At 43.2% G+C, this 72,089-nt stretch overlaps 2 protein-coding genes and 1 long non-coding RNA gene across 4 annotated transcripts in view; 2 read left to right on the top strand and 1 right to left on the bottom strand.

Annotated features, from left to right (window-relative positions):
- The window catches only part of LOC139388041 (serine/threonine-protein kinase TAO1-like), a 52,221-nt gene extending 25,359 nt beyond the window's left edge, over positions 1-26,862 (top strand). For both annotated transcript variants that reach the window (XM_071134539.1, XM_071134540.1), the window contains 12 exons: positions 2,579-2,660; positions 8,556-8,723; positions 9,026-9,226; positions 12,124-12,258; positions 12,951-13,187; positions 16,731-16,859; positions 20,810-20,893; positions 24,191-24,310; positions 24,818-25,057; positions 25,142-25,354; positions 26,021-26,203; positions 26,321-26,862. In XM_071134539.1, coding sequence (XP_070990640.1) covers positions 2,579-2,660; positions 8,556-8,723; positions 9,026-9,226; positions 12,124-12,258; positions 12,951-13,187; positions 16,731-16,859; positions 20,810-20,893; positions 24,191-24,310; positions 24,818-25,057; positions 25,142-25,354; positions 26,021-26,203; positions 26,321-26,803 — 2,275 coding nt within the window. In that variant the 3' untranslated portion in view covers positions 26,804-26,862. The remainder of the gene's footprint in view (positions 1-2,578; positions 2,661-8,555; positions 8,724-9,025; positions 9,227-12,123; positions 12,259-12,950; positions 13,188-16,730; positions 16,860-20,809; positions 20,894-24,190; positions 24,311-24,817; positions 25,058-25,141; positions 25,355-26,020; positions 26,204-26,320) is intronic.
- Positions 26,863-37,766: 10,904 nt separating this feature from the next.
- On the top strand, positions 37,767-65,447 carry LOC139388044 (dnaJ homolog subfamily C member 3-like). Its single transcript, XM_071134543.1, has 12 exons — positions 37,767-37,996; positions 43,248-43,355; positions 53,305-53,462; positions 59,308-59,382; positions 59,720-59,863; positions 60,409-60,590; positions 61,643-61,762; positions 62,944-63,049; positions 63,540-63,660; positions 64,101-64,233; positions 65,051-65,199; positions 65,387-65,447. The coding sequence occupies exons 1-12, from the start codon at positions 37,912-37,914 to the stop codon at positions 65,416-65,418; spliced, it is 1,413 nt and encodes a 470-aa protein (XP_070990644.1). The 5' UTR covers positions 37,767-37,911; the 3' UTR covers positions 65,419-65,447.
- A 1,610-nt stretch (positions 65,448-67,057) lies between these two features.
- On the bottom strand, positions 67,058-69,793 carry LOC139388045 (uncharacterized). Its single transcript, XR_011629245.1, has 3 exons — positions 69,124-69,793; positions 68,833-69,028; positions 67,058-67,169 (listed from the first exon to the last, which is right to left on the bottom strand). It is a non-coding gene; the product is annotated as an uncharacterized lncRNA (long non-coding RNA).
- Positions 69,794-72,089: the final 2,296 nt, after the last annotated feature.

Below are 72,089 nucleotides of genomic sequence, written 5' to 3'. Positions count from 1 at the left end.
AGGTATTGTAGCCCAAGGAGTGGCTGATGGGCCTCTTCTGCTAGGACCACCTCCCGGCTAGCTGATCGGCCTAGCAATGGCTAATAGACTACTAGCTAGTAGCCAGTTAGCTTTTGATGGTTGTTCCAGTTTATAAGTATACAAAATAGCAGATCCGTACCACATTGGGTGAGGCGGGTTGCAGGAGAGTATGTTCAGTTCGTAGATGGAAAGTAATATTGAAATATATACAAGGTTTTCAAGGAATAACTATTTACACGGGACAGGACGGGGCATGTTTTATGAGGCATGTTTTACCTTGCTTCAAAGTAGCCTAAAGGCAAAATCAGTGGAGGCAATTATCTGATAGGCTTGTCTGAAGACAGGCCATTGAAACCAGTAAGCTATTTCTCTTGTGTTCTATTGGTTTGTAACTTTCTTTCATTGTCCATTAGCCATATTCACATTCCCGCGTAGCATAACGTCTTGGCGCATTGCTGCCCTAATAATGTGAAGAAATAACAGTTTATCAACATTTTAAGCTAAACGGTCTAATATGTTGCATGAGCCTCATTGCTTTTGAATGTTTTTTTAAAATGTAGCCTAGACCTACTGGTTGTATGAATTTGGGATCTATTGTCCCACAACTGTCCCAGAGTCTGTTTCGGCTATTTCTTTCTCGACAAGCTGACCAATAGAATAGGTACACTGTTCTACTGTGGGGGATAGTAGATTGACATAGGCAGCGCGTCCATAAGGCTTAGGGAAGCTTTCGCTAAGTGAATTGAATTAAATTGCCAAAACGATATAGCCTACTGTCTATACAGAAATAAATGAAATCATTCAGAATAGGCTACTAAAGCATGATTTGGCCAAAGAGGATCATTTAGCTTCCCCTAGCTGTAAAAAAAATGATAAGTTGTGGATCGTTTTAAATCGCATTGCCTACGGTCGGGAAAGAAAAGCAGCGCGTGCTGCAAATACCAAATAGACGAGTTGAGTTGTGACTGTCAGTGAAAAGTAGAGGGGCCCTGCCAGGCATATCGCTACATTTCTAAATGAAATCGTGAGAAAACATAGTTTGGAAAACAAATGACTGTTGTAAAGCAAATAAAAGACTCTAACCTGTCTTTATATTTATCCAAATTCTCAACTTAATTGAGCGAACAACAGTAGTCCTATATGCTAGCTTATTGGCACCAGCAGAGAGCATCGGCCGTATCCCCAGTGAGTGGGCACTGAGCATGTTCACTCTTTTTCATCGTTGCCAATTATGTTTGTTTCTGGACAATACTTTCCTCCTCCAGTTTAGATGGATGTCATTTTCTATGTTTCTCCCCTTCTCTGAGGCCTATTTATATGGACAGCGTTGATGTTATTGATCTGTCATTGTCAGCAGAGTAGGCTACCCTGTCATTTGTCATATTAAGAAAAGATTCAGCTGATGTCTCCAGTCATACAAAGTGTAGTAGAATTGTATGAAATGTGTTTTCCCGTGCAAAGAAAGAAGAAACATGTCTGATATGGCCTATAGCCCAGGCCTCTACTCTATACGCCACTCAGCCACGCATTGAACGGTCTTTTTTGAGAACAGTGATTCAGTTGTATTATAAACCTAAATCATGACTAGCCAATCTACTCATCACATTCTGAATAGTGGACTGTCTTACATCAGTCTCTGCAAAAGTGATGATGCATGTGATGATTCCTTGATGTCCCCAGTCCACCTGGCCGTGCCGCTGCTCCAGTTTCAACTGTTCTGCCTTATTATTATTCAACCATGCTGGTCATTTATTAACATTTGAACATCTTGGCCATGTTCTGTTATAATCTCCACCCGGCACAGCCAGAAGAGGACTGGCCACCCCACATAGCCTGGTTCCTCTCTAGGTTTCTTCCTAGGTTTTGGCCTTTCTAGGGAGTTTATCCTAGCCACCGTGCTTCTACACCTGCATTGCTTGCTGTTTGGGGTTTTAGGCTGGTTTTCTGTACAGCACTTTGAGATATCAGCTGATGTACGAAGGGCTATATAAATAAATTGGATTTGATTTGGAATGCTTTATTTTAAAGGTGCATTCACGGTGAACATTTGCTTCCCCCAGACTTAACTCACACGAGCTCGTATGCCTTGGCTCGTGATTTAGCTGTTCGTTACTCATCTTGTTGTCTAAGGAAAAGTAAAGGTGGACAGTTCTTCTAAGGTCTTCAATGTGAGCGGTAAAGAAGGACACGTCGTTGCATCCTCCACGTTCTGTTCGGATGAATTACCATGATCAAAATGTGATTTCTGTCATTCTGAGCACCGTGGGTGGACTCCCTAATCAGGGACCCAATACGTACGGGGTCCGGTACATTTCTTAAATGTCCGGTGCCACATTTTCATAACGGAAAACCTGAGAGAGACACACACACACACACAACTCCAGGTAATTTCATAAGGATATAGCATTTTATTGTAGAGCTATAGCTATTACGCATTAGGGCTAACATAGGTGACGGATTTTACTGTTACTTCAATGTAATTGTGACAATGTTTTTTTTTCTTCACTTGATCTTTATCCCTCCCTCCTTCCCTCCTTCCCTCCCTCTCTCTATGCAGGACGGATTACTTTAGAAACTTTGTTGATTCCTGCCTTCAGAAAATCCCCCAGGATAGACCCAAGTCTGACCATCTACTAAACGTGAGAACACTTAAAAAAAAAAAAATAATAATAAATTGACATGAAGATTTTAGGTTTTTGGGTTTTTTCACCATATAGTCCTCTTTTAAAATAACCAATCTCAGTCCTCTTTAAAGTGAACTCGGGGGTTAAAAATAAAAAAAGCTATAGAACTGTTCTCTTTATATTCACAAAATAGTTTACTTCACCGATTTTTGTGGACCGAGTACTTGTTGCATTCACATCACTATGTTTAAAAACGAACCAAGATATTCACTCAATGCACTTTGGGGTTTTTACAAAGTGCAGGACGAGCCATTCCATCAGAATCTGTTCTCGGACAGCTAGATATATATATATATATATATATATATATATATTTTGCTCAAAAAAATAAAGGGAACACTTAAACAACACAATGTAACTCCAAGTCAATCACACTTCTGTGAAATCAAACTGTCCACTTAGGAAGCAACACTGACTGACAATAAATTTCACATGCTGTTGTGCAAATGGAATAAACAGGTGGAAATTATAGGCAATTAGCAAGACACCCCCAATAAAGGAGTGGTTCTGCAGGTGGTGACCAGACCACTTCTCAGTTCCTATGCTTCCTGGCTGATGTTTTGGTCACTTTTGAATGCTGGCGGTGCTTTCACTTTAGTGGTAGCATGAGACGGAGTCTACAACCCACACAAGTGGCTCAGGTAGTGCAGCTCACCCAGGATGGCACATCAATGCGAGCTGTGGCAAGAAGGTTTGCTGTGTCTGTCAGCGTAGTGTCCAGAGCATGGAGGCGCGACCAGGAGACAGGCCACTACATCATGAGACGTGGAGGAGGACGTAGGAGGGCAACAACCCAGTAGCAGGACCGCTACCTCCGCCTTTGTGCAAGGAGGAGCACTGCCAGAGCCCTGCAAAATGACCTCCAGCAGGCCACAAATGTGCATGTGTCTGCTCAAACGGTCAGAAACCGACTCCATGAGAGATAAAAAAGAAAAAATATAAAGAAAAAAGTATTTAATATTTTTTTTTCATTCATTCAGATCTAGGATGTGTTATTATAGTGTTCCCTTTTATTTTTTTGAGCAGTGTATACAGTGGGGCAAAAAAGTATTTAGTCAGCCACCAATTGTGCAAGTTCTCCCACTTAACAAGATGAGAGAGGTCTGTAATTTTCATCATAGGTACACTTCAACTATGAAAGAAAGAATGAGGAAAAAAATCCAGAAAATCACATTGTAGGATTTTTAACCTCTCTGATCTCCCCATCCCGGATCCGGGATTGTGAATACAGACTCAAGCTCATTACCATAACTCAACGTTAACTATTCATGAAAATCGCAAATGAAATGAAATGAATCTATTTGCTCTCAAGCTTAACAACACTGTCATCTCAGATTTTCAAAATATGCTTCTCAACCATTGCAAAACAAGCATTTGTGTAACAGTATTGATGGCTAACGTAGCATTTAGCGTAGCATTTAGCGTTAGCATTCAGCAGGTAACATTTACACAAAAAAACAGAAAAGCATTCAAATAAAATAATTTACCTTTGAAGAACTTCAGATGTTTTCAATGAGGAGACTCTCAGATAGCAAATGTTCAGTTTTTCCTGAAAGATTATTTGTTTAGGACAAATTGCTCCGTTTTCTGCGTCACGTTTAGCTACGAAAAAACCCCTGTATCCAGGATTGTGTAAATCTATCAGCAAGCTCATTAGCATAACACAACGTTAACTATTCATGAAAATGGCAAATGAAATGAAATGAATCTATTTGCTCTCAAGATTAGCCTTTTGTTAACAACACTGTCATCTCAGATTTTCAAAATATGCTTTTGAACCATAGCTAAACAAGCATTTGTGTAAGAGTATTGATAGCCTAGCATTGCATTAAGCCTAGCATTTAGCATGCAACATTTTCCACAAAAACCATAAAAGCATTCAAATAAAATCATTTACCTTTGAAGAACTTCAGATGTTTTCAATGAGGAGACTCTGTTAGATAGCAAATGTTCCGTTTTTACAAAAAATATTATTTGTGTAGGAGAAACCGCTCCGTTTTGTTCATCACGTTTGGGTAAGAAGAAAAAAAAAAAGAAGTAATTAAAACGCAAACTTTTTTCCAAATTAACTCCATAATATCGACAGAAACATGGCAAACGATGTTTAGAATCAATCCTCAAGGTGTTTTTCACATATCTATCGACGATAAAATCCATCGTGGCAGTTTACATTCAATTCTGAAGAAATGGAACGCGCATGGACCTACAGATTACGCACACAGGACACCGGGCGGGACACCGGGTAAATGTAGTCTCTTATGGTCAATCTTCCAATGATATGCCTACAAACACGTCACAATGCTGCAGACAACTCGGGGAATAGACAGAAAGCGCAGGCTCATTCCTGGCGCATTCACAGCCATATAAGGAGACATTGGAACACAGCACCTTAAGAATCCGGGGCATTTCCTGTATGAAACTTCATCTTGGTTTCGCCTGTTGCATTAGTTCTGGGGCACGCACAGATAATATCTTTGCAGTTTTGGAGACGTCAGAGTTGTGTCTTTCCAAGGCTGTCAATTCCATGCATAGTCGAGCATCTTTTCGTGACAAAATATTGCGCTTAAAACGGGCACGTCTTTTTATCCAATAATGACACAGCGCCCCTATAGGTTCAACAGGTTAATACATTTATTTGCAAATTATGGTGGAAAATAAGTATTTGGTCACCTACAAACAAGCAAGATTTCTGGCTCTCACAGACCTGTAACTTCTTCTTTAAGAAGCTCCTCTGTCCTCCACTCGTTACCTGTATTAATGGCACCTGTTTGAACTTGTTATCAGTATAAAAGACACCTGTCCACAACCTCAAACAGTCACACTCAACTCCACTATGGCCAAGACCAAAGAGCTGTCAAAGGACACCAGAAACAAAATTGTAGACCTACACCAGGCTGGGAAGACTGAATCTGCAATAGGTAAGCAGCTTGGTTTGAAGAAATCAACTGTGGGAGCAATTATTGGGAAATAGAAGACATACAAGACCACTGATAATCTCCCTCGATCTGGGGCTCCACGCAAGATCTCACCCCGTGGAGTCAAAATGATCACAAGAACGGTGAGCAGAAATCCTAGATCCACACGGGGGGACCTAGTGAATGACCTGCAGAGAGCTGGGACCAAAGTAACAAAGCCTACCATCAGTAACACACTACGCTGCCAGGGACTCAAATCCTGCAGTGCCAGACGTGTCCCCCTACTTAAGCCAGTACATGTCCAGGCCCGTCTGAAGTTTGCTAGAGAGCATTTGGAGAATGTCATATGGTCAGATGAAACCAAAATATAACTTTTTGGTAAAAATTCAACTCGTCGTGTTTGGAGGACAAAGAATGCTGAGTTGCATCCAAAGAACACCATACCTACTGTGAAGCATGGGGGTGGAAACATCATGCTTTGGGGCTGTTTTTCTGCAAAGGGACCAGGACGACTGATCCGTGTAAAGGAAAGAATGAATGGAGCCATGTATCGTGAGATTTTGAATGAAAACCTCCTTCCATCAGCAAGGGCATTAAAGATGACACGTGGCTGCGATTTTCAGCATGACAATGATCCCAAACACACCGCCCGGGCAACGAAGGAGTGGCTTCGTAAGAAGCATTTCAAGGTCCTGGAGTGACCTAGCCAGTCTCCAGATCTCAATCCCATAGAAAATTTTGGAGGGAGTTGAAAGTCCTTGTTGCCCAGCAACAGCCCAAAAACATCACGGCTCTAGTGGAAATCTGCATGGAGGAATGGGCCAAAATACCATCAACAGTGTGTGAAAACCTTGTGAAGACTTACAGAAAACTTTTGACCTCTGTCATTGCCAACAAAGGGTATATAACAAAGTATTGAGAAACTTTTGTTATTGACCAAATACTTATTTTTCACCACAATTTGCAAATAAATTCATAAAAAAATCCTACAATGTGATTTTCTGTATTTTCTTTCTCATTTTGTCTGTCATAGTTGAAGTGTACCTATGATGAACATTACAGGCCTCTCATCCTTTTTAAGTGGGAGAACTTGCACAATTGGTGGCTGACTAAATACTTTTTTGCCCCACTGTGTGTGTATATATACACCTAAAAAATTATATTTAACCTTTATTTAACTAGGCAAGTCAGTTCAGAACAAATTCTTATTTATAATGACGGCCTACACCGGCCAAACCCAGACAACGCTGGGCTAATTGTGCTCCACCCTATGGGACTCCCAATCACGACTGGTTGTGATACAGCCAATTTACATTTTGGAATCTTATAGATTGCAATTGGTTAAAATATGAGACAAAAGTCTTCTGAGTGGCGCAGTGGTGAAAGGCACTGCATCGTAGTACTGGCTGTGCCACTAAAGATTCTGGGTTCAATTCCAGGCTCTGTCGCAGCCGGAAGCGACCGGGAGACCCATTGGTCGGTGCACAATTGGCCCAGCATCGTGTCCTTGTCCCATCGCGCACTAGCGGATCCTGTGGCGGGCCGAGCGCAGTGCACGCGGACACGGTCGCCAGGTGTACCGTGTTTCCTCCGACACATTGGTGCAGCTGGCTTCCTGGTTAAGTGGGCATTGTGTCAAGAAGCAGTGCGGCTTGGTTGTGTTCGTATGGGAGTTACAGCAATGAGACAAGACTGTAACTACCAATTTGGATTCCACGAAATTGGGGGGAAAAAGACGTAAAACAACAAATAATAATAATCGGTTCAAAATATGAGACATAATAAATGTAATCAGAAGATACTATTAACATGTAAATATTATTGGTAACAGAATAAATAGCAGAAGAGTGAACTGCAGATTGAATAATGAATTTATACACCCAATATAGGCGACTGCCCCTTTAAGAGCGAGAATTGTTCCCAGCCTATAGATTACGGTCTCCTCTCTATTCAAACCCCTCTATGGAATATACCACTAACTTAACACCCAGCCTATAGATCACATATTGCAAACACATAATCTGAACAAAAAAAATAGTCCACGCATATTTTGGCATTTCTGTGCATCCTTGACAATTGCCAATCAATATCCAACGACTGCACACATTTTCTTTCTGCAAACATGCACACCATCTTCTCTCTCCTATGGCACCAATGTGAGGGGTTATGGCAGGGGAAACGGTGTAGCAGTAGTCTAGTGTGAGGGGTTATGTCAGTAGTCTAGTGTGAGGGGTTATGTCAGTAGTCTAGTGTGAGGGGTTATGTCAGGGGAAACGGTGTAGCGGTAGTCTAGTGGGAGGGGTTATGTCAGTAGTCTAGTGGGAGGGGTTATGTCAGTAGTCTAGTGGGAGGGGTTATGTCAGTAGTCTAGTGGGAGGGGTTATGTCAGTAGTCTAGTGGGAGGGGTTATGTCAGTAGTCTAGTGGGAGGGGTTATGTCAGTAGTCTAGTGGGAGGGGTTATGTCAGTAGTCTAGTGGGAGGGGTTATGTCAGTAGTCTAGTGGGAGGGGTTATGTCAGTAGTCTAGTGGGAGGGGTTATGTCAGTAGTCTAGTGGGAGGGGTTATAGCAGGGGAAACGGTGTCGCAGTAGTCTAGTGTGTCGCGCAGGAATAATGACAAGCAAACCTGGGAAGCTTTGCGTTCACATTGCCCTAAAAAAAAGAGACCGCACCGCAGAATTCAAGCGAACTGAACTCCGACCACCTCTCGATCTCAGTTCGGTTTGTTTCGGGGTTCTTTTGAGAGGTCTCAGTTCCAATCGCACCGAGTTCACTAAAATTGTCTGAAAGGCACGACGTGTGAAAACGCCCTAAAAATAATGCTATGTAAATGTCAACTGGTGAACTGAATAGGCTTGAATTAATAAATTAACTTTACCCCGTCCTTCCCCTCCTTCACACTTTCCCTCCCTCCCTCACTCTCCTCCCCCTGTAGCATGCGTTTGTCCAACGAGAGCGTCCAGACTCTGTTCTGATGGATCTGATCCTGAGGACCAAAGAGGCGGTCAGGGAGCTGGACAACCTGCAGTACCGTAAGATGAAGAAGATCCTGTTCCAGGAGGCTCACAACGGACCACAGGCTGAGACACAGGATGGAGACGAGGTGTGTTTGGTGGTGAAGGGGAAGAGGATGTGTGTGTGTGTGTGTGTGTGTGTGGGGTAGTTTGCATGTAATCTTCAGTACCAATCAGAGCAGAGGTAGCAGCCAGGGGATGAAACTGAACATACTATCTGACCACTCTCTGTTTTCCTATTTGTGAGGCTGTCTGTCTCCCTCCCCCTCTCTCTCTCTCTCTCTCTGTCTGTCTGTCTGTCTCTCTCTTGCTGTCTGTTTCTCTCTCACTGTCTGGGTGTGTAATCTCTCTCTATGTCTGGATGTCTCTCTCTCTGTCTGGGTGTGTCTAGGAGGTGGAGCACGGTGCAGGTCGTACAGACACAGTGAACAGTGTGGGCAGTAACCAGTCCATCCCCAGTATGTCTATCAGCTCCCAGAGCAGCTCAGTCAACAGTCTGAATGAAGCGGCACAGGACGACCGCAGTGAACTGGACCTGATGGAGGGAGACCACACGGTCATGTCCAACAGCTCTGTCATACACCTCAAACTGGTGGGGCTACACACTGAAGTGATGATGGCCGAGAAGCCGCTGTTTTGGAGGATATATTGGCATGGGTGTTAGGCCCGAGACTAAGCGACCCCGTGCCAATATATACTCCAAACAACGGCTTCGAAGGCATTATCACTTTTATACATTGGGTTACCAACATATTCAAATGATTGACATACTTTAATTTAAAAACTTTATTTTGATATATTTATTCATACTATTTCCTCCTTCCGTGAGATATACAGTACCAGTCAAAAGTTTAGACACACCTATTCATTCAATGGTTCTTATTTATTTGTACTATTTTCTACATTGTAAAATAATAGTGAAGAAATCAGAACTATGAAATAATACATATGGAATCATGTAGTAACCCAAAAAGTGTTAAATAAATAAAAATATATTTTATATTTGAGGTTCTTCAAAGTATCCACCCTTTGCCTTGATGACAGTTTTACACGCTCTTGGCATTCTCTCAACCAGCTTCATGAGGTTGTCGTCTGGAATGCATTTCGATTAACAGGTGTGCCTTGTTAAAAGTTAATTTGTTGAATTTCTTTCCTTCTTAATGTGTTTGAGCCAATCAGTTGGGTTGTGACAAGGTAGGGGTGGTATACAGAAGATGGCCCTATTTGGTAAATGACCAAGAACATATTATGGCAAGAACAGCTCAAATAAGCAAAGAGAAACGCCAGTCCATCATTACTTTAAGACATGAAGGTCAGTCAATCTTGAAAATGTCAAGAACTTTAAAGGTTTCTTTAATTACAGTCACAAAAACCATCAAGCGCTATGAGGAAACTGGCTCTCATGAGGACCGCCACAGGAAAGGAAGACTCAGAGTTACCTCTGCTGCAGAGGACAAGTTCATTAGAGTTACCAGCCTCAGAAATTGCAGCCCAAATGAATGCTTCAGAGAATTAAAGTAACGGACACATCTCAACATAAACATTTTTGGTTCCAACCTCCGTGTCTTTGTGAGACGCAGATTAGGTGAACGGATGATCTCTGCATGTGTGGTTCCCACCGTGAAGCATGGAGGAGGAAGTGTGATGGTGTGAGGGTGCTTTGCTGATCATACCGTCTGATTTATTTAGAATTCAAGGCACACTTAACCAGCATGGCTACCACAGCATTCTACAGCGATACGCCATCCCATCTGGTTTGCGCTTAGTGTGACTATCATTTGTTTTTCAACAGGGCAATGACCCAAAACACACCTCCAGGCCTTGTAATGGCTATTTGACCAAGAAGGAGCGTGATAGAATGCTGCATCAGATGACCTGGCCTCCACAATCACCCGACCTCAATCCAATTGAGATGGTTTGGGATGAGTTGGACCGCAGAGTGACGGAAAAGCAGCCAACAAGTGCTCAGCATATGTGTGAACTCCTTCAGGACTGTTTGAAAAGTGTTCCAGGTGAAGCTGGTTGAGAGGATGGCTAGAGTGTGCAAAGCTGTCATCATGGCAAAGGATGGCTACTTGATTCTAAAATATATTTTCATTTCTTTAACACATGTTTTTGGTTACTACATGATTCCGTATGTGTTATTTCATAGTTTTGATGTCTTCACTATTATTCTACAATGTAGAAAATAGTAGTAAAATAGAAAATAATAGTCTTTTTGTTCTGTATCTATGGACGTGACCCAGTCGTTCAGTCTTTTTGTTCTGTATCTATGGACGTGACCCAGTCGTTCGTTCGTAACGTTCTTATCCCTTGCTAGCTAGCCAACTACGGCTTAGTCACGTCAAACATTGCAGCCAGAATAACAACAGCAGTGCAGCCAGAATAACAACAGCAGTGCAGCCAGAATAACAACAGCAGTGCAGCCAGAATAACAACAGCAGTGCAGCCAGAATAACAACAGCAGCGCAGCCAGAATAACAACAGCAGTGCAGCCAGAATAACAACAGCAGTGCAGCCAGAATAACAACAGCAGCGCAGCCAGAATAACAACAGCAGCGCAGCCAGAATAACAACAGCAGCGCAGCCAGAATAACAACAGCAGCGCAGCCAGAATAACAACAGCAGCGCAGCCAGAATAACAACAGCAGCGCAGCCAGAATAACAACAGCAGTGCAGCCAGAATAACAACAGTAGCTGTATTTGCATTTGTTTAAGCTGTTGTCTAGTGACATTTATTTGGACACATCCATTACAATATGCTAATGATGTGCGATTTCACCTGGCATAGAAAATGTGCTCTCTCTCGTCAGGACAGTGTTGTTCAGAGGAGCTAGCCAACAACACAGCTAACACAATGACTAAAAACTGAAGCTGGGAAGACTGCTAACTATCTGCATTTTGTTTAGTTTTACCTGTTTTCTGTTAACATTTCTTTGTATATGTCCATAAAAACAATGATGAATTCGTCTGGCTGAGAAAAGCTTCCTGTCTATCTCATCCCGACTACCAACACATTCATTACTATGGGACCGCTGAGGATGGAATTTTGGCAGTGAAGCCATGTTGCAAATGTCAGAAAGACAGACGGCAAGGTTTATACAAATCTCCGCTGTTGAAAACTAAATGTTAGTCTAAAAGAAATCTGAGATAATGGCCAGATGCTTCTTATAGTGGAGATCAAGTTTATAAATTGCCTGGCTGGGCTGTTGAGACAGTGGGTTAAGCAGTCCGATGGAACAGAGTAAATAGGCATTTTAATGTCATAGATTTAGCCAGTGGTAACTTGTGGAATAGACACCGTCTGGAATGCGGTTTTAACCAATCGTCCAGGATTAGACCCACACGTTGTATAAACTGCTATACATACCATACATACACACCTTGATACACACCGCTATATTTTATATATATATATATATATATACACACACACACACACACTGCATGTACACATGATGTTGATAATGATGACAATGCCTTGGCCAGGAGGAAGAGGAGGGTTACCATGGTGACCCAGAGGTGCAGGGCCATCCCACCGAGCCCCCGGCCGCTCAACCCCCAAGGAAACACTACAGAGAACGCAACAGAGAACACTTTGCTACCATACGCACTGCCTCACTGGTGAGAACACACACCCCTACATGCACTGCCTCACTGGTGAGAACACACACACTGCCTCACTGGTGAGAACACACACACACACACACTGCCTCACTGGTGAGAACACACACACACTCTGCCTCACTGGTGAGAACACACACACACTCTGCCTCACTGGTGAGAACACACACACTGCCTCACTGGTGAGAACACACACACACACTGCCTCACTGGTGAGAACACACACACACACACACACTGCCTCACTGGTGAGAACACACACACACACTGCCTCACTGGTGAGAACACACACACACACACTGCCTCACTGGTGAGAACACACACACACACACTGCCTCACTGGTGAGAACACACACACACACACACACTGCCTCACTGGTGAGAACACACACACACACTGCCTCACTGGTGAGAACACACACTGCCTCACTGGTGAGACGTCTCTCTTTTATTCTGTTATTTTAATCTCTTTTTGAAACTCTTTCTCTAAATTCCAAAAACCACTCAAGTCCTTCAACAGGTGACACTATAGCAGAGACTATCACAATAGTAAGTTAACAGAACTCTCTACCTTTCTCTCTCTTTCTCGCTCTCTCGCTCTCTCTCTCCCGCTTTCTCTCTCGCTCTCGCTTTCTCTCTCGCTCTCGCCTTCTCTCTCGCTGTCGCTCTCGCTCGCTCTCTCTCCCCCCCAGGTGACTCGTGAGATGCAGGAGCACGAGCAGGACAGTGAGCTGAGGGAGCAGATGTCTGGCTATAAGAGGATGAGGCGGCAGCACCAGAAGCATCTGATGGGTCTGGAGAACAAGCTGAAGGCTGAGATGGATGAGCATCGGCTCCGTCTGGACAAAGAGCTGGAGAGCCAGAGGAACAGCTTCGCCCAGGAGATAGAGAAACTGGTCAAGAGACACCAGGCTGCTATGGAGAAAGATGTAAGGAGATAAGAGACACACACACACACAGAGAGATATATATATATATATCTATAATGACGCACACGATTGATGTGTATATAATGGCTTGATGGCTGACTGTTTTGTAGCCATTGCCAGCCATATTTGTGCTCCCCTTTGCCAGCCATATTTGTGCCTTTATCAATGTGTACTTTTGTTTTTTGCCAAGTATATTTTATTACAGTGACCTTAATGCATACGTTTACGCAATCCAGGGTTTATACTGTATACTTCATTAATACACACACACACACACACACACACACGGAGACAGACCTACACACACAGAGACCGAGAGATAGATCGATACACACACACCACCGTTCAAAAGTTTCGGGTCACTTAGAAATGTCCTAATTTTTTAAAGAAAAGCTAACTTTTTAACATCAAATTGATCAGAAATTCAGTGTAGGCATTGTTAATGTTGTAAATGACTATTGTAGCTGGAAACGGCTGATAAAAAAAAAAGAAGGAATATCTACATAGGCGTAGAGAGGCCCATTATCAGCAACCATCACTCCTGTGTTCCAATGGCACTAGATGTTAGCTAATCCAAGTTTATCATTTTTATAGGCTAATTGATCATTAGAAAAACCTTTTGCAATTATGTTAGCACAGCTGAAACTGTTGTGCTGATTTTAAAGAAGCAATAAAACTGTCCTTCTATAGACTAGTTGAGTATCTGGAGCATCAGCATTTGTGGGTTCGATTACAGGCTCAAAATGGCCAGAAACAAAATAACTTACTTCTGAAACTCGGCAGTCTATTCTTGGTCTGAGAAAGGAAGGCTATTCTATGCGATAAATTGCCAAGAAACTGAAGATCTCCTACAACGCTGTGTACTACTCCCTTCACAGAACAGCGCAAACTGGCTCTAACCAGAATAGAAAGAGTGGGAGGCCCTGTTGCACAACTGAGCAAGAGGACAAGTACATCAGTGTCTAGTTTGAGAAACAGACGCCTAACAAGTCCTCAACTGGCAGCTTCATTAAATAGTACCCGCAAACACCCGTCTCAACATCAACAGTGAAGAGGCAACTCTGGGATGCTGGCCTTCTAGGCAGAGTTGCAAAGAAAAAGCCATATTTAGACTGGCCAATAAAAAGAAAAGATTGAGATGGGTAAAGGAACACCGACATTGGACAGAGGAACTCTGCCTAGAAGGCCAGCATCCCAGAGTCTCCTCTTCACTGTTGACGTTGAGACTGGAATGTGTCCCTGAACAAAGGGGGGGTCAAAATCAAAAGTAACAGTCAGTATCTGGTGTGGCCACCAGCTGCATTAAGTACTGCAGTGCGTCTCCTCCTCATGGACTGCACCAGATTTACCAGTTATTGCTGTGAGATGTTACCCCACTCTTCTACCAAGGCACCTGCAAGTTCCCGGACATTTCTGGGGGCAATGGCCCTCACCCTCCGATCCAACAGGTCCCAGATGTGCTCAATGGGTTGGGATCCAGGTTCTTCATTGGCCATGAACACTGACATTCCTGTCTTGCGGGAAGATACGCACAGGACAAGCTGGTGGCATTGTCATGTCAGAATGAGCCTGCAAGAAGGGTACCACATGAGGGAGGAGGATGTCTTCCCTGTAACGCACAGCATTGAGATTGCCTGCAATGACAACAAGCTCAGTCCGATGATGATGTGACATACCGCCCCAGACCATGTTGGACTCTCCACCTCCAAATTCGATCCCGCTCCAGAGTACAGGCCTCGGTGTAACGCTCATTCCTTTGACGTTAAACGCGAACCCGACCATCCCCCTGGTGAAACAAAATCACTACTTGTCAGTGAAGAGCACTTTTTGCCAGTCCTGTCTGGTCCAGCGATGGTGGGTTTGTGCCCATAGTCGACGTTGTTGCCGGTGTTGTCTGGTGAGGACCTGCCTTACAAATAGGCCTACAAGCCCTCAGTCCAGCCTCTCTCAGCCTATTGCGGACAGTCTGAGCACTGATGGAGGGATTTTGCGTTCCTGGTGTAACTCGGGCAATTGTTGTTTCCATCCTGTACCTGTCCTGCAGTGTGATGTTCGGATGTACTGATCCTGTGCAGGTGTTGTTACACGTGGTCTGCCACTGCGAGGATGATCAGCTGTCCGTCCTGTCTCCCTGTAGCACTGTCTTAGGCGTCTCACAGTACAGACATACAATTTATTGCCCTGGCCACATCTGCAGTCCTCATGCTTCCTTGCAGCATGCCTAAGGCACGTTCACGCAGAAGAGCAGGGACCCTGGGCATCTTTCTTTTGGTGTTTTTCAGAGTCAGTAGAAAGGCCTCTTTAGTGTCCTATGTTTTCATAACTGTGACCTTAATTTTCTACCGTCTGTAAGCTGTTAGTGTCTTAAAGACAGTTCCACAGGTGCATGTTCATTCATTGTTTATGGTTCATTGAAGAAGCATGGAAAACAGTGTTTAAACCCTTTACAATGAAGATCTGTGAAGTTATTTGTATTTTTACGAATCATATTTGAAAGACAGGGTCCTGAAAAAGGGACGTTTCTTTTTGGTGAGTTTATTTTCTACGTAATAGATTAATAGTGAAGACATCAACTATGAAATAATACACATGGAAACATTTCGTAACCAAAGAAGTGTTAAACAAATCCAAATATATATATATTTTATTTCACCAGGTATGCCAGTTGAGAACAAGTTCTCATTTACAACTGCAATCTGGCCAAGATAAAGTGCGGCAAAAACAACACAGTTACGAACATGTTTGTATCTTAATATTGAATCTAGACTTGTTTAATAGTACCCCATCGCCCCCCATACAGGGGACTTGTTGCCAAAGGGTTAACACAACATGTGTGCAAATGTAGAAGATTAGGGAGGTGAAATAATTAACATGATAGATGTGCAAGTCTATATTGTAATGGACCTATATTTTTTTTATTTCACCAGGTAAGTTGACTGAGAACACGTTCTCATTTACAGCAACAACCTGGTGAGAGGGATGAATGAGCCAATTGTAAACTGGGGATTATTAGGTGACCATGATGGTTTGAGGGCCAGATTGGGAATTTAGCCAGGACACGGGTTAACACCCCTACGATAAGTGCCATGGGATCTTTAATGACCTCAGTCAGGACACCCGTTTAACGTCCCATCTGAAAGATATTTTTTAGACCAGAGGAAAGAGTGCCTCCTACTGGCCCTCCAACACCACTTCCAGTAGCATCTGGTCTCCCATCCAGGGACTGACCAGAACCAACCCTTCAGAAGCAAGCCAGCAGTGGTATGCAGGGTGGTATGCTGCTGGCTTATATACAGTGTCTATATTGTAATGGACCTATATACAGTATCTATATTGTAATGGACTTATATACAATACCTATATAATTTTACAATTACTGTCCTTTTTCTGGCCTGCAAATTGGTTGATTGAATTTCTAAATCCTGATTTGTCCCTTCAGTCTTCTCTGCTATACTCTCCCCACACAATGAGAACTTCATACATTGCAACTCCTGTTCATGCAGTTTTCTCTCTTTGTGTGTGTGTGTGTGTGCGGGCGCGCAGGCAAAGACATTTAACAACGATGAAAAGAAGTTCCAGCAGCACATTCAGGTCCAACAGAAGAAAGAACTCAGCAGCTTCCTGGAGTCTCAGAAACGAGAGTACAAACTTCGCAAAGAGCAGCTTAAAGAGGTACACAGACGCACACGCACACACACGCACACGCACACGCACACACACAGTGCATTCGGAAAGTATTCAGACCCTTTCTCTTTTTCCACATATCTATCAAATCTACACAAAATACTCCATAATGACAGGGCGAAAACAGGTTTTTAGAAATGTTTGCAGAAAATACCTTATTTACGTACAGTTGAAGTCGGAAGTTTACATACACTTAGGTTGGAGTCATTAACTCGTTTTTCAACCATTCCGCAAATTTCTTGTTAACAAACTATAGTTTTGGCAAGTCGGTTAGGACATCTACCTTGTGCATGACACCAGTAATTTTTCCAACAATTGTTTACAAACAGATTATTTCACTTATAATTCACTAAATCACAATTCCAGTGTGTCAGAAGTTTACATACACTAAGTTGACTGTGCCTTTAAACCACTTGGAAAATTCCAGATAATGATGTCATGGCTTTAGAAGCTTCTGATATGCTAATTGACATCATTTGAGTCAATTGGAGGTGTACATGTGGATGTATTTCAAGGCCTACCTTCAAACTCAGTGCCACTTTCCTTGACATCATGAGAAAATCAAAAGAAAGTCCACAGAAGAAAAAATAAATGTGGACCTCCACAAGTCTGGTTCATCCTTGGGAGCAATTTCCAAATGCCTGAAGGTACCACGTTCATCTGTGCAAACAATAGTACGCAAGTATAAACACCATGGGACCACGAAGCCATCATACCGCTCAGGAAGGAGATGCGTTCTGTCTCCTAGAGATGAACGTACTTTGGTGCGAAAAGTGCAAATCAATCCCAGAACAACAGCAAAGGAACTTGTGAAGATGCTGGAGGAAACAGGTAGAAAAGTATCTATATCCACAGTAAAACGAAACCTATATCGACATAACCTGAAAGGCCGCTCAGCAAGGAAGAAGCCACTGCTCCAAAACCGCCATAAAAAAGCCTGACTACAGTTTGCAACTGCACATGGGGACAAAGATTAGACTTTTTGGAGCAGTGTCCTCTGGTCTGATGAAACAAAATTAGAACTGTTTGGCCATAATGACCATCATTGTGTTTGGAGGAAAAAGGGGGAGGCCGAAGAACACCATCCCAACCGTGAAGCACAGGGGTGGCAGCATCATGTTGTGGGGGTTCTTTGCTGCAGGAGGGACTGGTGCACTTCACAAAATAGATGGCATCATGAGGGGGAAAATGATGTGGATATATTGAAGTAACATCTCAAGACATCAAACAGGAAGTTAAAGCTTGGTCGCAAATGGGTCTTCCAAATGGACAATGATCCCAAGCATACTTCCAAAGTTGTGGCAAAATGGCTTAAGGCCAACACCGTCAAGGTATTGGAGTGGCCATCACAAAGCCCTGACCTCAATCCCATAGAAAATGTGTGGGCAGAACTGAAAAAGCGTGTGCGAGCAAGGAGGCCTACAAACCTGACTCAGTTACACCAGCTCTGTCAGGAGGAATGGGCCAAAATTCACCCAACTAATTGTGGGAAGCTTGTGGAAGGCTTCCCGAAACATTTGATCCAAGTTAATCATATTTAAAGACAATGCTACCAAATACTAATTGAGTGTATGTAAACTTCTGACCCACTGGGAATGTGATGAAAGAAATAAAATATGAAATAAATCATTCTCTCTACTATTATTCTGACAAAAAAAATTCTACAGCATTGAAGGTCCCCAAGATCACAGTGGCCTCCATTATTCTTAAATTGTATAAGTTTGTTACCATCATGACTCTTCCTTTTGCTTGCCGCTCAACCAAACTGAGCTGTCATGGGAGAAGGGCCTTGGTCAGGGAGGTGACCAAGAACCTGATGGTCACTGACCGAGCTCCAGAGTTCCTCTGTGGAGATGGTTGTCCTTCTGGAAGGTTTTCCCATCTCTGCAGCACTCGACCAATCACGCCTTTATGGGAGAGTGGCCAGACGGGATCCACTCCTCAGTAAAAGGCACATGACAGCCTGCTTGAGGTTTGCCAATAGGCACCTTCCATTCTTTGGTCTGATGAAACCAAGATTGAACTCTTTGGCCTGAATGCCAAGCGTCATGTCTGGAGGTAACCTATCACCATCCATACGGTGAAGCATGGTGGTGGCAGCATCATGCTGTGGGGATGCGTTTTAGCGGCAGGGACTGGGAGACTAGTAAGGATCGAAGCAAAGTATAGAGAGATCCTTGATGAAAACCTGCTCCAGATTGCTCAGGACCTGACTAGGGCGAAGGTTCGCCTTCCGACAGGACAACGACCCTAAGCACACATCCAAGACAGCGCAGGAGAGGCTTTGGGACAAGTCTCTGAATGTCCTTGAGTGGCCCAGCCCGAGCCCGGACTTGAACCCGATCGAACATCCCTGGAGAGACTTGAAAATAGCTGTGCAGCGTCGCTCCCCATCCAACCTGATAGAGCTTGAGAGGATCTGCAGAGAAGAATGGAAGATACTCCCCAAATACAGGAGTGCCAAGCTTGTAGCGTCATAACCAAGAAGACTCCAGGCTGTAATTGCTGTCAAAGGCACTTCAACAAAGTAATGAGTATAGGGTCTGAATAATTATGTAAATGTAATATTTCAGTTTTTGCTTTCTCATTTTGCGTGAGATTGTCGATTGATGAAAGAAAAGATTGACATTTAATCAATTTTAGAATTAGGCTGTAATGTAACAAAGTATAAAAGTCAAGCGGTCTGAATACTATCTGAATACACACACACACACACACACACACACACACACACACACACACACACAGGTAACGCTGCTTCGTGGGTGAACAGGGACAGGCACTACTTCGCGCCCCTCGTTCGAGCCCAGTGAGGGACAGGAACAGGGATGGAAGCAACACTGTTACATTGATGCTCCTGACCCGGATCACTCAGTTGGGCTTTGCCCGGCTGCTGGGGTTGCTGCGGAGACCAGGTCAAAGGAGGGTGAGTTTAGCCGATATGGAGCGGCTAGCTAGGTAGCTGTTACTGCTTGGTAGACTAGTAGTGTCCATCTTTGCCGTCAACCAATCTAGACCTAGAAGTAGTTCTGAAGGACCATGGCTTCAGTAGCACTCTGGGTAATGGTTCATTTATATTGGAGGGATGCGGGCCAAATTTAAGCACCAGAGCTTATATGTAAATTACAGCTTGGAGAAGTCTAGTCGTGCGTGACCGTCCTTCCAAAATCTTGTCTTGACTGTTGGAAGTCTGAGGAATTTCATTATTTGGATTTTGCGATTTGAATGGGAGTGCTGACATTCAATGCTCGCAATTGATTGGCTCTGAGTAGAAATGTGGTTTTCCCTCAGGAGAGGCATTTCCTTTTCCCCATCCCGGACAACCTTTTATTAGCCTGTGTCATATGCTGCCTGTTGCAAATCAGAATCACAAACTGTTAGGAGCTCTACCAGTGTAAATATGTGATTGGTTTGGTAAGTAGCAACTTATTGCAACTAGTTTCTGTCTAGACCCCACCCCTTATTATCTTCTTCCTGAGGAGAGTTTCACCAGTCTGAGGCTGGGAGAAATAGGACTGCATCTGATACATTGATATATATATTTAAAACCTTAATTTAACTATACAATATATTAATATTTCAACTTAAAAGGATAGTTCACACAAATTACAGAATTACTTCGGTTTCCTTACCCTGTAAGCAGTCTATGAACAAGTTATGTCAGCAATCCAAAACCGAAGCTGTTTTACTCATCCATGTACAAGCTTACAGGGTAAGAATTTTATTTTGTAATTTAGCACTGCTTTTTAGGTGATGGGTTCAGAGGGTCCCTGGTTCAAGCGAACGCACGCACACACACACACACACACACACACACACACACACACAACGTGGAACAGGACCTGGTACAAGAGATGTGTACACACACACACACAATGTGGAACAGGATCTGGTACAAGAGATGTGTACACACACACTCACTTCTCTCTGTCCTGTAGGAGTTGAGTGAGAACCAGTCAACCCCTAAGAAGGAGAAGCAGGAGTGGCTGTCCAAGCAGAAGGAGAACATCCAGCACTTCCAGGTACAGCACCAGTTACATCAACGCAAATGACTGGTTAGTCGAGGTAATTTGTAGATGTAAGTTGGGGTAAAGTGACTATGCATAGAAAATAAACAGCGAGTAGCAGCAGTGTAAAAACAAAAGGGTCAATGCAAACAGTCTGGGTGGCCATTTTATTAATTGTTCAGCAGTTTTATGGCTTGGGGGTAGAAGCTGTTAAGGAGCTTTTGGACCTAGGATTGGCGCTCCGGTCGCAAAGAGAATACTCTATGACTTGGGTGACTGGTGTCTTTGACAATTTTTTAGGCCTTCCTCTGACACCGCCTAGTATTTTGGTCCTGGATTGTAGGAAGCTTGTCCTCAGTGATGTACTGGGCCATACGCACTACCCTCTGTAGCGCCTTACGGTCGGATGCTTAGCGGTTGCCATACCGTTTGGGGATGCAAGCGGTCAGGATGCGTTTTGCAGACCGCACCACTCTCTGGAGAGCTCTGCGGTTGTGGGTAGGGATGCAGGATATATCGGTGAACATATCGGAATTGGGCCGATATTAGCTAAAAATGGCAACTCGCATTCACACCCGGATGTGATACAGCCTGTATCAGGGACTGTAGTGACGCCTCTTGCACTGAGATGCAGTGCCTTAGACAGCTGCGTCTGTGTGTGTGTGTGTAAACTATTTAATTGTACTAGAATGCTTAAAAGGCCTCAAAAATGCATATCGCTATTTTTTTTTTTTGTCAAAGATAATATTGGTGTCTGCGGTGTATCACCAGCTGTGGGCGATGCAGTTGCCGTTCCAGGGGGTGATACCGCCCGACAGGATGCTCTTGATTGTGCACCTGTAAAAGTTAGTGAGGGTTTTAGGTGACAAGACACATTCTTTCAGCCTCCTGAGGTTGAAGAGGCGGTGTTTCGCCTTCTTCACCACACTGTCTGTGTACCATTTCAGTTTGTCGGTGTGTATGTACACAAAGGAACTTAAAACTTTCCACCTTCTCCACTGCTGTCCCGTCGATGTGGATAGGGGGGTGCTCCCTCTGCTGTTTTCTGAAGTCCTCAATCATCTCTTGTTTTGCTGACATTGAGTGAGAGGTTATTTTCATGACACCACACTCCGAGGGCCCTCACCTTCTTCTTGTAGGCTGTCTCGTTGTTGTTATTGGTAATCAAGCCTACCACTGTAGTGTCGTCTGCAAACTTGATGATTGAGTTGGAGGCGCGTGCATGGCCATGTAGTCGTGGGTGAACAGGGAGTACAGGAGGGGGCTGAGATCGCAAACTTGTGGGGCCCCAGTGGTGAGGATCAGTGGAGTGGAGATGTTGTTTCCTACCTTCACCACCTGGAGGCGGCCCATCAGTAAGTCCAGGGCCGAGTTGCACAGGGAGGGGTTCAGACCCGGGGACTCAAGTTTAGTGATGAGCTTGGAGGGTACTATGGTGTTGAATGCTGAGCTGTAGTCAATGTACAGCATTCTTACAAAGGTATTCCTCTTGTCCAGATGGGACAGGGCAGTGTGCAGTGTGATGGCGATTGCATTGTCTGTGGACCTATTAGGGCTGTAAGCAAATTGAAGTGGGTCTAGGGTGATAGGTAGGGTGATCTTTGCATAGTCTCTCAAAGTATTTCATGATGACAGAAGTGAGTGCTACGGGGCAATAGTCATTTAGTTCAGTTACCTTAGCTGTCTTGGGAACAGGAACAATGGTGGTCATCTTGAAGCATGTGGGAACAACAGACTGGGATAAGGATTGATTGAATATGTCCGTAAACACACCAGCCAGCTGGTCTGAGCATGGTCTGAGGAGGTGGCTGCGGTTGCCGTCTGGGCCGGCAGGCTTGCAAGGGTTAACGCGTTTAAATGTTTTACTTACGTCGGCCACGGAGAACGGGAGCCCACAGTCTTTGGTAGCGGGCCGCGTCGGTGGCACTGTATTGTCCTCAAAGCGGGCAAAGAAGTTGTTGAATTTGTCTGGAAGCAAGACGTCGATGTTCACGACGAGGCTGGTTTTCTTTTTGTAATGCATCGCAGAAGTTCGAGTAGCAGTGGTCGAGCGTGTTACTCTCTCATGTACTGCAATAGATATGCTGATAGAATTTAGGTAGCTTTGTTAAAATCCCCAGATATATGGTTTCCAGTTTGCATAAAGTCCAATGAAATTCCTCGTCTTGGTATCCGCTTGCACGGCTATGACAATAACGGAGGAGAGTTCTCTTGGGAGATAATATGGTCGGCATTTGATAGAATTCCTCAATGTCAGGTGAACAAAAGGACTTGAGTTCGTCTATGTTGATACAATTACACCATGAGTTTTTAATCATAGACATACACCCCCGCCCTTCTTCTTACCGGCGAGATGTTTATTTGTGTCGGCGCGATGCACTTGAAAGTCCCGTTTACTGTACTGACTCCGACAGCATGTCCCAAGCTTGCCATGTTTCCATGAAAGAGTATGTTACAATCCCGGATATCTCTTTGGAAAGCAACTCTTGCTCTAATTTTATCAACTTTGTTAGCAATATGACTGGACATTAACGAGTAATATACTCTGAAGTGGTGGGTGGTGTGTGCACATCCGAAGCCTCACTAGAAGACCGCTCCGGCACGCTCTCCTCCGGTGGCGTTGTTTTGAGTCGGCCTCTGGAATTAGTTGGAATTCCCTGGGAGGTGCAGACAAAGGATCCGTTTTGGGAAAGTCGTATTCCTGGTCGTAGTGCTGGTTGTTCTGGTAAGTTGAAGTCTCTCTGATATACAATAGTTTTTCCCGGCTGTATGTAATAACACTTAAGGTTTTCTGGGCTAACAATGTAAGAAAAAATACATGAACAACAAAAAATACTGCAGTTTCCTAAAGGACTAGAAGCGGAGCTGCCGTCTCTATCGGCACCATCTTTGAGAACAATTGGTTACTTTTTCCACCATTGGTTTGTGGTGGTAAATAGAAGGATTTGAATAATATAGATGATTTCTCTCTTGGTAGATAAACTGTATACCACACTATCATGAGGTATTCTACCTCAGGCAAGCAATACCTCGAGACTTCTGCTATTGTTGTACTCTCTTCATGTATCTGTCTATAAATGTATGGTATTTTTCTTGTATTATTAATTGGATGTATGTGAAGTACTTTGTACTGCGTTTTTATGGTACAAAATGTACTATATAAGATATTATACAATACATACCAGAGCAGACGCTTTTATCCAAAGCAACTTAGTCATTCCTGAGCGGGAATCGAATCCACAACCCTTGGTGATGCAAGATCCATTACCAACTATGCCACACTGTTAAGTAAAGTTTGATGTAATTTGTCAGGCTGAGGAGGAAGCCAACTTGTTGAGGAGACAGCGGCAGTACCTGGAGCTGGAGTGTCGACGTTTCAAACGCAGGATACTCATCGCCAGGCACAACGTGGAGCAGGACCTGGCACGAGAGGTACACAACACGCAAACACACATCATTCCTATTCACCTCCAAAGGACATGACAGGTTATCGCTCAACACATGGAGCTGTCTTGTGTGAACATTCCTCTCCTTTCTCAATTCATTTATTTTTCATGCTCTCTTAACACCCTCTCTACCTCTCCTCCATTTCTGTTTCAACCCTTCTCTCCTCCTGCCTCCAACTCTCTCCCTCCTCTCCCCTTCACCCTCCCCCCACATAGCGAGGCAGGTAACCTAACAGTTAGTGTTGGACCAGTAACCGAAAGGTCGCTAGTTCGAATCCCCGAGCAGTCCAGGGGAAAAATCTGCACTCCAGGGTCGCCAGGCTGACCCCTGGCCATGACTCCACTCCCCGAGGGTGTCTTGGGGAGTTGGGATATGCAAAAAAAAAAACATTTCCATTTAAAACATGTAAAAAAACACAACTGTACAAATGTGAAACACTAAATTATTATTATATTACTTGTCATTCAATCTCTCTTCTTCTCCCTCTCTCAGGAGTTGAATAAGCGTCAGACCCAGAAGGACTTGGAACATGCCATGCTGCTCAGACATCACGAGTCGATGCAGGAGCTGGAGTTCAGACATCTGGGAACCATCCAGAAGATGAGGGCGGAGCTTATCAGGACACAGCACCAGACAGAACTGACCAATCAGCTGGAGTACAACAAGAGGAGGGAGAGAGAGCTGAGACGCAAACATGTCATGGAGGTTCGACAGCAGCCCAAAAGTTTAAAGGTCAGGAACACACAGACACTGGCACACACACACACACACACACACACCTACACCTATTTTACGGTCCCCCACTCCCTCCCCCAGTCTAAGGAGCTGCAAATTAAGAAGCAGTTCCAGGACACGTGTAAGATCCAGACACGGCAGTACAAGGCCCTGAGGAACCACCTGTTGGAGAGCACTCCCAAGGCCGACCACAAGGCGGTGCTCAAGAGGCTGAAGGAGGAGCAGACCAGGAAACTGGCCATCCTGGCCGAGCAGTATGACCACTCTATCAACAACATGCTGTCCACACAGGCTGTGAGTACCACATGCACACACACACTGTTGTCTCTCTAAACAGGTATCAAACACAGGCAAATTAAAATCTACTTTTTGGGAAGACTTACTAAAAATATGTTCACTCCCTAGTTCTAACCCCAAGGGGCTACTGTTTGTGGTAGGGCTGCATAATTAATCAAATTCACGTCAAAATTGCAATATTGACATGTACAATCCATATTGCAAGTGATCCATATCGCATGGAATTTTTTAAATGCTGCTCAGCTGCGTGCTATATCAATTTTTTTTTTTTTTTTATAGTTGACTGTTTTTGTAGTGTCTTTCCCACTCCTCTTGCGACTGCTTTCCCACAGACACCAAGCCCCGCCCCCTGTCAATCAAGCAGCGCTGTTTATCCTCCTCGCTGTTAGATGCAGTTCTCTTGGTGTTCTGTTAGGTAAAATGATTGTTCCAGACAAGAACGATGCTGGTTTCCACTTTGCTTCGTCATTCTATTTCCCTCCAAGTGTTTGATCTACTTTGCAAGTAAAAACAAATGTACATTTTTTTGGGGGGACCCATATCCTGCTGCCCTAGTTTGTAGCATATTGCTAAAACTATCCAATGATTTCAGATCTATTTACTACTGGTCTCCACCTTTTTGTTTTGTCCCCATGCCCTCTGTCCACCCTTCTCCCTCCCCAGCTGCGATTGGACGAGGCCCAGGAAGGGGAGTGTCAGGTGCTGAGGATGCAGCTGCAGCAGGAGTTGGAGCTGCTGAACGCCTACCAGAGTAAGATCAAGATGCAGACAGAAGCCCAGCACGACAGAGAGAGGAAGGATCTGGAGCAGAGAGTGTCGCTCCGCAGGGCTCTTCTGGAACACAAGGTAGGGGTGTGTGTGTGTGTGTGTGTGTGTGTGTGTGATTTAGTAGGTGTTGGCATCACTGTGTGTTTCTGATGGTCTCTCGTCCCCATCTCTCTCTCTGTTTGTGTGTGTCTCCAGATTGAGGAGGAGATGCTGTCTCTGCAGAACGAGCGTGTGGAGCGTATCAGGTCCCTGTTGGAGCGCCAGGCCAGAGAGATAGAGGCCTTTGACTCAGAGTCCATGAGACTAGGCTTCAGCAACATGGTCCTGTCTAACCTGCAGGGCTCTGGCTCAGACACACAGGGCAGCCCAGGGGGTTGGGGAGGAGGGGGGTCCGGACTGGCTCATGGTCACAGCCACCACCAGGGGGGGACCAGCTCCCAGCAGCCGTGGGGTCACCCTATGCTCGCTGGAGGTCCCCCTCCCTGGAGCCTGCATCAGCCCTCTGGGGGAGGGAGTCAGAGGGGGAGTGTGGGAGGGGTGGTGGGGGGGGCCAGGAACAGCCCCCAGGCTATGAGGAGGGCGTCGACGTCAGGAGGGGGGCGGAGCGAACAGGCTATGAGCATGAGCGCCAGCATCACCTCTCAGATCTCCAACGGATCACACCTGTCATACACCTAGACACACACACATCTAGACACACACACACACACACACACACACATCTAGACACACACACACACACATCTAGACACACACACACACACATCTAGACACACACACACACACATCTAGACACACACACACACACACATCTAGACACACACACACACATCTAGACACACACACACATCTAGACACACACACACATCTAGACACACACACATCTAGACACACACACACATCTAGACACATACACATCTAGACACACACACACACACACACACACACACATCTAGACACACACACACACACACATCTAGACACACACACACACACACACATCTAGACACACACACACATCTACACACACACACACACACACACATCTAGACACACACACACACACACACATCTAGACACACACACACACACATCTAGACACACACACACACACATCTAGACACACACACACATCTAGACACACACACACACACACACACATCTAGACACACACACACATCTACACACACACACACACACACATCTAGACACACACACACATCTAGACACACACACATCTAGACACACACACACACACACACACACATCTAGACACACACACACACACACATCTAGACACACACACACATCTACACACACACACACACACACACACACATCTACACACACACACACACACACACATCTAGACACACACACACACACACACACATCTAGACACACACACACACACACACATCTAGACACACACACACATCTAGACACACACACCACACACACATCTAGACACACACACACACACATCTAGACACACACACACACACACACACACACACACACACACACATCTAGACACACACACACATCTAGACACACACACACACACATCTAGACACACACACACACACACATCTAGACACACACACACACACACATCTACACACACACACACACACATCTAGACACACACACACACACACATCTAGACACACACACACACACCTAGACACACACACACACACACACACCTAGACACACACACACCTAGACACACACATCTGTCATCAAATCAAATTTATGTATATAGCCCTTCGTACATCAGCTGATATCTCAAAGTGCTGTACAGAAACCCAGCCTAAAACCCCAAACAGCAAGCAATGCAGGTGTAGAAGCACGGTGGCTAGGAAAAACTCCCTAGAAAGGCTGGAACCTAGGAAGAAACCTAGAGAGGAACCAGGCTCTGAGGGGTGGCCAGTCCTCTTCTGGCTGTGCCAGGTGGAGATTATAACAGAACATGGCCAAGATGTTCAAATGTTCATAAATGATCAGCATGGTCAAATAATAATAATAATAATCACATTCATACACCTAGACACACACATCTGTCATACACCTAGACACACACACACCTAGACACACACACACCTAGACACACACACACCTAGACACACACATCTGTCATACACCTAGACACACACACACCTAGACACACACACACCTAGACACACACACACCTAGACACACACACACCTAGACACACACACACCTAGACACACACACATCTGTCATACACCTAGACACACACACATCTGTCATACACCTAGACACACACACACACCTAGACACACACATCTGTCATACACCTAGACACACACACACCTAGACACACACATCTGTCATACACCTAGACACACACACACCTAGACACACACATCTGTCATACACGTAGACACACACACACATCTGTCATACACCTAGACACACACACACACACCTAGACACACACATCTGTCATACACCTAGACACACACACCAAGACACACACATCTGTCATACACCTAGACACACACATCTGTCATACACCTAGACACACACACACACCTAGACACACACATCTGTCATACACCTAGACACACACATCTGTCATACACCTAGACACACACATCTGTCATACACCTAGACACACACACACATCTGTCATACACCTAGACACACACACACACCTAGACACACACATCTGTCATACACCTAGACACACACACACCTAGACACACACATCTGTCATACACCTAGACACACACACACCTAGACACACACATCTGTCATACACGTAGACACACACACACATCTGTCATACACCTAGACACACACACACACACCTAGACACACACATCTGTCATACACCTAGACACACACACCTAGACACACACATCTGTCATACACCTAGACACACACATCTGTCATACACCTAGACACACACACACACCTAGACACACACATCTGTCATACACCTAGACACACACATCTGTCATACACCTAGACACACACATCTGTCATACACCTAGACACACACACACCTAGACACACACATCTGTCATACACCTAGACACACACATACCTAGACACACACATCTGTCATACACCTAGACACACACACACACCTAGACACACACATCTGTCATACACGTAGACACACACACACACCTAGACACACACATCTGTCATACACCTAGACACACACATCTGTCATACACGTAGACACACACACACACCTGTCGGTGTCTGTCGACGGCACTTAACCCCAATTGCTTTCAGTCGCCGTTCGTAATGGCTGACCCTAGCCGTGACCCCACTCTCCGAGGGCGTCTCAGGGAGAGTTGGGATATGCAAAAAACACATTTACAATTCACACACGTGTAACACTGGTACGTGTGACAGGACTGATATAAACAGACACCAAATTAGGATTAGTAGCTGAAGACACTCTGCACATATACATACCGTTGCTGTCTGATGAAAACCTTGTAATTTTATCCCAAAACATTTGTATTGAATGCAGTAACTCCCCTCAATATAGACTGAATATTTCCTGACTCTACGACTAAGAACATATGTTTATAATAGCTCCTGAAGTTTGGTAATTATATGTTTGTTAAAAAGATAACCTTTTTTTTTTTTTTTCATTTCCTGAAGAGTCTGTTTTGGAGATGGGCCTACAGGGTTCTCATCAGAAAGCTATGATACACACGTGTGTGTGTGTGTGTGTGTGTGTATCTGAGAGTCACAAACACCCACAGCTGGAGTGTAAACACACACTTATCCAAACACGCTTGTCATACACCTGACCAAACACGCGTGTGCACACACGCACACACACGCAGGCCCAACTCATACATTGTCACACAGCCATACATATACAGGTATCATACACAGTGGATACAGCACACTAGGCTGGGAGTCATAGGGGAAACCAATATATCTTACTGCATGTGTTTATGGATGTGGGTACGTAAACCCGCAAGGCACTGTGGCCCCTCATGATGAGTTGTGTTGTTTTTACCCCGTTAAAGTTGCCCGTCCTTGGTATCGACTGACAGGAGACTGTGCTAGAACCTACTGTAGCTGTGCCATAGTCTAATCAAATCAAATCAAATGTATTTTATATAGCCCTTCGTACATCAGCTGATATCTCAAAGTGCTGTACAGAAACCCAGCCTAAAACCCCAAACAGCAAGCAATGCAGGTGTAGAAGCACGGTGGCTAGGAAAAACTCCCTAGAGTTTAATAGTGGCAAACCACGTCTGCTCATGTCATGCTGTTTGACGTAGACACACACACACACACACACACTTAGTCACTTTTTATTTATATTTTTTTAAGCACTTTACATTTGTAAATCCTTTACTTGCTATAGTCTTTATGCAGCATGTCACGAACCTGAAACGTCAGGATGCTTATAAGCTGGTTCAGACCGTGACGGGCACATTGAACAGGGAGTTGTTCCCTATGCTAGTTTGGAACATCGCAGAAAACTTCTCTTGGGTTTTAATCGGTCACGTCCCTGTCAGTCTCTGGTCTGGACGGCCATTTTGATCCAATGACAACAGCACTTTGCCGTGATCATGTGACTTCACAGGGATGCTGGCACTTACTGTACAAACAGACGTAAACACACACTTTCCATGAAAGTGGATCTCACGTGATCCATATTCACCATTTCTTTCTCTTACCTTTTCTCGCTCTCCTTCACCTTTTTATCTCCATCCCTCAAATACCCCCCCCCCCCCCTGACCCTCCCACCTATGGGGCATGGTGTATGTGAACAGAGTGATACGAGAGGGTGGCATTATAGAACTGGTACAGGAAGTTGAGGTCAAGTCATAGAGGGATTTAAGGGAAGATGGGTGGAAGTGAGGATCTGAGGGTTACTGAATAAGAACTGTGGGGTATACACTACAGTATGCCATACAGACTTTAGTACAGAACAGTACAGGTGTAGTACACTACAGTATGCCATACAGACTATAGTACAGAACAGTACAGGTGTAGTACACTACAGTATGCCATACAGACTTTAGTACAGAACAGTACAGGTGTAGTACACTACAGTATGCCATACAGACTTTAGTACAGAACAGTACAGGTGTAGTACACTACATCATGCCATACAGACTATAGTACAGTACAGGTGTAGTACACTACAGTATGCCATACAGACTTTAGTACAGAACAGTACAGGTGTAGTACACTACAGTATGCCATACAGACTATAGTACAGAACAGTACAGGTTTTGGTTTATGACTGCTGAATGTCCTTTTGGGTGGGTGGTGATGCTGCTGTTGCTCCTGCACCGCCCCCTGTCGTTACCCACCGACCCCCTCCTCAAATAGACAGACAGACCCCTCTCTCTATATATATATATATATATATATAAAAGGTGGGGGGAGGTGTGGTAAAATAATATATATATATATATAAATAGTTGATTTAACAGCAATTTCATGTGGGATGTATTGGAAATAATGTGTTAATATTGTACATTTTTAGAATTGAAAAAAAAACGACATTTAAAAACAAATCCAAGTTGAGACCAATTAACTGCTTGTAATTGTGAAGACACAAATCTCTGTGATAACTGACATGGTCTTTAACAATGCTTTGAAACAAGGAAATTAATGGAAAAAACATGATCAACAACACCTTGTACATACACACACACACACACACAGTGTGGTCCTGGAGTAGTGTTATTAGATTCCGTTGGGGTTCTATCGAGTTCCGTTGGATCCCATTAAATTCCGTTTGATTCTATTGTCTCTACTTGTTCAGACTCGCTGCTGACCTGTGAAATATTCTCCATCTTCTCTTGGCCACTCATTCTTTCTGCAAAGAACCTTCAGGTCTCTCCCCAAACTGAGGAGGATGTGCTGTACTCTTCCTTTTAATGGTTTGAATTTGCTGTTCAGGTTTTTATTTCTCTTATCGAGAGAAATGGTTGGTTTTTATCTACATCGATTGATGTAATTCAGTTGGTCAGATTATGATGACATCTAGATTATACTCTGAATGGTCAGATTAAAATAAGAGATCCACTCTGGTTCATCCTTGGAGAGACGGGATCTCTACGGTCTGATCAGTAGAGTTACTGGAACCATTCTGTATTAAACTGGATAGGTTGTGCAAAAAAAGATGAATGTCTTACATAAAAGAATATATACAATTATAGAAAAGTGATTTTAAAAATGTTTAAAAGAAATTGAGAAAGAATGTTTTAGGAGACAAATGTAATATTTTGTTTGTAATGACTTATTTTGTTTGGCAGAGGGCTACTGAACAAAGATTCCACTGTAATAAAGTCCTTTTAGTTCTTCTGTGTCCTGTCGGTCTAGTGGGGGGTTTCATCGTGAGTGTGCACACTGCTTATTTAGAAACTTTAGCAAGAGTATGGAAACATGCACACAATAATACGATTATTGTGAATATTCTGATTTTTAAACATTTACATGCTTTGCAAGAATATCGATTTCCCAAATAATCCTGTTTCCATGGACACATCTGAAATCAGGCTACCTGATGGGACTTTGATAAACGCAGAAAATCGGCAGTTAAAATAAACTTGTATTTTTGGGAAGCCTATTTTATATAATAATAATAATCATTTGAAAGATTGCTCAGAAAACCATGTTTTAACCGGTGTACGCTTAAGATCAGCAGAGTAAGGTGTTTTACATGACAATCAGTTTAATATTGAGTTATTAGTGTTCGTACTCAATGACAGACAAATATAAATCCTTATCTTTAATCAAAGAAGATATAAACCAAACACGTGACCATGAACAAACCGTAGATATTAGTTACTAACAATGACAGGAAAGAGTCCCTAGTGGGCTAAGCCGATAGGACGGCTTGGTGGACAAAGGGAAAGGTGTGGGACTGAGAAAGAGCGGGAAAGACCAATGGATTCATTACACACAGTCTGTAGTTATATACATTGAAATGCTAATCCTTCACACATATACGGCTGCTCATTCGAGAATGATTGCAAGTATATATTTAAACCCGTATGTCATTGTCTGTTGGAATCCGGTCTGTCTGCTGGAGAGTTGATCAGTCTCTGGTTATGTTTCCCCGAAGATCAAAGTATTTTGCATTTATATTTTTGTTCAGTGTACATTTATCTAGAAAAATCCTGAATGGATATTTTTTTCTGTTCAGTGTTAACCGATGATTATTTTCAAGCAAAAACTGAAGAGATTGAATCAGAACATCATTGAAAAGAATAATAATGTGATTTGTATTATTTAAAAAAAAATCCTTAGCCTTTCTCTGAAAGTGTAAACGACCCCATTGTTCCCCACTGTGTTTGGGATAATAAACATTTGTATTGGCTCTATTTTCCCTCAGCATACATTTTTTTTCACCATTCCAAATGTCTAAAGAATTCTTCTGAAATATGAATACAGAAATACTGGACATGTTTAACTATTATGTTGACGACTTAACAAAATTACAGTTATAGTCTTGAATTGGACTCGCATTTTTCTGGTCTGGTTCTTGACTCTGACTCGGACCTCTTGTAACCCCCCCCCCCCCCCCCCCCCGGTCAGAGTCTTGACTCGGTCTCGGTCTTGACTCAGACTTGATTCGCTCCAGTTTTGAATCGGTCTTGCTTTAGGTGGTCTCGAACGCAACACTTATTATTATTATTATTATTATTATTATTATTATTAAATACCTAAAGGATGTCATGAGTCTTGATCAACTAGACTATGACAAAGCGAAAACAGGTTTTTAGAAATGTTAGAAAATGTCTTATTTACGTATGTATTGAGACCCTTTGCTATGAGACTCGACATTGAGCTCATCATCCTTAACATGTTTCTACAACTTCATTGGAGTCCGCCTGTGGTGAATTCAATTGATTGTACATGATTTGTAAAGACCTGTCTATATAAGGGCCCACATTTGACAGTGCATGTCAGAGCAAAAACCAAGCCATGAGGTAGTATTAAAAAAGTATTTCAGATGGGCAGAACGGAAACTCAGTGACAACATTCAAGCCTAAGACCGCAATGCCAAGCGTTGTCTGGAGTGGTGTAAAGCTAACCGCTTCACCATCTGGCAGTCCGACGCACAAATCTGGGTTTGGCAGATTCCAGGAGAACGTTACCTGCCCCAATGCATAATGCCAACTGTTAGGATGGTGATTTTAGGCTTATGTGTGGCTCCAGACCTGAACGTTGTCACTGGGTTTCTGGTCCGCCCATCTGAAATACTTTAAAAAAAACATTTGATTACTAAAATGGTAACAAATCCTATATTAAAATGCCATAACCCACAGACTTGGCTATAGTAACGGTACAATAGACTGGGCTTTGGTCTTTCTGCACATCTAAAATCCTACTTTGGGGATGGGACATTTCTCCTGGAATGGAGGTGCCTAAAACTAGCCAGCCCACCCGGCAATATTTATCTAGCTAGTTAGTTAACATTAGCTCACCATTCATGTAGTCAGACTTCTAAGTGGTGCAATGCTAGCTAACCAACAATCCTTGCCATGGTGCTGGCCTAACTTTAGCTAGCAAGTCTGACTTCACGAACAATGAATTCAAGTTAACTAGCTAGCTAAATATCTCTTTCCTGGTGGGCTAACGCTAGCTAGCATGTCACCACGTAGAAAGTTACTATACTAAAGACTTGTCAACAAAAAGGTCAAAATAATCATTATGCAGGTTTTCTTTTTACTTGTAAGGATGGTAACATGCGTTGTACATGTAACTACAGTCGGTGGTTATCTAGCAAATTTTCATAAGCACCTATCTGACCACAGATCTTTGACCTAACCAAAATAGCTTGTTAGCAGCTAGCAAACAGAGCTTATCTTATCACACAGCTCCAGTTCATGCAGGAACCAATGGGGTGCTGCATACAATGCCTTCGGGAAAGTATTCAGACCCCTTGACCTTTTCCACAATTTGTTACGTTACAGCCTTATTCTAAAATGGATAAAATCCTTAAATATACGCAGAAATCTACAGTACACACGATACCCCATAATGACAAAGCAAAAACACGTTTTTTAGAAATGTATTAAAATAAACAAATTCCTTATTTACGTAAGTATTCAGACCCTTTGCTATGAGACTCGAAACTGAGTTCAGTTGCATCCTGTTTCCATTGATCATCCTTGATGTTTCCACAACTAGATTGGTGTCCACCTGTGGTAAATTCAATTGATTGAACATGATTTGGAAAGGCAAACACCTGTCTGTTAAAGGTCCCACAGATGACAGTACATGTCAGAGCAAAGGCTAAGCCAGAAGATAGCCCTATTTGGTAAAAGACCAAGTCCATATTATGGCAAGAACAGCTCAAATAAGCAAAGATAAATGACACATTTCCACATCAACTCTTCAGAGGAGACTGTATGAATCACACCTTCATGGTCGAATTGCTGAAAAGAAACCACTACTAAAGGACACCAATAAGAAGAAGAGACTTGCTTGGGCCAAGAAACAAGAGCAATGGTCCTTAGACCGGTGGAAATTTGTCCTTTGGTCTGCAGTCCAAATTGGAGATTTTTGGATCCAACCGCCGTGTCTTTGTAAGACGCAGTGTGAGTGAACGGATGATCGCCACGTGTATTTCCCACAGTAAAGCATGGAGGTGTTATGGTGTGGGGGTGCATCGCTGGTGACACTGTCAGTGATTTATTTAGGACTCAAGGCACACTTAACCAGCATGACTACCACAGCATTCTGCAGCGATATGCCATCTCATCTGGTTTGGGCTTAGTGGGACTATCATTTGTTTTTCAACAGAACATGACCCAACACACCTCCAGGGATGTTTGACCAAGAAGGAGAGTGCTGGAGTGCTGCATCAGATGACCTGGCCTCCACAATCCCCCGACCTCAACCAAATTGAGATGGTTTGGGATGAGTCGGACCGCAGAGTGAAGGAACAGCAGCGAACAAGTGCTCAGCATATGTGGGAAATCCTCCAAGACAGTTAGAAAAGCTTTCCAGGTGAAGCTGGTTGAGAGAATGCCAAGAGTATGCAAAGCTGTCATCAAGGCGAAGGGTGGCTATTTGAAGAATCTCATATCTTTTGATTGAACACTTTTTTGGTTACTACATGGTTCCATATGTGTTATTTCATAGTTTTGATGTCTTCACTATTATTCTACAATGTAGAAAATAGTCCAAATAAAGAAAAACCCTTGAATGAGTATGTGTTCTAAAACGTTTGACTGGTAGTGTATGTCCTCACACACGTTCTGGATTCTTTTCCTCATGGTGTCATTGGATAGGGGTATGGTTTTAAGTTTGTTGGGGGCTGACTCTCCCACTATTTCAGTGCACATATCAATCGCAGCAGGGAGTATGAGATCCTCTGCGCTGGTGTGGTCTTATTTGCGCTTAGCAATACGCTGGGCCACAAGGTATGATGCGCGAAGTGACTTTTCTTGTACCGTGCATACGTTGTTCAATGAATATTGTGAGGCCTCCAGATATTGACATGTCCTTTTAAAAGTCAGCTGTCTTACTTTTGTGGCTTGGATGCTTGGTGCCCAGATGCTTTTTAATTTTGGAGGGTTTTATGCTTAACAGCTTGTTGCAGAGGACCCACTGCGGTCTACACTCACCCTGCCTGTCTTCTATATATGTAAAACCATATTTTATGAAGTCGGGGTCATATTTTCTCTTCTTGACAGGGACCGGGTTGTCTGCCTTGTTGTTGACGTTGGAAGCAGCAGTAGATGAAGAGGGAGCTGCATGTCATAAAAACAGGCCCATGATTTTACTCTGACAGCTAGACTACATATGTTAAATGACCGCTGACTATCCACATGTGCAATGCCTGCAGAACACATCTGCATAGGTAGCTGTCAATCAAGCTAGCTGTCAGAAGAAGAGCTGTATTATCTGATTGGACGTGTCACATGTAAAACAAAACAATGTTACAGAATGATTTTTTTTTTATTGGATCAATGTGTCAAACCAAATGTTTACTGGTCACATACACATATTTAGCAGATGTGGTTGCGGGTGTAGCGAAATGTGTGTGTGTGTGTGGAAATCTGTAATTTCATTGTGCGTGCGTGTGTGTGTGTGTGTGTGTGTGTGTGTGTGTGTGTGTGTGGCGAGAACGTTATTGTATTGGTCAGTGAGTGAGTGCAGCGCGAAAAGCCTCGGAGTCCGAACATAGCTTGCCATTTCACCACTGCGGACGGACGCACTGGATGTGTTAAGTCAGCAACAATAGTGGTGCGGCGGTATTCTTTCAAAATGAAAGTTTCGGTGCGGTGGTTCCCTTTTCAAAATAATGTTTAAAGCAGTGACAGAGCGGCTAAATTGCAACAGATTGTAAAGAATAGTTAGTGAAGGATACAGTATATACATATGAGATGAGTAATGCGCGATATATGTAAACGTTCTTTGTGGCATTATTATTATCCCATGACCCCCCAGTTGAGAATCACTGCACTAGTGACATCTGGTTGTCAAAAATATTGTGTAGCCTTGTCTTCTACCGAAACCAATACCGAACCACCACCTAATTGGTTTGACGAAACGAAACTTTGGTCTTTTATAACGTACTTCTGATAAAGCAGATACATGCATCAGCACACTGCTATGAAATAAACTGCTTAGCGATTTCGACGCATGCCTCGGAGCTCCGGTATCAAACAGAACTTCACTATCAATACGTTGTCGTATTGTAACGTTAATGCTTTGAAAACTGGATCTATTGGCATCGGAGCTCAGGTGTCAATCGTCCCATCACTACAGAGACGTGGAGAAGTGAAGTACCTGGAACTATGAAGCCGGGTCGATGGAAAGGTCTCAGCTGGGTCCAATTTTACTTTTCACTGCTCTGTGTCATTCTGGACTTCCAGTTGGACGGTAAGACAAGACAAGCAGTATTGAGTGTCTCGGTCTTAACTCTGTGTCGGATAGATTTCAACTCGGTCTTGTATGGACTCGGGGCCCAGGTCAAATATATTCACTCCTTTCTTTAACAATGTTCTTAATGCCTATTGAAACGTGGGATTTCTATATTACTCGTAACATTAGGCTACCTACAGTCCGTTACTTTAATTAAAAAATAACCTCAAACTTTGTCCGAATTGCCTTGACTAATTGGTAGGGAAGAGTGGGGCAAATTGCTGTAAAGTTGCGCGCTCACTATTAGTTAATGGAAGACCTGTTTGCGCAGTAGCGAACCTACCTATTGGACCAGGCTCGTGATACTGAAAGGACAGTGTTGCCAACTCCTCAGTAAGGAAAGTAGCTATTGGCAGTCCTAAAAGTCGCTAGAAGTTGCTAAACGACTTCATCCCCTAATTTGCTGAATTGGCCATGTAATTGTGATGGACTCTGTAGGAGAGAGGAGTAAGGTCGTGGGAGAAACAGAAAGTGAGTAAAAAAACACCCTAAATATGTTTAGAACTACAAATGAACTTTCTTCTGGGACTGGGCCACCTGTGAGTGCTTTGGGACGGGTGGGGCCCACGGCAGCACCCTCTGCTCGCTGAGAAGAGTAAGAACGATACATGCTTTCACATCAGTCTCCAATAACACCAGAAAAGGTCTCTAGATTTGTCGCTAGTCACTTTTTTGAAAATGTGTCGCTAGAGGGGTCTGAATACTCGCTAAATATAGTGACAAAGTCGCTAAGTTGGCAACACTGACAGCTACCATAATACCAGCGCAATGACGGAGGAGAGTGCACTTTTTGTAAAACACAAAGGGCCGGTGGTGTGGTGGAAGCTATAAGTAGTTATACACCCTTATACCCATTTTTTTTCCAGTGGGCATTGCCTATACTCACTTCTTAATCCCTTCTGTTGCGTATCAAAGTAGTGTAGTGGAGGTTTACTACTTATTAATTATGTAGTACAATAGAGATCATACACAAAAGTCGCCTACAGAATCAAAAAGCAGGTGAAATATATTCACATGAGTGCCGCACACAGCCCTGTTTCAGCGGAATATCGTCTGCAGCCAGCAAAAGTTTGCGGCATGGAGCAGCTCACAGAAGAATGACATCGTTAGCTGGTAGGGTAGGAAAGACAATCCGTTGTGTTGTGACAAGGTAGGGCTGGTATACAGAAGAAAGCCCTATTTGGTAAAAGACCAAGTCCATATTATGGCAAGAACAGCTCAAATAAGCAACGATAAATGACAGTCTAGCGTTACTTTAAGACATGAAGGTCAGTCAATCTGGAAAATTTCAAGGACTTTAAAAGTTTCTTCCAAGTGCAGTCGCAAAAACCATCAAGCGCTATGATGAAACTGGCTCTCATGAGGACCACCACAGGAAAGGAAGACCCAGAGTTACCTGGCTGTCATGAGGCTGCCACAGGAAAGGAAGACGCAGAGTTAGCTCTACTGCAGAGGATCAGTTCATTAGAGTTACCTGGCTGTCATGAGGACTGCCACAGGAAAGGAAGACCCAGAGTTAGCTCACCAATAAGAAGAAGAGACTTGCTTGGGCCAAGAAAAATGAGCAATGGTTATTAGATCGGTGGAAATTTGTTCTTTGATCTGGAGTCCAAATTGGAGATTTCTGGTTCCAACCGCCGTGTCTATGTGAGATGCAGAGTAGGTGAGTGGATGATCTCCGCATGTGTAGTTCCCAATGAAGTATGGAGAAGAAGGTGTGATGGTGTGGGGGTGCTTTGCTGGTGACACTGTCAGTGATTTATTTAGAATTCAATGCACACTTAACCAGCATGGCTACCACAGCATTCTGCAGAGATACGCCATCCCATCTGGTTTGGGTTTGTGGGACTGTCAATTGGCTTGTCAAATGACTGCCTCGCCTGGTTCACCGACTAATTATCAGATAGAGTTCAGTGTGTCAAATCGGAGGGCCTAGGTCCGGACCTCTGGCAGTCTCTATGGGGGTGCCACAGGGTTTAATTCTCAGGCTGACTCTTTTCTCTGTATATATCAATGATGTCACTTTTGCTGCTGCTGATTCTCAGTTCCACCTCTACGCAGACGACACCATTCTGTATACATCTGGCCCTTCTTTGGACACTGTGCTAACAAACCTCCAAACAAGCTTCAATGCCATACAACACTCCTTCCGTGGCCTCCAACTGCTTTTAAATGCTAGTAAAACTAAATGCATTCTCTTCAACCGTTAATCTGGCCTAGTTGTCAAAGTTTCAAGCTTTTATTAAGTCACTCTGTTTTTTGTCTTATACACATTATTACAATTCAATGGTTATACAGTTTCTCAATACAACAATAATGCTCAATCAATCCTTAATGCTTTAAGCTATGCCAGATAATATTGCAAAACTTTAAATGCGTTAACACATCTAACAATATTGACTAAATAGCAAAAATAGTTAAATTACCTTAAATGCTCAACCCCTTGGTCACTTTCCCGTGATTGGTATTCTCTCCGTAATAATACTAGATTCTGAATTCCAATCCCTTACCACTATTCACTTCCAACGCTGTGTATAGACTCAATATTACTATGACTGGTATTTGGCCGTTTCTTTAAATTGTTAATCACTTCTGGACCTGATGTGTCACTGTGCGAGTGCCGCTTTGTCTGTGATCAAGAGGTGTCTGGACCCCTGTGTTTCAGAGACTCAGTTTTGGGTTCACAGAGCTTAACCAGGCAGTTAGTGATCCAATGAATACTTAAGCAAAATTTAACCAGTTCTTGAATATTGTTTAAGTCTGTCAAAGAGAGTATAGTGCAATAGTACATTTACCTATGATGATTTTCCATATGAAGTCTGTCTCATATGTCAGTGAGGATCATGCCTCCTTATGAGCTTTACTCTCTTTATATACTTTTTTACGGGGAAGTACGCTGGACCACACTGCACAATGTTAGCTCTGTTAGACTGCGCACTCGTAGCTCTCTTATTACATCATTCTGATTCACCCTTCTAAGTCTAATTCACAGATACTGACGCCCATAGCTCTGCTTCCGTGTTCTGATAAGTAGATTCCACTTGGTGATACCAGCTGGTTGTTTCCACTGTTGGGGGTGGTTTTTCAAGTCTCACCTGAGAGAAGTCTATGATTGGTGTCTCCTTTGTCTCCCCCTGGTGTCCAATATCAGTAGGTGTAGTCCATGGTTCCATGAGGTCCCCTGGATATCCTGTAGCAGAGTTGTCTTCCCGTGTAGAGGGAGTGTGCCGATCCTTTTCGGTTTTTGTCACAATACCATAGTGAAACTGACTATCCTACTGATCCTTGACTTCGGCGATGTCATTTACAAAATAGCCTCCAACACTCTACTCAACAAGCTGGATGCAGTCTATCACAGTGCCATCCGTTTTATCACCAAAGCCCCATATACTACCCACCACTACGACCTGTATGCTCTCGATGGCTGGCCCTCACTACATATCCGTCGCCAAACCCACTGGCTCCAGGTCATCTATAAGTCTTTGCTAGGTAACGCCCCGCCTTATCTCAGCTCACTGGTCACCATAGCAACACCCACCCGTAGCACGCACTCCAGCAGGTATAGTGCGCTGGTCATCTCCAAAGCCAACACTTAATTGGGCCGCCTTTCCTTCCAGTTCTCTGCTGCCAATGGCTGGAACGAATTGCAAAAATCTCTGAAGCTGGAGACTTATATCTCCCTCTCCAACTTTAAGCATCAGCTGTAAGAGCAGCTTACCGATCACTGTACCTGTACACAGCCAATCTGTAAATAGCCCACCCTACTACCTCATCCCCATATTATTACTTACCCTCTTGCTCTTTTGCACCCCAGTATCTCTACTTAAATCTATTGTGTTATTGACTGTATGTTTATTTTTGTGTAACTCTTGTTGTTTTTTGTCACACTACTTTGCTTGCTGGTACTGCATATATATATTTTTTTATTCTTTAAGGGGTCCTAAAATTCAAATCAAACAAGTCATACTATGGATCAATTAGCTATCTTAAAACAGACTTTTAAGAATTAATAAGGGCAAAGTATCTTTTATCTTGAGACATGTTCAAGTTCCTTCATTACATCATCTCATAGCCAGCAATAATTATTTTAATTAAATCCACATTTTGCTTCTAACATCGTTATATATTCCTTCTTAATAACGAAAAAGGAGTTTATTGTATAAATATGGCAGCTCTTGCTGTGATTTTTTTTTTTTTTTTTGGTCTAGTTTTCAGGCTTTTTGGGTGGGTTTTGAGTGGTCATTGGTCTCAAAATGTAGCTAGAAATGACAACCCTGTTAGTGAGTCTGCCAGATCGGAGGCAGTAGGGATGAACAGGGATGTTCTCTTGATAAGTGCGTGACTTTGACAATTTTCCTGTCCTGCTAAGCATTCAAAATGTAACGAGTACTTTTGGTTGTCAGGGAAAAAGAATGGCGTAAAAAGTACATTATTGTCTTTAAAAATGCAGTGAAGTATATGTTTTCAAAAATATAAACAGTAAAGTACTGAAGTAGTACTTTAAAGATTTTTACTGAAGTACTTTACACCACTGAAAATAACCATACCACAATATAGCCGTCTGCACCAAAAAATGTCCTGTCAACAAAAGCATATGTATAATCTCGCTATCAAATAAACGTCAGAATCCAAGTTTTCTCCGAACCACACCTACAGTGAGACGAGACTTCCTACCTTTGTTTAGACAGCAGGAATGTGGTTTGGACAAAAGTTGTATTCAAATGTTTATTTGATAGCGAGGGACACATTTCACTTTACGTCTGGCAAGTAGAGTTTCTAGAGATTATACATATGCTTTTGTTGACAGGAAATGTTTTTTTTTTGGTGAAGCTGGGTATGTTTTGGTAGGGTTATTTTCCGTTGCCACACACCAGAACAATGCAGAACTCGGCGAGTCAAACCAATACACAGACTCCCGATGTTGTGTCCCATAGCTAGCTGTGTGCCCTCATTGCTTGCTACTAACTTTACCCAAACCCTTTGGCTATTGCTGGTTTTCAAACTTGTCTTTTGAATATTCCCTTTACAAACAAAGCCCTTGATTTACATCTGGAGGGAGGAATGCATGTCGACAGTTAAAATGGCAACAGATCTCCAGAACACACACTGTTTCCTGCATTAAAGTCTGTTTCTATGTGGTTAGCTGAGCTAGCTATATGTGTTGCTTTGTGGGCTTCCAAAGAGGCTCACACAAACTATTGTGTTTCAGGTGTCTCGGGGGATAACGTGGAGATTGAGAAACACCGTGAGATGGGCCGTAAACTGTTGGAATCTGGTCAACTTGCTGGGGCCCTGTCCCACTACCACTCTGCAGTGGGTAAGGTTACCAATCAGACACACATCATCACAGCTCCAGCATCTTTAGATGTCTGCTTGTAGTCTGTTTGTGCCTCTCTCCCTCTGTCTGTACACTCTCTCAAAAATAAATCGGGCTGCTACCGCATTGCGTAAGTCTTTCCAGAGGATGGATCATTGTACATCGACTTTTTCATGCATCCCTTTCTGATGTCTTTCTCCCTTCACTCTTTCATCTATTCACTTAGATAAACACATTGAACATTTAAACCCACACTTTCAGTTGATGGATAGCCATATAATCAATATAGCTACATGAAAATAGCTAGATATAAACTATGTGATAACCTACTGTGTTTAACCCTATGCCTTCCCTCAGAGGGAGACTTAAAACTACAGATGTTGGATCTTAATTTTATCACTCTTTTGTGTGAGGAGAATTTTCCTCGTGCATCTGGAAATTCAAATGAGCAGTTCTCTTTCTCTCTATTCGGGGGCAGTCGAGTCATTGGGATCAGGATTCGCTATCTTAAAATAATGTTCTCTCTTGCTCCCACAAATGCTATAGGCCTAGGTCCTATTACTGAAACTTCAAATGTACAAAAATGTGACTCGTTTCAGGAAACTAGGCGTATGTCACGCGTCACTACCTCACAGGAGAGGCAGTTGAACATAAACGTAATTTTTTAAAATCAAATTGCGTTTTTTTTCTTCACGGAAATTCCTTTTGGAATGTGTTACCTTTTATGTGCCTTAATAAGAAACTTGTATGTCGTCTGTAAATACAAATAAAATGGTTAAATCAGGAGCCTAGTTGGTTTAGACACGGAAAAAGGAAGGAACCTTCCCGCTAGCCGCTAGCCTTGATTGGCTGAGATAGTAGATGGAGGGTTTAACGTTTATTCTTGACATCTTTGGTTGTTTAGTACAGGGCCTCACATGTGAATCCTTAAAGAGATGGGTGGTGCTGAGGCTTAAGAGGGTGGGAACGATGCTGAATGGGTGTAGACAAAGAGTTCTCCAGTAGGTTTACCAAAACATAGAATGGCCCTTTACTCAAAAGTTGGCTTACAAGTTTATCAACTTTCAAAGCAGAATGACTTTCCCATTGTTCCTCAGCTGTAGTGTATGATATACCATTTTCTAGCTCTGAGTCTCTACTTTATCTAATGTAAAAAAATAAAATTTCAAATTTTGCTACATACTGTAAGACTGAATCGAGCCGGTGGTTCACACATGTATCTGAAATGCAGCCGTACATATCAGCAACTGTTGTTTTATACAGCTCAATAAGACAAGATAGTTATTGGTCTCCACTAGGCTACGACATACGTGTCTAGTGTATCCTAAGGTTGTAAATGAACTGTCAAAATGTAGTTCAATCATTGTCCTGGGATGGTCTAGTCTAGCAGTTAGGACCACTGCCTTCAGCATGCACATATAGGCCTACCTTGTCGGTATGGGTTTGATTCCGACCCAAGCCGTTCTGGCACAGATAACGCATTCTCCAGATTGACTTGATGTAGTTACACATTTCAAATATATATTTTTTCTTTATAAGAAATGACCATAGCAGACACCAGTGGTGATTTCAGCATGTACATCTTGATGGGGCAAAGATAAACAAAAACATGTGGGATGATTGCCAGCAAAGCCACTACACAACACTTAACAATACATCGATTGCACTATAACGGTGACAAACGGTGCCCACAAACTGTTACTGTGAAGCTGTCCCAACAGCAGAGACCCAACAGCAGTCCCAACATCTCATCACTTATCACTGCTGCATCTGGCATAGTATATATTATTATTATTTGACCATGCTGGTCATTTATGAACATTTGAACATCTTGGCCATGTTCTGTTATAATCTCCAGCCGGCACAGCCAGAAGAGGACTGGCCACCCCTCAAAGCCTGGTTCCTCTCTAGGTTTCTTCCTAGGTTTTGGACTTTCTAGGGTGTTTTTCCAAGCCACCGTGCTTCTACACCTGCATTGCTTGCTGTTTGGGGTTTTAGGCTGGGTTTTCGTGCAGCACTTTGAGATATCAGCTAATGTAAGAAGGGCTATATATATATATATATATATATATATATATATATATATACATTTGATTTTTCAGCAGAGCCTTGTCTGGCAGTGAAACAGTTTAGTTAGCCTTATTTACTGCCTTTAAAAAAACATAGCTGATATGGCTGAATTGCTTAAACAAATGGGGTTTCTACTGACTATTGAGATGTACAAACTATGGCATAAGGGGACGACAAGTGGATAAGAGGCCATCTGTAATTTGGATTAAGACATTAATGAGTGAGCTAGGAAGGTGGTAGTCAATATAACTATTTGTTAAGCACTTTTGAAATGTACAGCTACAGAATTCAGAACATGGGCCATTCTCCCTGTACACCAAGTCAGAACCGCAGGATAAATAAAGGGGGCATATAAGCAGACAATGAAAGCTCTTACAATAGTCAATGATTACATTTCTCTAAAACAGGTTATAGGCTACATGTGCACCACCAAGTCAGAAGTAGGAAAAATTAAGGGAGGGGGGGGGGGGGGCAAAATGAAGAGGGGAAACTAGACCAAATTATTAGGGTGAGGCACATGGGCTACTAACAGCTTACTACACAACATACACTTGTGTATACTGTAGTGGAGAGAGTAATACTATCTTCCTGGCATATTACATAATTTATGCAGCAGCATAGAATACATGTTTGGACTCACCTTGTTGTGCTGTGCTCACTTGAACAGGAAGGTGGCGCGGCGGTCCTTCGTGGGCAAATTTTGTCATCAAACTTTGTCATCAAAGTCTGGCATTCTCTGTATTCTTGGTGCTTTCAAGACAACTGGAAACTCAGAAAAAAACAAGGTGGAATCATGATGACGTCAGTGATCTTCAGGTCGTAGCTCGAAGAGGCCAGATTTCCCGATTTTGAAATTCCGAGTTGGATGAAAGTTTAAAATGTATTTTCCAAGTCTGAGATTTTTTTTCCCCGAGTTCCCAGTTGTCTTGAACTCACTGCAGTCAGATTTCCCAGTTGTCTTGAACTCACTGCAGTCAGAGTTCCCAGTTGTCTTGAACTCACTGCAGTCAGAGTTCCCAGTTGTCTTGAACTCACTGCAGTCAGAGTTCCCAGTTGTCTTGAACTCACTGCAGTCAGAGTTCCCAGTTGTCTTGAACTCACTGCAGTCAGAGTTCCCAGTTGTCTTGAACTCACTGCAGTCAGAGTTCCCAGTTGTCTTGAACTCACTGCAGTCAGAGTTCCCAGTTGTCTTGAACTCACTGCAGTCAGATTTCCCAGTTGTCTTGAACTCACTGCAGTCAGAGTTCCCAGTTGTCTTGAACTCACTGCAGTCAGATTTCCCAGTTGTCTTGAACTCACTGCAGTCAGATTTCCCAGTTGTCTTGAACTCACTGCAGTCAGAGTTCCCAGTTGTCTTGAACTCACTGCAGTCAGATTTCCCAGTTCAGAGTTTACAGTTGTTTTGAACACGGCACAAATCATGCTTCATTGACAGCATGGCCAATGTTGAATGTTTATCATTTTAAGCTTGAAAAAGAGACCCTTATTCCCAGATTTGGGACCACACAGCCACTCCCACTGAATAGCAGGCTAGTTATTGCTTTGCAATGCTTGCAGTTAGCCACTGATTCCTTCCAAACCATTCATTGTTGAATTTGCGATTTCCAACTTGTTGTGTAATGTTTATGGCCGATGAGCACTGATACGTTTTATCTATAATTTCTCTTCATTATTATCTTCATATGACAAGGATTAATAAGGATGTGCCAGTAGATTGTTGACTTGATTCATGATGCTGACTCCTAGCTAAGATTTTTGAAATTATGATCAGTCCAACCAAAGCTAGTGTAGATATAACGTGATTTGACGTCTTGGATGGGCACTTCTAATGTAACTCTATGGCAGCACCCAAGGGGCTTAATTTTTCGAGCTCTACCCTTAGACTTGGCTGTGACGTAGTGTCCCCATGACTGACAGAACACTGAGCCAATCATGGCGCAACTAGAGAAGATTACCAACCCCTATACTCCGGATTTTCCGCTTGATGCCCCACCACAGAAAGCACTGAACTAGGCTGAAACACCTGCATTTTGGAGCTGCCTTACTCAAGAAAGCAAAAAAGAGACCATGTTTGTATGCGGCTTTATTAACTCAATGATTTTTTATTTAGTTTTTGACTTTGTTTTTAAACTGATATGTGACACGTATTAAAACCAAAATAACATTTTTTTTTTTTTTTGCCTTTATTTAACTAGGCAAGTCAGTTAAGAACAAATTCTTATTTTCAATGACGGCCTGCAAAACATGTAAAACAGGCAAGTGGTAAACAAATAAAATAACAGTACAGCAACATTATTTCCATTCCAACAAAGTGTTGGGTAAATTGCCGTGGTAAACAAGGAAATACTTAATATTTTTTTGTACAGAATGCTTATCAAATAAATACATGGCCCTTAGTCTGTTAAAGAGGACTAAAGAGGACTAAATTGTTCTGATGAAAGTACCAACCAGAAGGCAAACATATCTTGAAAGACTTTGGTTGCAAGCAGGACTAAGGCTGAGAGGAAGAGGTGACGCGAGATGGCTCACTCTCGCCAAAATAAGCTCAATGCGTTCCTATGGGCTTAATATGCAGACCTAAGCTTGTCACCTGCCTTTTGGGACATGACCATCTCACCATTAAATACAGATCTCTGACTAAGGTAACACCGACATAATCTTTTAAGGAGTGGTAGAGGTGAACAATAATAGTTGTCATTGAGATCAGCTGTGGGGGTGAATTTAGTGCATATTGATGGTTTAACAAGACATCAACTGGTGATAATCTAGCACCATCGATGGTTGCAATAGGCCCCTTGTTATTTCATTATATTCCTATAGGCTACATTTTGTAGGCTACCATTAGTGTATCAAATAGTCACATAATGAAAGGTGTGAAAACCGATAATCTACCGTTTGTGCAATTTATTTGACATTCATTTATCATTAAAGCAGATGTCCCCCAGCACAGGTACTCTCCAATGAAGACTGACGTCAAACTAAGTCCTTAGGCTGTTCAGTTACAGTCATTCAATTCAATTGACTTAATATCTATAAATGTGCACAATTTCATGAAAAGTTATATGGTATTTGAGACATTGGAATAATTGTACAATTTCAATAGCATTATTGACAATACATTTCACTATAATTTCAAGTACCTGTGATGGTGAATGCATTAAAAAATATATACACCAAGTGTGACGTTATATTTTTTAAATCAGAATGAGCAGGTAAGTGTTACAACAGTCAAACGATCAATCCTGAAATGTGACTATCAATCATGTTAATAGTATGTAAATCAGACATTTCACAATGGAATTAAATAAACATGTAAAAACATGTTTTTGTTGTATTTCAACTAACCCTAACCCTTTTCTTAACCTACTCCTCCTAACCTGCTACGTTAATTCTCCTAACCTACTGCTAAAAGTACATTTTTGACAAAAGCTGTATCCCTTCTAAACAAAAGCAGCAGAGAACTGGAAGGAAAGGCAGCCAAAGAGGTGTTGGCTTTGGGGATGACCAGTGACATATACCTGCTGGTGCGCGTGCTACGGGTGGGTGTTGTTATGGTGACCAGTGAGCTGAGATAAGGCGGAGCTTTACTTAGCAAAGACTTATAGATGACCTGGAGCTAGTGGGTCTGGCGACGAATATGTAGCGAGGGCCAGCCGACGAGAGCATACAGGTCGCAGTGGTGGGTGGTATATGGGGCTTTGGTGACAAAACGGATGGCACTGTGATAGACTGGATCCAATTTGTTGAATAGAGTGTTGGAGGCTATTTTGTAAATGACATCGCCGAAGTCGAGGATCGGTAGGATAGTCAGTTTTACGAGGGTATGTTTGGCAATGTGAGTGAAGGAGGCTTTGTTGCGAAATAGGAAGCTGATTCTAGATTTAATTTTGGATTGGAAATGCTACAATGAGTCTGGAAGGATGTTTACAGTCTAGACAGCCACCTAGGTATTTGTAGTTGTCCACATAGTCTAAGTCAGAACCGTCCAGAGTAGTGATGCTAGTCGGGCGGGTAGGTGTGAGCTGCGATCGGTTGAAGAGCATGCATTTAGTTTCACAAGTGTTTAAGAGCAGTTGGAGGCCACGGAAGGAGGGTTGTATGGAATTGAAGCTCGTTTGGAGGTTTGTTAACACAGTGTCCAAAGAAGGGCCAGATGTATACAGAACGGTGTCGTTCACGCAGCATGAGCGACATCGTTGATATATATACAAAGAAAAGAGTCAACCCGACCGATTTGACACACTGAACTCTATCAGAGAAGGAGTTGGTGAAACAGGTGAGGCAATCATTTGAGAAACCAAGGCTGTTGAGTCTACCAATAAGAATTTTGTGATTGACAGAGTCGAAAGCCTTAGCCAGGTCGATGAATACTGCTGCACAGTAATGTCTCTTATCGATGGCGGTTATGATATCGTTTAGGACCTTGAGCGTGGCTGAGGTGCACCCATGACCAGCTCGGAAACCAGATTGCATAGCGGAGAAGGTACGGTGGGATTCGAAATGGTCGGAAATCTGTTTGTTAACTTGGCTTTCGAAGACCTTAGAAAGGCAGGGTTAGATAGATATAGGTCTGTAGCAGTTTGGGTCTCGAGTGTCTCCCCCTTTGAAGAGGGGGATGACCGCAGCTGCTTTCCAATCTATGGGAATCTCAGACGATACGAAAGAGGGGTTGAATTGGCTAGTAATAGGGGTTACAACAATTTCGGCAGATCATTTTAGAAAGAGGGGGTCCAGATTGTCTAGCCCTGCTGATTTGTAAGGGTCCAGATTTTGCCGCTCTTTCAGAACATCAGCTATCTGGATTTGGGTGAAGGAGAAATGCGGGAGGCTTGGGCGAGTTGCTTTAGGTGGTGTTGATTGGGGTTGGGGTAGCCAGGTGGAAAGCATATCCAGCTGTAGAAAAATGCTTATTGAAATTCTCAGTTATAGTGGATTTATCGGTGGTGACAGTGTTTCCTAGCCTCAGTGCAGTGGGCAGCTGGGAGGAGGTGCTCTTATTCTCCATGGAATTTACAGTATCCCAGAACATTTTTGAGTTTGTGCTTCAGGATGCACATTTCTGCTTGAAAAAGCTGGCCTTGGCTTTCCTAACTGCCTGTGTATGTTTGTTCCTAACTTCCCTGAAAAGTTGCATAACCCGGAGGTTATTCGATGCTAATGCAGAATGCCACAGGATGTTTTTGTGCTGGTCGAGGTCAGTCAGGCCTGGAGAGAACCAAGGGCTATATCTGTTCCTGGTTCAAAAGTTTTTCAATGTGGCATGCTTATTTAAGATGGTGAGGAAGGCACTTTTAAAGATTAACCAGGCATCCTCTACTGACGGGATGAGGTCAATATCCTTTCAGGATACCCGGGCCAGGTTGATTAGAAAGGCCTGCTCGCTGAAAGTGTTTTAGGGAGCGTTTGACAGTGATGAGGGGCGGTCGTTTGACCGCAGACCCATTACGGATGCAGGCAATAAGGCAGTGATTTCTGTGATCTTGGTTGAAAACAGCAGAGGTGTATTTGGAGGGCAAGTTGGTTAGGATGATATCTATGAGGGTGCACGTGTTTACAGATTTGGGGTTGTTTTCTGGTGGGTTCATTGATAATTTGTGTGAGATTGAGTGCATCAAGCTTAGATTGTAGGATGGCCCAGAGAGTTAAGCATGTCACAGGTCACCTAGCAGCACGAGTTCTGAAGTTAGATGGTTGGGCAATCAATTCACATATGGTGTCCAGGGCACAGCTGGGGGCAGAGGGTGGTCTATAGCAAGTGGCAACTGTGAGAAACTTGTTTCTGGAAAGGTGGATTTTTAAAAATAGAAGCTCGAATTGTTTGGGTACAGACCTGGATAGGAAGACAGAACTCTGCAGGCTATCTCTGCAGTAGATTGCAATCCGCCCCTTTGGCAGTTCTATCTTGTCGGAAAATGTTATAGTTATGGATGGAAATTTCAGGGTTTTTGGTGGTCTTCCTAAACCAGGATTCAGATACTGCTAGGACATCCGGGTTGGCAGAGTGTGCTAAAGCAGTGAATAAAACAAACTTAGGGAGTAGGCTTCTAATGATATCATGCATGAAACCAAGGCTTTTACGGTTACAGAAGTCAACAAATGAGAGCACCTGTGGAGTATGAGTGGAGCTAGGCACTGCAGGGCCTGGATTAACCTCTACATCACCAGAGAAACAGAGGAGTAGGATAAGGGTACGGCTAAATGCTATCAGAACTGGTTGTCTATTACGTTCAGAAGAGAGAGTAAAAGGAGCATGTTTCTGGGCGCGATAGAATAGATTCAAGGCATAATATACAGACAAAGGTATGGTAGGATGTGGATACAGTGGAGGTAAACCTGTTCATTGTGTAATGATAAGAGAGATATTGTCTCTAGAGATGTTTAAACCAGGTGATGTCACTGCATATGTGGGAGGTGGAACTAAATGGTAGGTTAGGGCATATTGAGCAGGGCTAGAGGCTCTACATTGAAATAAGACATGAATCACTAACCAGGACAGTAATGGACAAGGCATATTGATATTAGGGAGATGCATGCAGGGCTAGAGGCTCTACAGTGAAATAAGACATGAATCACTAACCAGGACAGTAATGGACAAGGCATATTGATATTAGGGAGATGCATGCGTAGCCGGGTGATCAATAGGGGTCCAGTGAGTGGTTGGGCTGGCTGGAGACAGTGATTCAGACAGCTAGCAGGTCGGGGCTACAAGCTAGCAGAAGGGCCTTAGAGGGACGTCTCAATGGAGGAAGTCTGTTTTAGCCTCCGCGTGCGGTGGCGTCGATAGACCAGTCGTGATGGATTAGTAGGGTGCCGCGTAGCAGAGGGGTCCAAGTCCAATTGGCAAAATAGGTATAGTGGTCAAGGAAATTGGCAGGTGGATCTATACAGCTGACAGTCCAATGTTCTCTAGACAGCTAGCAGGCCACGGGCTAACAGCTAGCGGGCCGCGGCTAGCAGATGGGCAATCATGGGACGTCGTGATGTAGAGGCCAGTTGAGTACCCCCTCGAGCAGATGACATTTTAGTCCAGTCGTGAAGGATTCGATTTGCACTTGTCCTCAACACAATTTCTAGAGCAGAATTATATCTTATAAATACTTATCTTACTCCAGAAATATAGTATTACAAAGGCAGAAGATAATTAAAGTGTCTCTGGCTAAGAACCCAAGACAAACATATTAAGACAAAAATATGATGTGTGCTTCACGTCAAAAAACTGGGTTTAACTGACAACTTTGAGAGCCAATGGACTTAAAAGTTTTGAAAAGCTATTTTGAATCCATTTCATTGGTCAAGGTGTTGCGAAACGTTCATGTAGACGTAAAGGGGACAATAGTATCGATTCATGTAAAAAATAAAAAATGGTTTTCATCCGACAGCAATGGTATAATAATATAAATCTATGAAACTGAAGTGATTTGGTAAAATCTATCGGAGTAAAAGGTAAGTTACTTCCTTCAGAAATTACATAAGAGTACAAGTACAGCCCACTGAGAGTAACTAGAAAAGTACTAGTTCCTCCAAAAAGGGCAGTGGGCCCGATTTGAATTTGAACCCATGCCTACCCTGACATATGTGTGCCGTTGTCACTGACTGTACCCACTGGACCACTCAGGGACTGAGACATGTATTAATGTATTTTGCCTATTGCTTGCCTAAAACATATAATAAACCAATTGTACAAAAAAAACAAATCCCTAATGAAAAATACCTCTACCCCTTACAAATATTGTCAATTTATTTGAATTCACATGAGACACATGTAGCCTACATAGGCTACTTGAACTGACTCCCAGTAGACCTGTAAAACATCACTTACAGCAGCTCCCTAGCCGTGATTCTAAATATTAAATAGACCTTTCAAATCTTCCTGCTGCAGGATCAATTTCCTCCTGCAATGAAATGGTTCATATCAAGATCCAACATCTCTACCTGACCTACTATGAGCGGGCAGCTGTGTTTCTGGCAATGGGGAAGTCCAAGTCAGCCCTGTCGGACCTGACCAGAGCTATCCGACTCAAACCAGATGACCTCATTGTGAGTGGACATGGACAGTTGTCAAAAATAACATAATCTCTGTTTCATGACAAGCCACGGTTTTGGACAACAATGTTGTGGTATTGTTATTAATGCTCTTTCTCCATCTATCGCTGCCTTTTTACCTGTATCTATCGTTCTCTTTCTGTCTGTCACTGACTTACTTTACTACTACTACTACTACTGCCACTACTACTACTACTACTACTACTACTGCCACTACTATTACTACTACTGCCACTACTACTACTACTACTACTGCCACTACTATTACTACTACTGCCACTACTTCCACTACCATTACTACTACTACCACTACTACTACTACTACCACTACTACTACTACTACTACTGCCACTACTACTACTACTACTGCTACTGCCACTACTATTACTACGACTACCACCACTTCCACTACCATTACTACTACTACCACTACTACTACTACTACTGCCACTACTACTACTACTACTACTGCCACTACCATTACTACTACTACTACTACTACTACTACTACTGCCACTACTACTACTACCACTACTACTAGTACTACTACTACTGCCACTACTACTACTACCACTACTACTACTACTACTACTACTGCCACTACCACTACTGCCACTACTACTACTACTGCCACTACTACTACTACTGCCACTACTACTACTACTGCCACTACTACCACTACTGCCACTACTACTGCTACTGCCACTACTACTGCTACTGCCACTATTACTACGACTACCACCACTGCCACTACCATTACTACTACTACTACTACTACTACTGCCACTACCACTACTACTACTGCCACTACTACTACTACTACTACTACTACTGCCACTACCACTACTGCCGCTACTACTACTACTGCCACTACTACTACTACTGCCACTACTATTACTACCACCACCACCACTACTACCACCACTACTACTACCACTACTACTACTACTACTACTACTACTACAACTACCACTACCAACACTACTACTACTACCACCACTACCCCTACTACTACTACCACTACTACCCCTACTACTACTACCACTACTACTGCCTCTACCACCACTACTACTACTACTACTACCACCACTACCCCTACTACTACTACCACCACTACTACCACTACTACTGCCTCTATCACCACTACTACCACTACTACTGCCTCTACCACCACTACTACTACTACTACTACCACCACTACCCCTACTACTACTACCACTACTACTACCACTACTACTGCCTCTATCACCACTACTACTACTACTACTACCACCACTACCCCTACTACTACTACCACCACTACTACCACTACTACTGCCTCTATCACCACTACTACCACTACTACTGCCTCTACCACCACTACTACTACTACTACTGCGTCTACCACCACTACTACTACTACTACTGCCTCTATCACCACTACTACCACTACTACTGCCTCTACCACCACTACTACTACTACTACTACCACCACTACCCCTACTACTACTACCACCACTACTACCACTACTACTGCCTCTATCACCACTACTACCACTACTACTGCCTCTACCACCACTACTACTACTACTACTGCGTCTACCACCACTACTACTACTACTACTACTGCCTCTATCACCACTACTACCACTACTACTGCCTCTACCACCACTACTACTACTACTACTGCATCTACCACCACTACCCCTACTACTACTACCACCACTACTACCACTACTACTGCCTCTATCACCACTACTACCACTACTACTGCCTCTACCACCACTACTACTACTACTACTGCGTCTACCACCACTACCCCTACTACTACTACCACCACTACTACCACTACTACTGCCTCTATCACCACTACTACCACTACTACTGCCTCTACCACCACTACTACTACTACTACTGCGTCTACTACCACTACCCCTACTACTACTACCACCACTACTACCACTACTACTGCCTCTATCACCACTACTACCACTACTACTGCCTCTACCACCACTACTACTACTACTACTGCGTCTACCACCACTACCCCTACTACTACTATCACCATTACTACTACTACTACTGCCTCTATCACCACTACTACCACTACTACTGCCTCTACCACCACTACTACTACTACTACTGCCTCTACCACCACTACCCCTACTACTACTACCACCACTACTACCACTACTACTGCCTCTATCACCACTACTACCACTACTACTGCCTCTACCACCACTACTACTACTACTACTGCGTCTACCACCACTACCCCTACTACTACTACCACCACTACTACCACTACTACTGCCTCTACCACCACTACTACCACTACTACTGCCTCTACCACCACTACTACTACTACTACTGCGTCTACCACCACTACCCCTACTACTACTACCACCACTACTACCACTACTACTGCCTCTACCACCACTACTACCACTACTACTGCCTCTACCACCACTACTACTACTACTACTGCGTCTACCACCACTACCCCTACTACTACTACCACCACTACTACCACTACTACTGCCTCTACCACCACTACTACCACTACTACTGCCTCTACCACCACTACTACTACTACTACTGCGTCTACCACCACTACCCCTACTACTACTACCACCACTACTACCACTACTACTGCCTCTACCACCACTACTACCACTACTACTGCCTCTACCACCACTACTACTACTACTACTACTGCGTCTACCACCACTACCCCTACTACTACTACCACCACTACTACCACTACTACTGCCTCTACCACCACTACTACCACTACTACTGCCTCTACCACCACTACTACTACTACTACTGCGTCTACTACCACTACTACTGCCTCTACCACCACTACTACTACTACTACTGCGTCTACCACCACTACTACTACTACTACTGCGTCTACCACCACTACCCCTACTACTACTACCACCACTACTACCACTACTACTGCCTCTACCACCACTACTACTACTACTACTGCCTCTACCACCACTACTACTACTACTACTGCGTCTACCACCACTACCCCTACTACTACTACCACCACTACTACCACTACTACTGCCTCTACCACCACTACTACTACTACTACTGCGTCTACCACCACTACTACTACTACTACTGCGTCTACTACCACTACCCCTCCTACTACTACCACCACTACTACCACTACTACTGCCTCTACCACCACTACTACCACTACTACTGCCTCTACCACCACTACTACTACTACTACTGCGTCTACCACCACTACTACTACTACTACTGCGTCTACTACCACTACTACTACTACTACTGCGTCTACCACCACTACCCCTACTACTACTATCACCATTACTACTACTACTACTGCCTCTACCACCACTACTACCACTACTACTGCCTCTACCACCACCACTACTACTACTACTGCGTCTACCACCACTACCCCTACTACTACTATCACCATTACTACTACTACTACTGCCTCTACCACCACTACTACCACTACTACTGCCTCTACCACCACCACTACTACTACTACTGCGTCTACCACCACTACCCCTACTACTACTACCACCACTACTACTACTACTACTGCGTCTACTACCACTACTACCACTACTACTGCCTCTACCACCACTACTACTACTACTACTGCGTCTACTACCACTACTACCACTACTACTGCCTCTACCACCACTACTACCACTACTACTGCCTCTACCACCACCACTACTACTACTACTGCGTCTACCACCACTACCCCTACTACTACTACCACCACTACTACTACTACTACTGCGTCTACTACCACTACCACCACTACTACTACTACTACTACTACTACTGCCTCTATCACCACTACTACCACTACTACTGCCTCTACCACCACTACTACTACTACTACTGCCTCTACCACCACTACTACTACTACTACTGCGTCTACTACCACTACCACCACTACTACTACTACTACTGCCTCTACCACCACTACTACCACTACTACTGCCTCTACCACCACTACTACTACTACTACTGCCTCTACCACCACTACTACTACTACTACTGCCTCTACCACCTCTACCACCACTACTACTGCCTCTACCACCACTACCACCACTACTACTGCTACTGCGTCTACTACCACTACTACCACTACTACTACTACTACTACTGCCTCTACCACCTCTACCACCACTACTACTGCCTCTACCACCACTACCACCACTACTACTACTACTGCCTCTACCACCTCTACCACCACTACTACTACTACTACTACTACTACTACTGCCTCTACCACCTCTACCACCACTACTACTGCCTCTACCACCACTACCACCACTACTACTACTACTGCCTCTACCACCTCTACCACCACTACTACTACTACTACTGCCTCTACCACCACTACCACCACTACTACTACTACTGCCTCTACCACCACTACTACTACTACTACTGCCTCTACCACCACTACCACCACTACTACTACTACTGCCTCTACCACCTCTACCACCACTACTACTACTACTACTACTACTACTACTGCCTCTACCACCTCTACCACCACTACTACTGCCTCTACCACCACTACCACCACTACTACTACTACTACTGCCTCTACCACCACTACCACCACTACTACTACTACTGCCTCTACCACCTCTACCACCACTACTACTACTACTACTGCCTCTACCACCACTACCACCACTACTACTACTACTGCCTCTACCACCACTACCACCACTACTACTACTACTGCCTCTACCACCTCTACCACCACTACTACTACTACTACTACTACTACTACTGCCTCTACCACCTCTACCACCACTACTACTGCCTCTACCACCACTACCACCACTACTACTACTACTACTGCCTCTACCACCACTACCACCACTACTACTACTACTGCCTCTACCACCTCTACCACCACTACTACTACTACTACTGCCTCTACCACCTCTACCACCACTACTACTACTACTACTGCGTCTACCACCACTACCACCACCACTACTACTACTACTGCCTCTACCACCTCTACCACCACTACTACTACTACTACTGCCTCTACCACCTCTACCACCACTACTACTACTACTACTGCCTCTACCACCTCTACCACCACTACTACTACTACTACTGCGTCTACCACCACTACCACCACTACTACTACTACTACTGCGTCTACCACCACTACCACCACTACTACTACTACTACTGCGTCTACCACCACTACCACCACTACTACTACTACTACTGCCTCTACCACCACTACCACCACTACTACTACTACTACTACTACTGCGTCTACCACCACTACCACCACTACTACTACTACTACTGCCTCTACCACCACTACTACTACTACTACTACTACTACTGCGTCTATCACCACTACTACCACTACTACTGCCTCTATCACCACTACTACCACTACTACTGCCTCTATCACCACTACTACCACTACTACTGCCTCTACCACCACTACTACTACTACTACTGCCTCTACCACCACTACTACTACTACTACTACTACCACTACTACTACTACTACCACTACTACTACTACTACTGCCTCTACCACCACTACTACTACTACTACTACTACCACTACTACTACTACTACCACTACTGCTACTACTACTGCCTCTACCACCACTACTACTACTACTACTGCCTCTACCACCACTACTACTACTACTACTACTACCACTACTACTACTACTACCACTACTACTACTACTACTGCCTCTACCACCACTACTACTACTACTACTACTACCACTACCACCACCACTACCACCTCTCTTTTTCTCTCTATTTCTCCCCCTCTCCATGTTTTCAGGCCAGACTGCAGATGGGGAATATCTTCCTAAAGATGGGCAACACCCAGAAGGCCCGGGAGAACTTTCAGGCTGTGGTAAGTCTTGATACATAGAAATATAACTACTAGAATGCTACTACTAGAATAATATTATTTTTCTATGTCTAGATGCACCTTATCCTTCTGTCAATCAAAATCTCACCGCTGTATATTTTTTCCAATGCTCACACCACCATCACATCCTCTTGCTGTCTCATATTGCCGTTCATTTATTTTCTCATTCATTATCCTTTTGTAGTTGCAGTTATGTGATGTGGGCAAAGTAAAGGAAATCTGAAGGGTTATATGAAACTTGATATGAGTTGTGTGCTATTATGTATTTATTTATATTTGCTTCAGAAACTTGACCTTTTTTTATTTTTCTCCTCCTCAGCTGCAGCGCTCCCCAGACCAGGATGAGGCGCGGCACCAGCTGATGAGGGCCAACGAGCTGGAGGAGCTGCAGGAAAAGGCCCACGCGACCCACCACAGAAGAGACTACAGGACCACCATCAATGTGTTGGATCGGGTTTTAGTGGTAGGGGTTAGCTCTGCCACAGTGCCTAGTCGTTGGGCCTGGTCATGGAGGTAGGGGTTAGCTCTGCCACAGTGCCTAGTCGTTGGGCCTGGTGGTGAAGGTACAGGTTGGCGCTGACCTAGGCATTGGGCCTGGTCATGGAGGTAGGGGTTAGCTCCGCCACAGTGCCTAGTCGTTGGGCCTGGTGGTGGAGGTACAGATTAGCGCTGACCTAGGCATTGGGCCTGGTCATGGAGGTAGGGGTTAGCTCCGCCACAGTGCCTAGTCGTTGGGCCTGGTGGTGGAGGTACAGGTTAGCGCTGACCTAGGCATTGGGCCTGGTCATGGAGGTAGGGGTTAGCTCCGCCACAGTGCCTAGTCGTTGGGCCTGGTGGTGGAGGTACAGGTTAGACACAGGGCCTCGTCGAAGGATGGAAAGTAAGGTCTATTTTCCTAAACAATACCTTCATCATCAAACAGTGCTGTATTATACTTCAACAGTCTTTGTATCAAATTATAAAAAGGTCAAATTCACACCACTGACCCTACCTTCCTTTTTCCAAAAGCTGTCCCCCTGGGACCCTGAGTCTCTGGAGCTCCGGGCTGAATGCTACATCCACCTGGGAAACACCAGGAAGGCCATCCAGGACCTGACTCCCACCGCCTGGCTGAGGAATGACAACCGTGCTGCCTTCCTCAAGCTCAGTACCCTGCACTATAGCCTGGGGGAGAACAAGGAGTCAATAGGGTACGCTCACTAGGAATTAGTAATAGGGAAGAGTGATTAAACAAACAACCACCCACATTTATCAAGAAAATACATATAAATGAAGAGGTTTTGGGACACTTGATGTTTGACAGTTGGTAAAGAATGCACACTGTGTCTTTTGAAAACGGTGCATTTGTGCATTAGACTTTTTCCACATTTTGTTACGTTACAGCCTTATTCTAAAATGTATTAAATTGTTTTTTCCCCCTTATCAATTTGGGGCGGCAGGTAGCTTAGTGGTTAGAGCGTTGGACTAGTTAACCGAAAGGTTGCTGGATCGAATCCCCGAGCTGACAAGATAAAAATCTGTTGTTCTGCTCCTGAACAAGGCAGTTAACTCACTGTTCGGCCAGTAGGCCGTCATTGTAAATAAGAATTTGTTCTTAACTGACTTACCCAGTTAGATAAAGGTTAAATTTAAAACATTTAAATCAATCTACACACAATACCCCATAATGACAAAGGAAAAACAGGTTTTTAGAAATGTTTGCAAATGTATTTTTTTTTTACTGAAATTTGACATTTACCCTTAATCAATCAATCAATCAAATGTATTTATAAAGCCCTTTTTTACATCAGCCGATGTCACAAAGTGCTATACAGAAACCCAGTCTAAACCCCCAACCAGCAAGCAATGCAGGTGTAGAAGCACGGTGGCTAGGAAAAACTCCCTAGAAAGGCCAAAACCTAGGAAGAAACCTAGAGAGGAACCAGGCTATGAGGGGTGGCCAGTCCTCTTCTGGTTGTGCCGGGTGGAGATTATAACAGAACATGGCCAAGATGTTGAAACATTCATTGATTACCAGCAGGGATAAATAATAATAATCAGGTCATATTCCAAAACAAAATTAGCCGTTTCCAGCTACAATAGTCATTTACAACATTAACAATGTCTACACTGTATTTCTGATCAATTTTATGTTATTTCAATGGACAAAAAATGTGCTTTTCTTTTAAAAAAACAAGGACATTTCTAAGTGACCCCAAACTTTTGAACACATTGTGTAAATCTCTTTCCTCTCCTTCTGCAGTCACGTCCGGGAGTGTCTGAAGCTGAACCAGGATGACAAGAAGTGTTTGTCCCACTTCAAACAGGTGAAGAAGCTCATCAAGCAGCTGGACTCTGCCGAGGAGCACATCAAGGAGGAGAGGTCCGTACTACTGCATCTAGTGTGAACATTTCAGTTGTCTTTTGGTTGCCTGAAGAGTATGATCACTTGCCCGAAAATGTTGTGTCAAGTTGTTTAGATGTCCTTTGGGTGGTGGACCATTCTTGATACACACGGGAAACTGCTGAGCGTGAAAAACCCAGCAGCCTTGCAGTTCTTGACAAACTCTAACCGGTACACTGGTCTTTTGTCTTGCCCATTTACCCTCTGAATGGCACACATACACAATCCATGTCTCAATTGTCTCAAGGCTTAGAAATCTTTCTTTAAACCTGTCTCCTCCCCTTCATCTACACTGATAGAAGTGGATTTAACAAGTGACATCAATAAGGGATCATAGCACTCTCCTGGTCATTCTGTCATGGAAAGTTCTTAATGTTTTGGACATTCAATGTACAACACGCTCTATGCCTTTCACCTACACATAGGGGAGGAATAGGAACGATCAAAACTGGAGTTCTTTTTATCTGAGGAAACTCTTCCCCGACTGCCATAAATGCCATACATTGTTTGTCTTTCACTTGAAGAATGGGGAAGAACCAGAAAGATCAGTTTAACAATGTTTATGTCTCTGTTTCCAGTATGAAGAAAGTTAGAGGTAGTTTCACAAGCCAATGCTAGATACCCATAGACTTCCAGTAATTGTGCTAATGCTAGTTACCATTGGCTCGCAAAAATATGTCCCAACTCCCTTCATACTGGACACAGAGACATAAAAATGGTGCCTATCAGTTCATCTGTCTCTGGGTAAGTAGATAAAGGGCCTTATTGCCAAAATCCCAAAGTATCCCTTTAAGGCTAATGGAATTCTTTGCAGTTTGGTTGTTTTCACTAGTACAAATTGTATTTGTTATTTTTTACACCTACGCAACGGGGCATCGTCAGAGCAGGCTCAAATTCCATGACTGCTCAGTTCACTTGCCCCAGGCGATAGGGCCACCCTAAATGTGGACTTTTGTGTCAGTCCCTATGTGAGTTTTATATTTCAGTCCTTTTTTGTTCCTTTGACAGTTTTATATTTTAGGTTTCTTCTCAGGTTTCTTTGACCGTTTTATCACTAAACTTATTCTATTTGTATCCACTTTGATTGATTTTAGTTATGACTATTGTTTAATTCTTCTTGCCTCAAAATGAAAATGTATTATTGAATATTTTGTTCTCAGGTATCAAATGGCCATATCCAACTATGAGTCAGTGATGAAGACTGAACCTAATGTCCCCTACTACACCAATAAGGCAAAAGAGAGGATCTGCTTCTGCCTGGTCAAGGTGGGTCCCATCACATAGAAACAGATGAATTGTGCCGTTGCCATAGCCTCAGCCATAGTCATTTGATAGAAATAGCTTGGCCTGTTCTAAATTCAGAAATTAATTGGTAGTGTGATCAAATTCTCAGAACTACTTTCACAGCTACTGATTTCGAAAACGTTTTAAAAAGTATATTACTTAATGATTAAGTAATTACAAATGGACTGGGAACCACTAATAATTAAGCAATAAGACCCGAGATGGTGTGGTATATAGTATGGCCAATATACCACGGCTAAGGGCTGTTCTTACGCACGACACAACACGGAGTCCTTAGCCGTCACAAACCCCCGAGGTGCCTTATTGCTATTATAAACTGGTTATCAACGTAATTAGAGCAGTAAAAATACATGTCTGATATACCACGGCTGTCAGCCAATCAGCATTCAGGGCTCGAACCACCCAGTTACAATGCTTTATATACGTACGTTGCTCCATTATTCTCCACCAGGAAAAGATGGCTGCTAAGGCAATAGACATCTGCTCTGAAGCCCACCAGAGAGATCCACGCAACATCAACATCCTTCGAGACAGAGCTGAGGCCTTCATCCTCAACCGGGACTACGGTGAAGGTACTTTCACCATGCTGTCACTGTAGCATAGGGAACGATGACATGGAATGAAAGCACTTTGTCGCATTGTTTTTAACTCCCTCAAGTACTCTGGCTTTATTTACTTGTGGGCTTGTTGTAGCTCAGGGACTCCCACACCTGCCATGTAAACCCCGTGTTTATAGCCAGGAGCCTGAACTGACACTTGTACTTGACTTTTTTTCCACCCTGACTAGCTCGGACTTTGCTGATCGCTACTTTATTGAGGAAACATGTACTTACTCTGACTGTGATACAGTATGTGGTTGTCTCTCCTGATGAATGGTGAGACAACCACATAGATTAATTGAACTGTAAGTTGCTCTGGATAAAAGCATCTGCTAAATGACTAAAAATGTAAATGTAAGTCCTAATTACTGCACAGCCAAATTCTCTGCCTTTTTTTCTTTACCCCTCCTTAGCGGTGGAAGACTACGAGGAAGCCATGGAGTTTGACAAGGAGAACAATGAGATCAGGGATGGTTTAAAGCGAGCCCAGGCACTGCTCAAGTTCACCCCAAAGAAAGACTATTATAAGATCCTAGGTGTCGAAAGGTATGTCCGACCTAGAGAATGGAACCGTGTTCAAATACTTCTTCAAAACATAATTCCTGTCTCTATGTGATCTGTCTATATGTGATCTGTCTCTATATGATCTGTCTATATGTGATCTGTCTCTATGTGATCTGTCTATATGTGATCTGTCTCTATGTGATCTGTCTCTATGTGATCTGTCTCTATGTGATCTGTCTCTATGTGATCTGTCTCTATGTGATCTGTCTCTATGTGATCTGTCTCTATGTGATCTGTCTATATGTGATCTGTCTATATGTGATCTGTCTATATGTGATCTGTCTCTATGTGATCTGTCTCTGTGATCTGTCTATATGTGATCTGTCTATATGTGATCTGTCTATATGTGATCTGTCTCTATGTGATCTGTCTCTATGTGATCTGTCTATATGTGATCTGTCTATATGTGATCTGTCTATATGTGATCTGTCTCTATGTGATCTGTCTCTGTGATCTGTCTATGTGATCTGTCTATATGTGATCTGTCTCTATGTGATCTGTCTCTATGTGATCTGTCTCTGTGATCTGTCTCTGTGAGATCTGTCTCTGTGAGATCTGTCTCTATGTGATCTGTCTCTATGTGATCTGTCTCTATGTGATCTGTCTCTATGTGATCTGTCTCTATGTGATCTACAAGCGATTGGACAAGGGAAAAGTTCATTCTTTTGAAATTGTTTCTATGCTATGTAATTTCTATGCTATTCTTTTCACCAACCTCCTGTGATCACTTCAGGGAAATTGGAATGCATTTACTCCTTGTAATCAAACAAGCTTTGACCTTTATGTTATTTTTCTCCAGGAGTGCCAACAAAGAGGAAATAATCCATGCATACAGGCAGCAGGCCAGAAAGTGGCATCCTGACAAGTACAGAGTGGATTGGGAGAAGAGGAAGGCAGGGAAAAGGTTCAATGACATCACCTCTGCAAAAAAGGTGCTCACCAACCCAGGTACTGTAATGTATATGCACCTGATAATGTTGATCAAGCCTAGTATGATTGTATTTAGGAAGCTGTGACCTATTTGGAGTATGAGGACATCCTGTCACAAGTTTTCAGCAATCAAAATGTGTTGAAAGCAGAGCCGGAAACAGGATAAACTTGTTGTTTATTCACATGTCTCTCCATTCCCCTGTAGAAATGCGTAAGAAGTTTGACTCGGAAGTTTGATCCCTGGACCCAGTGAGCCTGCAGGGTGGAGGAGGAGGTCAGGGTGGAGGAGGGGGTCAGGGTGGAGGAGGAGGTCAGGGTGGAGGAGGGGGTCAGAGTGGAGGAGGAGGTCAGGGTGGAGGAGGGGGTCAGGGTGGAGGAGGGGGTCAGGGTGGAGGAGGGGGTCAGGGTGGAGGAGGAGGTCAGGGTGGAGGAGGAGGTCAGAGTGGAGGAGGAGGTCAGAGTGGAGGAGGAGGTCAGGGTGGAGGAGGGGGTCAGGGTGGAGGAGGGGGTCAGGGTGGAGGAGGGGGTCAGGGTGGCCAGGGATGGCCCTTCCACTTTAACCTGTTTGAGTCCGGCGGCAACTACCACTTCAAGTTCCACCACTAGTACTACATAATACAATGCAAAATATATATATTCTGTCTCTTCACAGTAACCGTCATGCCGTAAGGTGTTCTTTTATCTGGGTTTTAAAGTATTTTCTTATTGCTATCTTGAGTTACCTGGGTTGGCAGAGTTCCATGTAGTCATCATTGCTCTATGTGCGTTTCCCAGCCTCTCTTCAGGACCTGGGGACTGTGAAGAGGCCTCTGATTGCATGTCTTCTGTTGTACTGAGTGTCCGACCTGTGTACCAACTGCTTGAACAGACAAGTTTGGTACATTTTAACGCATCAACACCTCAACACAAAGACCAATAGTTGCGATACAGTCAATCTCTCCTCAACGTTGAGCCTGGAGAGACTGACATGCGTACCACTGACATTTGCCCTCTTGTGTACATTTAAGTGCAATACGTACCACTCTGTTCTGGACCAACTGGAATTTTTCACCCGAGTGGTCAAAGACACAAAGTCCTGTATAGGTGTGCTGTTCAGTCCTCCCATCTAGACCCAGGCTGTTCATGCTGTCATTACATTCCTCAAACTACCCATGTTGTTGTTCTTTAGTATGTTGATCTGTACTTTTGCTTTGTGGTTGTGCCATTTTCTTCCGCCTCATTCTTTCTCGAAGGGCTTGTTTTGGTAGCAGCATAGCATGTTATGGTTTTTGCTCTGCTAGAAGAGCCTGGGTGCTGGACTGTTTCTCCATTTATTTAATAACGCTAGGCCAAGCTCAAGTCGCATAAAAGCAGATTCAGAATGACACCCAAGCTATTCAAACAGATTACAATCAGAGATGCTTTCAGAATGTTTTATACGAGATGTTTGTTCTCTTCACCACACAAACAATATTAAGTGTCTGTTCTGTTTGTTATATTTCTATCTGCAAAGTTTTCAACGTTCTCCACTGAATATACCCTTGAATCTACTTAATTGACACAACAGGTGTTGTGAAATATTTAGTGACTTAATCCTTCCTGGTTGTGTATCCAATCACCATAGAGAATGATAGATGCCTCTAGTTGCCAAAAGGCAGTTTTAGCATTGGCAGTGCCATTTGAGGACTTAGACCATTTTAATGTAGTCAAATGGGTGGGACTTTCAACTTCGTTGGCTGAACCCTTCCGATGACCTGGTTGGAGTGGAATCAAATCAAAATCAAATCAAATGTTATTGGTCACATTCACATGTTATCAGATGTTAATGTGAGTGTAGGGAAATGCTTGTGCTTCTAGTTCCAACAGTGCAGTAATATCTAACAAGTTATCTAACAATTCCCCAACAACTACCTAATACACACAAATCCAACAAGTAATCTAACAATTCCCCAACAACTACCTAATACACACAAATCCAACACGTAATCTAACAATTCCCCAACAACTACCTAATACACACAAATCCAACAAGTTCCAGTGCCTTGCGAAAGTATTCGGCCCCCTTGAACTTTGCGACCTTTTGCCACATTTCAGGCTTTAAACATAAAGATATAAAAGTTTTTTTTTTGTGAAGAATCAACAACAAGTGGGACACAATCATGAAGTGGAACGACATTTATCGGATATTTCAAACTTTTTTAACAAATCAAAAACTGAAAAATTGGGCGTGCAAAATTATTCAGCCCCTTTACTTTCAGTGCAGCAAACTCTCTCCAGAATTTCAGTGAGGATCTCTGAATGATCCAATGTTGACCTAAATGACTAATGATGATAAATTACAATCCACCTGTGTGTAATCAAGTCTCCGTATAAATGCACCTGCACTGTGATAGTCTCAGAGGTCTGTTAAAAGCGCAGAGAGCATCATGAAGAACAAGGAACACACCAGGCAGGTCCGAGATACTGTTGTGAAGAAGTTTAAAGCCGGATTTGGATACAAAAAGATTTCCCAAGCTTTAAACATCCCAAGGAGCACTGTGCAAGCGATAATATTGGAGTATCAGACCACTGCAAATCTACCAAGACATGGCCGTCCCTCTAAACTTTCAGCTCATACAAGGAGAAGACTGATCAGAGATGCAGCCAAGAGGCCCATGATCACTCTGGATGAACTGCAGAGATCTACAGCTGAGGTGGGAGACTCTGTCCATAGGACAACAATCAGTCGTATATTGCACAAATCTGGCCTTTATGGAAGAGTGGCAAGAAGAAAGCCATTTCTTAAAGATATCCATAAAAAGTGTTGTTTAAAGTTTGCCACAAGCCACCTGGGAGACACACCAAACATGTGGAAGAAGGTGCTCTGGTCAGATGAAACCAAAATTGAACTTTTTGGCAACAATGCAAAACGTTATGTTTGGCGTAAAAGCAACACAGCTGAACACACCATCCCCACTGTCAAACATGGTGGTGGCAGCATCATGGTTTGGGCCTGCTTTTCTTCAGCAGGGACAGGGAAGATGGTTAAAATTGATGGGAAGATGGATGGAGCCAAATACAGGACCATTCTGGAAGAAAACCTGATGGAGTCTGCAAAAGACCTGAGACTGGGACGGAGATTTGTCTTCCAACAAGACAATGATCCAAAACATAAAGCAAAATCTACAATGGAATGGTTCAAAAATAAACATATCCAGGTGTTAGAATGGCCAAGTCAAAGTCCAGACCTGAATCCAATCGAGAATCTGTGGAAAGAACTGAAAACTGCTGTTCACAAATGCTCTCCATCCAACCTCACTGAGCTCGAGCTGTTTTGCAAGAAGGAATGGGAAAAAATGTCAGTCTCTCAATGTGCAAAACTGATAGAGACATACCCCAAGCGACTTACAGCTGTAATCGCAGCAATAGGTGGCGCTACAAAGTATTAACTTAAGGGGGCTGAATAATTTTGCACGCCCAATTTTTCAGTTTTTGATTTGTTAAAAAAGTTTGAAATATCCAATAAATGTCGTTCCACTTCATGATTGTGTCCCACTTGTTGTTGATTCTTCACAAAAAAATACAGTTTTATATCTTTATGTTTGAAGCCTGAAATGTGGCAAAAGGTCGCAAAGTTCAAGGGGGCCGAATATTTTCGCAAGGCACTGTATCTAACAATTCCCCAACAACTACCTAATACACACAAATCCAACAAGTTATCTAACAATTCCCCAACAACTACCTAATACACACAAATCCAACAAGTTATCTAACAATTCCCCAACAACTACCTAATACACACAAATCCAACAAGTGATCTAACAATTCCCCAACAACTACCCAATACACACAAATCCAACACGTAATCTAACAATTCCCCAACAACTACCTAATACACACATTTCCAACAAGTAATCTAACAATTCCCCAACAACTACCTAATACACACAAATCCAACAAGTGATCTAACAATTCCCCAACTACCTAATACACACAAATCCAACAAGTTATCTAACAATTCCCCAACAACTACCTAATACACACAAATCCAACAAGTTATCTAACAATTCCCCAACAACTACCTAATACACACAAATCCAACAAGTGATCTAACAATTCCCCAACAACTACCTAATACACACAAATCCAACACGTAATCTAACAATTCCCCAACAACTACCTAATACACACAAATCCAACACGTAATATAACAATTCCCCAACAACTACCTAATACACACAAATCCAACACGTAATATAACAATTCCCCAACAACTACCTAATACACACAAATCCAACAAGTTATCTAACAATTCCCCAACAACTACCTAATACACACAAATCCAACACGTAATCTAACAATTCCCCAACAACTACCTAATACACACAAATCCAACAAGTTATCTAACAATTCCCCAACAACTACCTAATACACACAAATCCAACAAGTGATCTAACAATTCCCCAACAACTACCTAATACACACAAATCTAAAGGGGTGAATGAGAATATGTACGTATATGTTACCTTTATTTAACCAGGCAAGTCAGTTAAGAACAAATTCTTATTTTCAATGACGGCCTAGGAACAGTGGGTTAACTGCCTTGTTCAGGGGCAGAACAACAGATGTGTACCTTGTCAGCTCGGGGATTCGATCTTGCAACCTTTCGGTTACGAGTCCAACGCTCTAAACACTAGACTACGCTGCCGCCCCAACCCATATGGATGAGCGATGTCCGAGCGGCATAGGCAAGGTGCAGTAGATGGTATAAAACAGTATATACATGTGACATGAGTCATGTAAGATATGTAAACATTACGAAAGTGGCACTGTTTAAAGTGCCTAGTGATCCATCTATTAAAGTGTCATGTTCAACCGGGTCATCAGGAGGGATCAGCCAATCACGAAGGAAAAAAATGTAGTTTGCTCAATGGCTCAGCCCATGCTGTCAAAGACGCTATAATGGCACAGGTACAAAGACGAGACCTCTCTCTTTCTATGCCAATCACACGACTCCTTCCTAGTTGTGTACCCAATCAAAGGGGTGAGAGTGAAGCTTGTCTGTCTTCTTCCTGAAAGAGCCTGCGTTGTTGATTGTTGATTTCAAAGCATGTCTTTTTTGTGGTCTTTTATTTTTCAATTTGCTTTCTTTTTAATAACCTCCATATGTTGTCCACTCGTCTTGATGTTATTGAAAATGTATAAGAAAAATGGAGAGCCGCACCCTTGAGGGAGCTCGGATGCAATAATTTATTAACCAACGTTAATAACATAGGTTTCTTTCTATGTTCCAGCATTTCTAGGGAGTCTTTCCAAGCCACCGTGCTTCTACATCTGCATGGCTTGCTCTCTGGCTTAGGTTCGGTTTCTGTGTAAGCAGTTTATGACAACTGCTGATGTAAAAAGGGTTTTATAAATATATTTGATTGGATTGTCAATATCAACTATAAGTTGAATTTGAATTCTAAGGATACAGTATAGCTGTAACTGAAAGCTTTGAACGTCACTGACTGATAAATTACGTGATAATTTAACAAGGTTGTCGTCACATTAAAATGAACTGCCTGGAACGGTTATTTTATGGTTTCTATGGACAGTTTTTTTCATTGCCAAACAGAATGAAATGAAATTCTCGACTGTATTAAAAAATGGAAGTAAACCCTGTTCTCCTTATGTGAATGGTGTGGTTTCTTTATACTGTCATCATGATCTTATTTGGTCCATACGTCTAGATTTTTAGGTGCAAAATTTGATGACACACTATTTCTAGCTCTTGTGTTAAAGTTGTCTTTATTGTTGTGCAAATATGAGAACAATCTTGCAGTAATCTGTGGTTGGTCTGTAGTTTTGTGACAGGTAGCCTAGCGGTTAAGAGTGTTGGACCAGTAACCAGAAGGTAGCTGGTTTGAATCCCCAAGCCGACAAGGTGAAAAATCTGTTGATGTGCCCTTGAGCAAGTCACTTAAACCTAATTGCTCCTGTAAGTTGCTCTGGATAAGGGTGTCTGCTAAATTAATTTTCCAGGGAGGCTAGCCCATAACACCTTGCAGAGCACCAAAAATTCTAAACAATTCTGAATAGTCCAGCACAGTGGACGCATCATAGTACCATTTAAAACCTAGCAGTAAAACCCAGTAATGGTTCTAATAGGTTTTTTTTCACCATTTTTGCATCTGGGATTTTAAACTACTTCATATAAGGTCTGTGTTTTGGTGTATGCTTACCCTGGCATGACATTTTAATAACCATCTAATTCTCTCTCGGACAAGGGGAGTTTTATCAGTATATTCGCCTTCAATTTTTTTAAATGCTAATTAGCAACAGAGAAACCCTCAGCAAGACTACAACTTCCTGCAGGAAGCTCCTGCACGTCATCTCTAACCGACACTGTAAGCTACCATTCACCAGCACGATGAGAGCACCCTATACAATAGCAATCTGTCGATATAATCGAGAACTATCATCAGAAATCACGCAATATGAATCCGACTGTGGGGCACCGCCTGACCCACTAGTTGCTCAGAAGGTTCAAATCAACGTTTCATATCGTGGTGTAGATGTACTGTATTGACAATGGCAAAATAACGCAAGATCACATTTCCAGCTTGGCCGACAACCAGAACTCACTTGCCTGCCATAGGAAGCAAAATGGTAATTCATAAATAATAAGTGAGCATGACATTTGCAGCTCCTAAATTAATAACATTTCAAATGTAGCTTGCTCTGGCAACTCGTGGCATAGCTGGCTGGCTAGCTTGACGGACATTGCTAGCCCGCGGAAGCATTGCAGGTCGACGTGGGTGCGTTCATTGCTAGGCTGCGGTTTCATTGCTAGCCAGTAGGTGTGTTGCAGGTCGACACGAGTGTGTTCCAGGTGGACATTATTGCTTCTTAATTTATGGGTGTATTACAACACTTGGATAGTTAACATAACAGATTAGCATAATTGT

This window comes from Oncorhynchus clarkii, chromosome 29, assembly GCF_045791955.1.
Source record: "Oncorhynchus clarkii lewisi isolate Uvic-CL-2024 chromosome 29, UVic_Ocla_1.0, whole genome shotgun sequence".
NCBI classification, from domain to species: domain Eukaryota; kingdom Metazoa; phylum Chordata; class Actinopteri; order Salmoniformes; family Salmonidae; genus Oncorhynchus; species Oncorhynchus clarkii.
The sequence above is the reverse complement of the archived record's forward strand: the minus strand, read 5'-3'. Positions and strand labels throughout refer to the sequence as shown.

Excerpts from the sequence above, each read along its gene's own strand:
- LOC139388044 (XM_071134543.1), top strand. The coding sequence starts at position 37,912 with ATGAAGCCGGGTCGATGGAAAGGTCTCAGCTGGGTCCAATTTTACTTT. Across the intron at positions 53,463-59,307 it reads TCAAACCAGATGACCTCATT|GCCAGACTGCAGATGGGGAA; the intron begins GTGAGTGGACAT and ends CCATGTTTTCAG. Across the intron at positions 64,234-65,050 it reads AAGATCCTAGGTGTCGAAAG|GAGTGCCAACAAAGAGGAAA; the intron begins GTATGTCCGACC and ends ATTTTTCTCCAG.